This window comes from Polyodon spathula, chromosome 8 (assembly GCF_017654505.1).
Source record: "Polyodon spathula isolate WHYD16114869_AA chromosome 8, ASM1765450v1, whole genome shotgun sequence".
In the NCBI taxonomy this organism is placed as follows: Eukaryota; Metazoa; Chordata; class Actinopteri; order Acipenseriformes; family Polyodontidae; genus Polyodon; species Polyodon spathula.
The window spans coordinates 41,791,972-41,864,060 of NC_054541.1; the positions used below are offsets into that span (position 1 = coordinate 41,791,972).

General features: G+C 36.2%; 1 protein-coding gene across 1 annotated transcript; it reads left to right on the forward strand.

The window, feature by feature from the left end:
- Nucleotides 1-6,748: 6,748 nt before the first annotated feature.
- LOC121319970 (PDZ domain-containing RING finger protein 4-like) lies at nt 6,749-50,554 on the forward strand. The gene is made up of 8 exons (XM_041258001.1): nt 6,749-6,988; nt 26,488-26,741; nt 27,934-28,036; nt 35,422-35,520; nt 38,930-38,992; nt 39,879-39,980; nt 44,579-44,695; nt 45,959-50,554. Exons 1-8 carry the CDS (start codon nt 6,920-6,922, stop codon nt 47,480-47,482), a joined length of 2,331 nt encoding a protein of 776 aa, XP_041113935.1. The 5' UTR covers nt 6,749-6,919; the 3' UTR covers nt 47,483-50,554.
- The last annotated feature ends 21,535 nt before the right edge of the window (nt 50,555-72,089 follow it).

Below are 72,089 nucleotides of genomic sequence, written 5' to 3' on the forward strand. Positions count from 1 at the left end.
CATTCTTTCTTTTTTCTGTTATGTAAAACATTTGATAACCTAGAAATATTACATCAAGGTAATGGGATTAAATTGCCAGTGCTGTTTCAACGTGGCGCCCCTGTTGTGCATAGAGAGAATAACAGAGGGAGAGCCGTGTCAGCACTGCTTTGTAAACTGCATGACCAGCCAGCGGGATTATCTGCTGCTCGGGGTTGTGTTGGGGTCAGACTGTTACATTGGTGGAGGTTGATTCAATGAGGCATAGAACTGGTATTGCCTCAAGCAAGAAAATACTAGTGGTCATTTTGGTTTGCGGGGCACAATTTTATATTATCAGTAGCTGTATGCATTGCCCTGTCTGGGATTACAAACTCACTCTTGTGTTTGATTCCATGTGAATTCAGCACATACAATGTAATCTTATTTGTTTTATCCTTGTTGTTGTTGTTGTTGTTTTTACATTTTATAATAATAATATTCAAAAAATGAATATTATAATGATAAGGAAAATCTCTCAAACTCTCTGCTTTTGTTGAATGTCTATGCAGGACGTTCTATGCTTTTTCTATGCAGGAAAAGCAGAACAAACAAGGTGCTTCCTGCACCAAGGTAACTCAGGTGGCCTCCTGTCAGATATCAGCCGGGAGAAATCAGTGAAAACAGTATATGTTACAGCTATTGCTGCAGATCCTTTTATTTAAAAACTAAACTGCAGCAAAAACTAGACCTTAAAAGTAACATTAGTTTAGGTGAAGTTTAAAAAAAAATAAAGAACACCCAGTGGATTTATAGACCCTTCATTTTTAGCACTAATCTTGGACCACCTTCACTTTATCTCAGCCTTAAGTTTTTATTTTTCCAACTACAATTTACTGTAACATAACTATTAACAAGCAAGTAGAGGCCTGTGTCGCAAAGCACTTTTAGACACTTACTGTAGCAGCCTCCATCTCCCTGTTTCAAAAAACAATGCTTCGAGACAGAGCGGCTTAGTTTTTGCAGAAATCAGCTCAGCTATTCTAAATGAGTGAAGAGTACTGTTTTCTTTCACTTCATTTTTTACTGTACAGTAAAACTGGGTTTAATGGGCTGGTACTTTCTAAAAGTGGTTTGTGAAATTGACCCCAATTAATACCTCAAAATGGTTTGTTTCTAGTTAGACAGATAGCCCTGTGCATAGAACATACAGCAAAATTATAAATAAAAAATAATCAAATTAACAGCTGTTCTGAGTTCAAGATCTGTTTTTGTTATAATAAAATAACACATTGTCTGTAGGGTGTCTCTTATTATAATTGTGTACAGTTTCTTCAACAGAGATCTCAAACAACAAGAAATGCACGATCTACAATATTAACTTACACTAAACATGTAACAGTCACACTTGGATTGGGTTATTATTTAAAGGGATGCTAACCAAGGTATAACGTCAATTAGCTCTAGCTATATTTACACTGGACCTTTTAATTCTGCTGAATAACTGAAAGACATTACAGAAAGATTAAACGTTGGTTCTGGTTCCTGATACTCAATCTGCTGTGTAGTACAAATTAAATTCAATCATCTAATTGTTTTACTTTATATGATGTATTACATTTTACCAAGGGAGGTTTATTGCAAATAGATTATTTATTTATTTATTTATTTATTTAAGATTCTACGTCATAATCTTGTTAATCAAAAGCATCTCTAACTTCAATCAGAGATTATGCGAAACTATTATAAACTACACATAAAGGGCCAGACACAGAACCCCACACACCTGTGATATTTTCAAAAAGTAAACACTAATTTTAAAGGATATTGGTACACCCTGCTGTAATGTGTCAATGTCATTCTAGAAATGATCAAATTTTTCCTTCAAATACAAATATGTAAAAAAAAAAAAAAACTCTTAACTTTCTTGATTCAGCAACTACTCGGTCATTTCTGTATTTCCTGACCAAGTTTGCCCTTCAGTTTAAAAAAAAAAAAAAAAAAATGTGTTGTGTTTTAAAAGCATCATGATTTTATGCTTTGTTCTGTTTTTGAATTTCACACTCCAGTGAACCAAGGTTAGCAGTGCAGGTGTAGGTGCATTATAATATCATTTTTGTAGAAATTGAATTCAGAAATCCTGGAATGGCCTCTTCAGCATAAAATAAATCACTTTTCCATGGCCTTGCTCCCTTTGCCCATTAGGTGAATGTAGAAGCACAAGGTAAGACCTGTCCCGTTCAAACGGACAAAGAGTAGCCTCTTGATAAATTACTTCACAATCCCGGTTCTCGTTCAGGAGAGAAACAAATTGGGCAAACTAGGACAGCAATGATGCACAACCATGCAGCAGTGAATTCAAGTATCCTTTTAATTAGTTCTACTGACTGAGCACTACATGTATTACTTTATAGATATAGATATATATATATATATATAATATAGTAGCAGCTGTAGAAATTATCTTCCTTTTAATATGACTGTCCACATTGGACCATGGGGATAATGTATAATTTGAAGCAAAAGTTTAATACTGCCTGCATCCTGTCAGAAAGGCCACATTAATCCCAACATGTCAGTGCCACAAGGGAGTTGGGGAGAGTGGGATATATCTTCATTAACTCGATAAAACCCATTAGTTATCCTAAAGCCTATATACCACTGCCTTTACAAAAGCAATAACTAATGAACATTTAAAAAAAAAAAATTTGAATATGAATATAATTGAATAATTGTTTAGTGTTTTTTTGTGTGTGTGTGTTATGCACTAACACACAATAAGCATAAAATAGGTTGTAGGGCCATCTCCCAGTGTATAATTGTGTGTAAACCAGCAAGGAGAACCAATAACTTGGAATGTCCCCAGAGGTGTTGGTTAGACCATTCATATTCAGTGTTATAGGGTAATGTGGCACACAATTGGATTCAGATCCGGTAATCAGGCCGAGCTACATGCAGTCATACCTGAATTTTAACGAACCAGCGTTATATCTGTCTCAAAGAGGGTAACTAACAAAATGATGATGTTCCTATCCATGGCTCAGGGACTAGATTGAAGACCACAGTAAGGACTTCACAAACCACTCTTGGCCTGCCCAACCTTTAGATCTCAGTCCAGTTGGGATCCAGTGGGATGAAATGGTCAACTATCTAAGGAAAACACCACCCCAACCTTATGTATTCTTGTTTCATCAGACTGAACAAGGACAGCATCTGGTTGTTACATCGAACTGTGTGCCTCCTGTACTCCACCATCTAAATAATATTCTGCAAAGATGTGTCTGTTACAATTAGAAGACAGTAGAGGACATTGTACAGTAGGTATATTGAATTGTATGTTTTTAATTACTGTAAAAAGCATATTTTCTTATGTTTTGAGATGTTGTCGTTTTGTGAATGGTTAGTCGTGTTTTGAAATACTGAAGATATCCTTGCAGATTAATTTGACATTAATCAGGACTAAGACAGATTTTATCATGTTCTGTATGGACATTAGCACTATTTCTGAAGTGGTTCAGGTGTGGTAAATATTCTAGAATTAAACTTAATAAATAGGTTTGCTGAAGATTTTACATGGCCAGGTTAACGGTTCTGCTTCACATTAATTACATTATAGTATTGGTATGAGGAATATGCACAGTACCAGAAGCCCTGCTAAAAATGTAAGTGAAAACTTTCTTGCAGTATGTACTGTTACAAGTGCATTCTTCCATTATAGGGTTAAGTGGTAGATTAGATACATTTAATGTTATTTTAGAAATGTGGAGCAGGTGGGGGAAGCAGTGATTTTCTGTGTTTTGTGTGTATTTTCCACCTACTAATAATCATAATAATATTAAAAGTTGCTCCTAAATAAACAATTGTAAGTACAATTATATTGCCAGTATGGCCAGAAAGTGGCACTTCATTACAAGGAGCTGGTATTACCACACAACTTGAAGGCCAGCGTTTAGCGATCTTTAATAACATTCAGTATTAATGGTAATTATTCTGTTTCATGTACGTATTGGCTTGGCTCTACTCCAGCCTATTAAATAAAATTAAGGCCCAGAAAATCTGATTATTGTATCCCAGGGAAGAAGGCTGATAGCCAGCTGATAACTGTCAATCTACTCACAACATACAATTTGTTAAAAGAGTACTCGTTAGCATCACTTCCTGTTATCATAAGGGAAGAATACAGTAAAGTTCCACTCAACAAATTATTAAACTATGCCTTGAGAGACACTATTGGTCGAAGTCTTGAAAAATAGATTTGTTAGCACATAAAAAGTTGGCTGATAAAAGATAAAAACAAACATCCACTGTGAAAAGTGTATTACATTTTCTTTTTTTTCCCTAATATTTGGATTTTCCTTTTTTAATTTGGAATTTTACATTTAAAACAGTAAAAAAAAATTCAATAAAACACCAACACATTTTTATATATATATATATATATATATATATATATATATAGTACCAGTCTAAAGTTTGAGTACACTTGCTGGAAACTAGTTTTTTTTCATAATTGACAATGTTTTACTTTGTATACGTTTCTGTAAATACTTGAAAATGAAAACACATGTTACAATATACAAAACAAAACATAAGGAGTATCAAAGCAATGTTCAAGAAAATTGTCTCTAAATCTTGGATTCCTCAAAATAGCCACCCTTTGCCTTAATAACAGCCTCACAAACACGAGGCATTCGGTTAACAAGTTTCAGCAGGAAATCACCCGACATGTCTTCCCAGCTCTTCTGCAGCAATTCCCAGAGATGTAGGGCACTTGTGGGTAGCTTTGCTGTGACTCTTCTGTCCAGTTTGTCCCATACAAGTTCTATGGGCAGGCGGGGTCATTAGATTGAGTTATCCTTCACTTTCCTTCTTCACCAGATAGTTCTTGCAAAAACTTTGAGGTGTGTTTCGGGTCTTGTTGAAGAATGAAGGACTGCCCAACTAGCTGTAATCCTGATGGAATGGCATGCCTCTGAAGTATGTTATGATAGCCATGCTGGTTGAACTTGCCATGGACTTGGTGAAGATCACCAACTCTGTCATCAGCAAAGCAACCCCAGACCATGACACTGCCTCCTCCATGCTTGACAGTGGGAACCACAATTGCAGAACTCATGCGCTCAACCTCTCTACGTCTTACAAATACTCGGCAGTTGGACCCAAATATTTAAAATTTTGAATCATCGGTCCATAAGACCAACTTCCACTTCTCAAGCGTCCAGTTTCTGTGTTTTTTGGTCCAGGCAAGTCTCTTCCTCTTATTCTGCGCTCTTAACAATGGTTTCTTTGCAGCAATTGCTTCACGCAATCTCCTCTGAACAGTTGATGTTGAATCATCTGTACTTCTAGTAGCATTTAGCTGAGCTTGTATTTAAGGGGCAGTTAATCGCCGGTTTCGCAGACTTGTGACTCGAATGAACTTGCTCTTTGATTCTGAGGTCACCCTTGGCCTGCCTGACCTTGTTCGGTCCTCTTGAGTGCCAGTTTCTTCAAATCGTTTGATGGTCTTGGCCACAGCAGTTACAGACACTTGCAAAGTTCTTGCAATTTGTCTTAAAGATTGACCTTCATCTTTTTTCTTTGCTTAACTGAGCGAATTTTACCATTTTCTTCTCCCTTACATTTAGGAATGACAAACTTGTACCTGTGCTACCTATATTTAGAGTAATCATGGACCCTCACCTGTTAACAATAATTGGTGACAAAAGGTTAATTAGGTAACATGCTAGTTAACTGAGAGAACATCTAACTAAGACACTTTTATACTTAGGCCAATATACATTTGAGACTTTTAACTGGCTTGGGCTTCAGACTGAATCCCCTTGCTTTGGGTGACCATTTCATTGAAATTGACAAGATTTACATTTTCATTTTAAAATTACATTTTTGAATGCAATTCACTTATGATTAACAGCTTATATAAGTACACATATCATATAATGACATATTAAGTGTTTATAGACAAGTTTATACAGTTAAAAGCATAGATAATCATGAAAAACCTGGTTTCAAGCAGATGTACTCAAACTTTTGACTGGTACTGTGTGTGTGTGTGTGTGTGTGTGTGTGTGTGTGTGTATGTATATATATATATATATATATATATATATATATATATATATATATATATATATATATATATATATATATATATATATATATATATATATGTATAATATGTGTGTGTGTGTGTGTTTAGCTTTATCCCATTAAATTATAGATTTTTCACTTGATTGGTTTATAGTCACTTCCCTGCATTGCTGCAGCATTTCTACAAACCTAACTTTATTCAGCATGTGCTTATTTTGGGAATACAATTGTGAGCTTTCTACAATTTTCAGTTGCTGTAATCCTCAAAAGATGGCAATCAAACCAGATTTATTGTAATGAAATCCCATTTCACTGCCTCTGCACAGACCCTGCTTCTAATATGAGAATAATTCCCCATCCCAAAAAACATAGCATGGATAAGCTGTACATTTTACCTAGTTATTATTTGAAATGGCAGTTCACTCTCAGTACTCTTCAATGAAAGCAAAGGTGTCACTAACACAAAGGAGTGTGCATTGTTTAGAAGTGGAAAGATCCTTAATTAGTGAACACTGAGCTGGTATCGGAGGGAGCTGTGATACCCCTCCCTGCTAACAACTCGTGTCATGAATAATCAATGAGCCCCTTATTATTATTCATGAGTTGGAATCTGTGTAGTCATGTGCGTTCAAGCTGAGACAGGGGGAGTGTTACCATGAACTGAGTCAAAACTGTGTGTGTGATACAGAGAGGAAAAAAAGGAGCGTGCTGCTGTACACTGGGCCAGCTAACACTGGTGTGTCTGTGTGTGTCCTGTGCCAGAGTGACTGATGAGAAACAGTAGTCAAGTCTGGAGGGTGATTCCCTGTCGGTTCACTTGCCTATCAGTTGCAGGGAAAATTAGAAGCCTTGCTATTCTCCGCTCACTATAATGGGCTGCAATCTGTGCTCTTTACAGAAAAAAGAAGAACACTACAAACTGCTCTATGAAATAGCTCAGGTAAGTGTGCTTTTGGTGAATTTTTTGACAATGTTTAGCTGCCTCTTAGGATTTTTTTTTTTAATTTTTTTTTTAAAGAACAAGATAATGGCTGTTTCACAGGTCAGTAGATGTCAAAATAGTTTTAGCTGACTTGTGGAGTTTCCTGGGGGTTCTAAACTCAGAAATGTCACACTTTTCAAACATTGTTTGCTGGATGAAATTGCTTTTGTGGTTAGTACAGGCAACCTCAGCACTACATTGGTGATTTAGAATTATGTTTCTACATTTAATTTAAAGTTCTTGTTGGCTGGTGTCAGTGCATGGGTGCTTTCTTCAAGTTGTTGTTTCTTTTAAACTTTTTTTTTATTTATCATTGTATTTTATGAAAATTGTCTTGTAAACCTCTGAAAAGTGTGGTATTATTATAATGGCACGGGTGGGTCAAAGCTTCATAGTGTTCCTCCTTTGGCTTCTTCACAGATCACAGACTTGTTTGTTAGTAAGAGTGAAAACAGATATGATTTGTATCATTCGTTGTTTCACATTAAACAGGGTAAAGTGGTGTTTTTTGATTTTCTGAACCAAAACAGTGCAGTTGTTTGTGTTTCTCTACTACTTAGTTGTCAAGTTAGGAAACAGTATTCTGAATGCAACAGCAGTCTGCCTATATTGGAAATTGTACGCTGTGAATATATTCTATTGACAGTGTTCATGAACAAAACACTTTGTCCATTGCTGGTGGTCTGCTGGCACAGCAAAAGCGAAGTGCCCCTTGCGTCCCTTAGAGTTCCTCAAACACGATTCATTTCACAGCGGGCTAATTACAAAGCAGATTCACTACACATGAAACGGCGTCTTCCCAAAGCTGTGTTAATGGACATTTTCATGGTAATGCGATCACAGGCTCATTAGCTATTTTATAAAATGATTCTGTGCATTAATTAAATGTAAAATGTCTCTTTTATCGCCACAGAGAGGAAAAGAACATTAACATTGTTAATTACTTCCAGGGGCAATGCTTTTTTTGAGTAATTTTATCGACTGTAAACTTAGAAGATGCTTAGAGTGAAATTATATGAACAGATACCTATCTAAAGATCACTCTCATTACTCAGGGCACTGTTGGAGCACTTCTGCATAGCCCGTCTCCAGGTCCACTTTGTAGTGATTTTAACATATGAAAGTGTTATATTCCTATGACTAAATTATAAAATAATGTATTAGGTACTGTATAACAACTTATATAACAACTTAAGACAACATTCAAAAGCCCAAACTGCACCTTACTTTGCTCTAGCTCTAGCATCAAATGCTGTTGGATAAGTGGTAATAGGGGGCTTATTAAACAATGAAAAAAAATGCATACAGTTAAGAAGCTTGTGAAATAGCTGCTGCTTACACTTTCTACTCCTGGAATTTGCCAGATAACGTTTTTAATCCCTGATAAAATCTCTCAAATGTTCCAGTGAAGTAATGTAGCATCAGCATCCAACACTACATCCCATTATTTTTTTAGGGTAAAGGCAGAGATAAGGTACAGTATCAAGAGAAAACAGCAATGTGACTTCTGACATAAGGAGCAGCCTGAGAACGAGCGGTTTCTCTCACAGGTTTATGTACATCCTAGCCTGGAAGTGCCAGTGACAATGTGCATGTTTGTTCAGGGGCAGCACTACAGCATCGTACGAAGCAGTTAGAAGCAGCTGCTATCAGAAGATGGGAACCTCCCTGTTTGCATATCTAAGTTGTATTTTTAAACGTGAGTGGCTGGATCTGATATAATGAAATGAAAGGAGCCTGCTCAAACATTAGCAGTCGGCTTGCCACTCTCTTTTTTTTTCAATTTTACGGACTTGTAATTCCCAGATTAGAGTTCTATTAGGGTTACATGTCTTGCATTTCATGTAAATTAGCGACCACCTCAAGTCACGCAGAATGATAGTCAGTGTAGTGGTAAACCAGTAGAAAAAAACAGGACATGGTCATCCAAACCATATGTAGTTTTTGGGGGTTTTTTTCACACTGAGGATCAATTTTGACACAATTCCTGCATGCCTGACCTCTGTACCCAGTGAAGGATTTATAACTTTGGTGATATTGTTTGGACAAGTAGTTATTCAGGACAGAAATTTGCCTTTTTTTTGTTTTACACAATGGTGGGTCAAAGGTCAGATATGTGTCAGTTGTTAGGGTATTAGTGTTGGACCGTTTAAGCACATTAAATTGACTCTAAAAACTTGCATAACAACAAACTCAGTGACTTTTTTTCCCCCACTATTTTTTAAGTTTCAGTATAGTGTTTCAAGGTCTGCTTCATGTTTCCTAATGTGACTTTGTCTATGATTTTAAGTTTCCTTTATCCCCCACTTGGAATTATTAAATAGTATGACGAGGAATTCTTGAATAATTCTGTGTAAATGTTTCTAACAGGTTATAGTTGATTTACTCAATGACATTTTTTAACTTTGGAGAACATGCTCTAACAATGCCCCTGTGTTGTCAAAAATGTAAAACGTCTGTGTTTTGGTACTTCCACTCAAAGACTGGGATTGAATATGTTCATCATTAGTTTTAGACGTATGGACAGTTTCCATCTTGTGTTTTTAATAATGTAACTTGTTGGTTTCTATTGTACAGTGCAGTGTTGAGTGCTCTTTTCTGTCTGTTTTATTGGTTGTCTGGTTCGAGGCACTAGAAGATAATATGAACTGGTCACAGAGTTACAGACAGCGGTTGTGGTTGGATTCAGATCACACTAGTCCCAGCAGTACCCAACTACAACCACAAGGCTACACTAAAGTTCTGAGGCAATGTTATTTTGACATCAATCCTCATTTCCAAACGTGTTAATTACAACAGTGTGTGTGTATAATCTATATAAATCTAATCTTCCTCCTACTGTAAAGTACATCGTGTCCCAAATGGAAACAGAGTTTATTAAAAGAATTCCCTGGACTCTGTCATGTCTTGACATCACTGTAAACTCTTGACATAACCAGCAGTGTATTGTTGACAATCCCATTTTGGGGCAGACTGTCGGCTTCAAATAATTCCCTTTGTCATCAACACTGACAAGCAGAAGTACTGTAATATGCTGTCTGTGTGGCTGGCTCTGTCTGTTTGATGGAGGTCATTGATTCTCTGAAGTAAATATGTTATATGTAACAGTTGACTTTTAGGATAAATATGTAATCGTATCCTTATCAGTATCCTTATATTGCTTTGTGGAAAAAAATCAAAAGAGTGCACTACCGTATTACTGTGGTTATTACCTTGTTTAGAACCATTTATACATATCCATGTGCATCTCAGAATGTCATATTTCCCAACCTATGTTGTTGAACCTTCAGCTAGCTGTGTCACCTCATCAGAAGCTTTTCTATCTCATGACTATTAGCTACAAATGTACTCATCCATCTTCTTGTCCCATTACATTTTTTTGAATGATGTTCTTCACCCATTAAAATGGATAGGAAAGAACAAAGAAAAAGAAAAATGTGTTTGATTGATTTTTTGTCTACCAACAAGATTACTCTGAAATATAACATAGGCTGTGGACCTATTTCAGAGACTGGAGGATGACAACAGATTTACTTGGTATTGTATATACGAGTGCATATTGTTCATTCTCTTTCATTGTGATGATTCTGCTAAAAAAAGTACTGTGTTTCCTTTTTAATCAGGGTCATAATCTTTCACAATGCCGCATTGTAATGCTCTGGCAATAAATACGAGTGGGTATTGAGGTTTAATCTCTGCATTTACTGTACACCTTTACAGCTAGTTAGTTCCATATGAGGAGGTCTAGAGGTATAGGATTTAAGGGTTATTTGATGACTCAATCTTTTTCCACATTTACAGTTTTTTAGCCCAAGAAAATACTGCTGACCTTTTTAACTGAAATACTGATTTCATTTTCCCCATACTAGGTTGCATGAACTATATTAAGTTGACGTAGACACTGCAGTACCAGGCCTGACCAGTAATTGAATAATAATAATAATAATAATAATGTTCCTTGGCTTTTATGGTTGATTTCACACGTAGCAAGGCTACATCTCTGAAAGCAGCATTTCTCAGAAAAGGCAATAAATATGAATAGTGATTGTACTTAGATCTAGAGCTCTTATCGGCTATATTACATCTTTGGCAAGTTGGAAGTTGAGGCTTTAGGAGGTAGTTGATGAATTGACCTTTTCCAGTTCTACAATTTTCTGTCCCAAGAAATGCATTGCTGACCTTCTCTGCTACGGAGACAATCCCCTTTGCCCCTATGACTAGCCCGTGGGAGCTGTTCAAAACGAAATTTTCTACAGTATTCAATCCTCCTTTTTAATATTAGAGTGTGCCTCCCTTTTTACTGTTAGTACTACTGTTATGATTGTCTGACAGTTAATAAAGTAGGTTAGCCAACAGCAACTGCATGAGCCACAAATACTATTGATTACAGGGCTTTCATACGGTGACAAATTCTCACCACAACGCCAACAAAGAATAATGAATGTGTGTGTGTATCCTGTTAATCCTTTTAGATGTGTAAGGGCTGTAGCCTTCTATATTAAAACATAATCCTTGAAAAACAACGTTTGCATGTTTGTTTCAATTTTACCTGCTTGCGTTGGTGCTGCAGTCACAGTATGGTCCCTTCCTTTTATTGTTAGACACTTGCAGTAGGAAACTGCATAGGGAGCAAAATGTAAAAAGAAGCGGTCCTTTTTGACTGCTGCACTATGACACTACTAGTAAACGATCAAGTATGCAACTGACAACCACTAACTAGATGAAAATTTAATTTTAAAGATACATCATTTTATGTAGGGCAAAATCTATTTCAGGTAATTGTTTCTTAAGTACTTTTACTAGGAATAACCCATTTAATATATTTTACAGCAGTTTGTCAGGAAATATCAGTACAACTCTTCCGATAATCAATGCATTGTAACACGTTCACTGGGAAGTTCTTAGTAACAGCTTGATGCAGCTTGATGCATCTTGACAATCTACTTGCACCCTTGTGAATAAAAATGGGTGACTAATTCTGCTGAAATTATATGTGAGACTCTTTCTGTAGCTTTGTGAAACTCGTCCGATTAGTAGTATTCAATGAATGTTCATGAATTCATCATTATTTAAAAAAAGGGGGTCTTGTGCAATTAAAATTGACTACTTGTGTTGAAAAATCACCCTTTTCTGCTGTGCACAGCTGAGATGGGCAAAGTGCTTTATGTCCAATTGGAAAATTGCTAATGTCTATCTTACAGATCAGCAATAGTGTTTGCGTGATATTAGTTCCACTTCATTAGCCTCTAGTGAATTGATTTGTAAATTTCAAGGTTATCTTCTGAAGAGCATTAATGAACAGCCTGTGTGCTAATTATTGTTTTGAATGTTTTTTTGTTTGTTTGTTTTTTTACCATCGCTATTATATTTAAGCTATTCTTTTAACTGAAGTAGTTTTCATCATTATGGTAACATAAAATAAAATGTAAAAAACAGCAATCTACAATACTGGACAGTGTTATTTTCTGCAATAGAGTGTTTACTGGCTCTTGGTGGATATTTGGTCTCAGAATTATATATTGGATGTTAATGGCAGCTAGTTACATGGTTATTTTAAGGGCTCATATGTTGTTTGTTTCTAGTTCTCTAACATTAAAAGGTAGAAATTGCACTTTGGTGTAAAGACCTTGATACATCTGGACCAATTTAGCTTTATACAAGAAGAAAATCAGTTGAAATATTGCTAAACTTTGAGGGGTGGGGGTTCAAACCTATCTTGTAGAACAGCAAACATGTGCATTGAAGCTGGGTCTCTAGAGTACTAATCCACTGTGCCACAAAAAACTGCATTAATCAGATAGCCCGTCTAACAAATCCCTCCTAAACTTTCGCTTATCTTTGCAATTGATTTGCCACAGTTAGATGTACGGGCCACCTAGACATTTGCCTTGAAGATCAGCAATGACATTTAAAAAGAAGACTACAGCTGCCGTGCCCATTTTCCACACTGACAGGAAAGGTAGTCGCAAAACCCTTGGGAAGGCTTCTCTCTCTCTCTCTCTCCAGATGTGGGAGAAGGTCCTGTGCAAGAGAAAGACTGATCATTAAAGGGGACAAAGAGCAAGAGCCAGCAGCATCACAATGGGCAGTGGAGACATGGCAGGCTCAGTGTGATTCTGCAGGTCATTCCCAGTGCACTCTGCTGTTCCAGATAAGACTGCATTTGACAGTGGCTGATGCTGCTGTTGACACACCTCCATGCTCGTTGCAGATGCAGCAAGGCTTTGGAAAGAAACGATAAGGAACACAATGAATAACCAACAAAGCTAGCTGGGTGAATGCAGTCATTTGCATAACAGCACCACTTGCGGTAGAATGGCAGTGAAGGCAAATGTAGACCTGGTTACAGTACCTCATCTGGAGCTCCGGGTTTGCCAAATCATGTTTAAATGATTAGGATTACTTTGAGGTTTAAATGTTTTTATTTCACAGCTGCACTGTATCTCCATGTTTAGTGTTTATTACGTGCAGTTGTACTTTAAGACTTTTTAGTATTCCAATGCAGTTATTTTAGTACACAGATGAAACAAAGAAACAGCAGGATCACAGATTACACATACAGACCATCAAACTATAATGCTACTGATGCATTGTACAGGGCTTCTTGTCTTAAGTAAACTCAATTCCTCAGTCTTTGAATGGTCCTGAAAAAAAAAACCTTTGTTCAAATCATGCAGCTATGAATTCAAAACCCAGGTAGTCCTAGGCACTATCTATATAGAGTTTTCTCTACATATAAAATTCCCGATCTTCAGGTAAGAGAAAGGACGGTGCTGGTATTGTTTAGGAAGAGTCGCCTCTCTTTGTGCGGTCTACTAGGATCTGTGGCTGTGAAGATTCCTAGCTCTCAGAGAGAGAGAGAGAGGGATTAGACTTTTTTTTACCCTTTTTAACTCATTATAAAATGCGTTTGCAATACAAAACTTGAGGTTAAAGGAAAAATACGCTTTAGGGAATATTAAAACAAGCTTAACCAATACACTTGAATATTTGCTTTATATAATAATCTTTGACAACTCTCAACCATAAGGTTATTTTGAAGTTGGTTTTTAATCGATACACCGTTCTAACTAAACTAAAGAGAAATCTCTACTTTTACAGTTTTCCTTGCCAGCTAAAACAGCTCATTGCTAGAGGTTAAAGAGGCTTTGGGGAAATAGTTACTGTAGTCTCTGTCACATGCAGCAACCCAACTATATAGTTTGTCCTGTTAATGTTGTGGATGATCCTAGTTTTGTACGGTATCTACAGCTGAGTGCATTTGAATATAAAGTTCGTCATGGTCTACATACTTGTAGTGCTTCCAGGACAAGATATGAAATGTAACCCAATAATACAAACTACTGTGCAACCTCTTCCTTGTAATCTGGTCAGGGTAATTTGTGAGTCATCTTTAAAAACCACATGATCATGTTTGTTGATACCATCAGGATTTCCTTTCCTACTCCATTTATGTATTTATTTATTTATTTGTTTTTGGATTTTGCGTTATTCCTGTGTGCAATTTTTCTCTTTTTATATTTGTTGGAACCACTTATAAAGCACTCCTTAGGGAATCTGTTCTGTATCCAATTTTATTTTCTGAAAAAAGGAACCTAAATAGTTGATCCTCCTTCACCGTAATAGACCCATATATCTTTCACTGATGGTAATGTTGTAGCACCAGTGTTTTATTGATAGTTCTTGAAATAAGACACAGATTGTTAATCTTCATACACAGTTTATTTACAAGTCATATGTGAGTAGGTCAAGAGCCCCATTTACTCGTCAAACTACAATAGTGAGTACAGGGATTTCCCCAACATACAGACTCGGGAGCCTATTCATAGTTTACATGGGTATTGTTTGTATGTAATTGCAGGGTTCCAGTTATAATATTGGTGTACAAATATGCTGTGAACCCCTATGAGTTGACTTGAGTGCTACTTTATTTTGTTTATGATTTGGTTGTCCGTGCTTTCATGACTAATTTCATTTGTTAATCTTCAGAACACTAGTGATGTCTTCCACTAGCCTATTTTCAAGTTCTGTCTTTTTACAGCAGTATATTTGCCTCAGTATGTAGATGTAGGTTGCTACTCTTTATTGAAATATAAATGCATAAGTTAATGAATATTATTTTCATTTTACTGGTTTTCCCTGATTGTTGAGCCCTTGCATAGGCCCTCTTGATAAACTGTTAGATAAAACACACACACAAGAAGATGCTTCTGTCTTGGAAAAGGCTGATGTCTAATTATGAAGTATGGGTTGAATTTGAAGCAGATGCCCACCTGCTTACAAATTATATATGTAATATTAGAACTAGACCAAATGGCTCCAACATCACGAGAGCCAATTACTTGCCAAAAGCACTGCCACCTTATGACTTAATCTAATCACTTTCTGAAACAGCAGAAATGAAGCTTGTGATAGACAATTCTTCTGGCCAGACAATTTGGCCCTTAGCAGTGAGGTGCCAGTTGTGCGTGACAGTGCTGCTCGAAGGGAAATTGACAGACATAAGCACCTTAATGGCCACAAACTACCTGTTAGTAATTGCGGTGCCAGTGCCTGCCTGGCAGCATAGCTCTCCAATTAAGCATCTGCTGGAGCCGGAGATGGAGCTCCTAATTGGCGAGAAAGCAGATTCGCAGCAGGTTGCACTTTGTGCAGTGCAAGGCTGTTTTATTAGATAAACCATACCTTCATGGCACAATTTTTGAACCCATCATCCATTACCCACCTGCCAGGTGGAAAGAACTAAATATGCGTAAAGATGTAGTTCTGTCCAATTTCTGTTTTTTTTTTTTTTTTTTTTTTTTTTTTTCTCCCAAGTAACCTTTCGTTGAACTGGACCCAGTGATGAATCAGGTCCTAATTGCCATCCCCTTTTTCCTTATTAAGATATATTGTCTGGTACACATTCAAGAGGGGATGTTTGCAGTTATCTTTTACGTAGCCCTGATTGTTTAATTGCAGATTAACGATGAATGAAGTATAATGATTCCATGAGGACACTTCAGACAATAGTATCCAGCAGCAGGAGGGTACATCCATTATTCAATCTTCCCATAAATTTGACTGGGAATTAAATAGTGAATAGCTGAGATTGCTGCACCAGTCTCAGAAGGCACTCGCAGAGATGGAAATAAATGAACAGACACATATAAAGAAAGCTTCATTGTGATTTTAGTGTGAGGATCCGTATGTAGAATAAGGTGAAGTATCTACAGGCAATATTGAAACATGCCTGTTGTTGAGTTGCTATGGTTATGGGTTGTTTAGGGATTTTTAAACAATGTTGCTTTTTGTGGACAAAAAAAAAGGTTTAATTTTGATTATATGTAGTTATTGTGTAGTGTGCAAGCCTTTAGATGTTGTAGTCTCTTAAGAAACCTTATTGTGAGCTCAAGAGCATTGAGTTAAATGAAGCAACAGTATTATATTTATCATATCACAGGCTTGTGGTATGATGATCCTGCCTGACTGAATGCAATATACACAAAAGGGTGTTCCAGTTGTTTTAATAGAATGTTAAATTGATTAATGTGGAGAGAATTGTGCTATGTGCTGTCTAATTTTGCTCGATCAAAGTAAATTGAAATCCCTCTTGGAAACAGTAAAGATCTTACACGCTTCACACCCTTAGGAAGTAGAGGAACCTGAAACTGACAAATAATGTGAAAAAAAAAATAATATATATATATATATATATATATATATATATATATAATATATATATATAGATAAGAGAGAGAGAGAGAGAGAGAGAGAGCAGTTTCTAAAATGCACATGTGAGATGCTTTTAGCCATTTCCATGTTGTGCGACTTGCTAAGATCACACAGACACTGAGGGGGTTAGTGACATGGAATCTTGATTCTAAACATTAGCTAACATTGATGGACCACACTGCTATGTAATGACTATTGATGCTATTAGAGAAAACTACCCTATTGTGATACTTTCCAAGCATAATTAGACCTTATTATAATTAAGAGGTTTGTGTTTCAAAGGCTATACAGTCATTACACATTGGTGAACAGATTTGTGGGTTATTTTCATTTGGATATCCCAATCAGTAGCCAGTTCATTAACAGACTGTCATAAAGTGTGCCAGACAGCACATTACTTCTTTGTGGTATATGCCTATTGAAGCAAAATAGATTTTCTTTTAGCAGTGCTTGAAATGTGTAAATTAGTTTTGTATTTAATAGAAATATTATACGCAAAAACATGGTCACTTTATAATTATCAGCGTTTCAGCTAATCTTGTTGGGTTGCAATTAGAAGAGCTGTTGGTGCTTTCAGTCCGGCTTCCAGCATTAGTCCAACTAGCTCTCCTTGTACCAGCAGACTATTTCCTTTTCCACAAGCTTCCTGCCATACATTTTTTTCTTATCAAAGTTTTTTTTTAATACAGCTCAGTGTTTCGTGCCCCCAAAGCTCTTGCCTTTCACCTCTTAAACCTTGAAGTGTGTTCTCCTTTATTTCTGGAGATGTAATATATTTGTATAATGTATTCCAACCCTTGAGAAATCAAGCCATAACATTGATGATTAAATGCATAAATTGTGGCTTCAACTAATACGAGTAACATGTGATTATGCACATATAGAAACTCCTTATGCAAACCGTTCTTCAATGTGAGTATAAGGACACACTATCTTGGAGCATGTCCTCTGCAGTATATTAAACTGCAGTTTCTGTACCTCAGAAAAAGCGGTGCAAATAGGCTATCCGCTCCACCCACCAAACAAAAGTTAATCATTAAGGTTTACTCACATTTAGACATACACTTGTTTTCATCCAATACTGGGATAGTAAAAGAATATACCAAGCTCAACTGTATGCTGTTCTAATGCTTTTCTTCCCTTGTCTTCACTAACTTTTTTTTGTAGTTGCATGTCGGCCATTCTCCATTTATTTAAGTTATTATGCCGTTTCGCAGCTAGGGCCAGAAGCCACCTTTTAATAATCCTAGCAGATCTCTCCAAATCATCGACAAATTGACCAGAGCTGTTCGCTATTACTACCATCATGCCCTTAGGCAGCCAGCATCATTCAATCTTGACAGATAGCTGAAAATATATTTTGTCTCGGCTAAAGAGCCTACAATAATATTTTAAAAACTGTTTGTCGATCCCCAAGTAAATATGTCTACTGTTCCATTTAAGATCTCTCTAACAGTAGGTGGATTTGAGGATTAGATGCTTATTTGCTTTAAAATATAATGTTTTAGTTCCCTGACAGTCAGCAAAAGGGTCATCTGCTTGCTTAGCAGAGCCCATGGATTCTGAACAGTGCAGATATCAGTAGGAGTTTCACACACACAGGATCCCTCCCAAGTTTGTCATGCAGCTCCCAATTAATTCTTACAAGCAGGATAAATAGGAACCAGAGGGGGGTGTCTCTGACAGTTCTCTTACTCTTTGTACTTATTATATTTGATCAACAAATCTCAGAATGCTATACAGCTTTCTATTGTCCCAGGTAATGAGTCATAACTGGCCAATTTGACTGTCAGAGAGTCAGCATGCAGTGACATACTGTGAACAATATGCTACATTTAGCTTTTTCCCCATAGAAACTGCAGGAGTCATTTTAAGCACAAAACAAAGAAAATAATGTAAGAACCAGGTGCAACACCAGGATTTGAGTCCTCATTTTTGATTCCTAGGGGTTGTCAATAATCATTATTGGGCTTGTTACCGGGCAGCATTTAATGTTGTTAATATAGGAGAAAGGTGTTTGTTTTTAAAATGAGAATAACTGCCTCATTTATGATAGATTTTCAAAAATACAGATATTGCTGTACATTTAACCAGCTGTTTCAATAAGTTGCACAATTGACTAGCAGCCACCACCCCCTGGTTATTTTTCAAACCCTGTAGAGTTATTTGGGTGGACCATATCAAGCTTTAAAATCATTAAGAACAAAGACTGTCAGGATTGTGGGATGTTGCATAGGTAAGAGAATTGCAATGCTTATCATTGCCATTCCATTGAATAATACTTGCCATTAGTTTACAGTATTGATATATTGTACACTAAGTACTGATCTTAGCAATGTGTCCTTTTAGACTGCATAATCCTGACATAAATTTTACTTTAGCTTGTCACCAGCTGAATAAAACAGTAAGCATTTCCCTCCAGTGCTGGGATCTCATTTTATTTCTTTATATTTGTGATGAATTCATGAAAGATGCCAGATTGACAGCAAAAGTATAGAACAAGAAGCTGTTCCAGACCCCCAGCACCCCACCACTTGGTTTGCTTGTGAAAAGATAGTCGTTTTTAGTCATTTGAAGAATAAAGGGTCAATTGAGTAAAAGGGATTGAGTACTGCTTTATGACATGCCTTACTACATTCAATAGAGCTACAGTCTGCCTTGAAGTACTGAATTTAAGTTCCATACTGGTCTTCTGTATATGCCAAACCTTTAATTGAAAACACGTACAGTGCATGTCGCACCAAAAAAAAAACGAAAAAAACAATTGTGTCTCAATTGAAAATGGAAATAATGTTGTATTTAGTGGTCCTAATCCATTTATTAACTTTTCAAACATTTCTACATTGGGTTTGGGGTTTATCCTGATTCACTCTTCAAGCCTAGTCTATAAAAATGCATGTGACTCTGGGTGTGTTGGAGTTGCATGGCTCCAGATGCTTTGCCTGCTGGGTCCTCCACTTCACTGTTTGCAAAGAATAAACATGGGGCTGGAGTTTGCAGAGGCCCCAGTCATCTGATATATTAAGATGACCCGAGCACTAATGTTATTTCAGTCTCAGTGCCATCTGGCCAGTGGATCAGTTAACATAAAGGATAATGAAGACAGAATATAATTTGACAGCTGTTTATATTGTCCATTGAAATAATCAGTGGCATCTTCTTATAAAGTGCTAGTAATTTGATTGAACACGCTGAACTATGAGAATACAATTTAACTGAATGAATAAGGGTTACAGTGGCAAAGAAATGAATTGACAAAAACTAAAGGCTAAAGAATATTCCTGTTCCATTATTGAGTTAAGGGTAATAGTAGCTTTTTTCATTACTGATGCTTTGCAAGCTGCTTCTCATTTTAGAACAAATGCCAGCCCTATTCAATGAGGACAGGTCCTTGTTGGTGTACAGTAACTAAAACTTGTTTCATTAGTCTTTTTCTACCTTTGCTGTAAAGCAGTTTTCTGACACATAACTAGCAATGTAAAGCCTATGCTTGAACTTGCTAATTTGTACTTGTAATCAAAACATGCCTTAAAGGCAAAAAATGCACTTTCATTTTATGTGTTTTGTTGATGTCCAAGTGATGCTTAATTAATTAACATTGATCAACAGTCTCAACAATATGCTTTTATTTTGAATGAAGCTTATATTTGAGGTCATTCCTTCATGCCCCAACAAAAATCATGTTTATTATTAAAAAACTGTAAGATTTCACCTAACAGAACAAAAGATTAATATTCACAACGGCTGATGATATAACGCATGGTATGAATAACAGCGAGCTAGAAAGCACAATATTTCAAACTGAGAATGTCTGAATACATATTGTTTTGTGAAAGGTATGTTCAGTGTGTTTCATGCAGTTGAAGGTTAAAGGCTGGATGGTAGTTGGTTCATGCTGAAATGTGGAGGATTGTCAAATTTCCCTGGTGGCTTGGCCTTTTTACTGCAGTTCCATGTCATCGGATAAGAGCAGCAAGCACCAGGACTAGTGCAGATCATGGCTTTGATTGTCATGAGTGATTTATATACTCATAACTGCTTTCCAAGACAGAATGGGCGGTCATGTTTTAGCCTGACATTTTGGGATAGTCCCAGCTTTTACCATTGTGGTAAAATGAACATTGCCATTAGGGATTTACTAGCTCTTTTGAAATAAGTGTTTACTTTGTTACATTTAGGCCTATTTCGCATTGACATTGGCCTGTGGTTTCAAAACAATAAGGTGTTTATGAAAGATAATTGAAACACACTAAGTATGACATGAACCAATTTAGTTTAATGAATACCAGTGGATGTGATATAGTGATAGTCGGTTTAATGGAAAACATTCACCTTCATTTATATACTATTAACTGTTAAGTACAAATATCTAATGAGTTAGTATAATAGAAATGCACTAATGGCATTTATCAAACGGTCAGTTTTAGCTTTGATGGGTGCATGGGGAACGCATCAAAAGTACATTACATTATCTAAATCAGTAAATATCAATCCTTCAGATGTTTCCCAGAATTGTTAGCAGTCTTTATAATCATTCCCCACTTGAGGAGAGTGCCTAAGCGAGGGTTTCTGATTCTTTTGGCTTTGAATTTCTGAAACAAAATGAATTGAAAAACAACATACATTATTATGCTTTTATCAGGCCATTTGTGCTTCTGTGCAAACTACAGTATCAAGCTCATGTGGATTTTACACATGAATGACAACACTTCTCGTCTGAAGTTGATATGCTGAAGGCTGATTTCTAGTGGAGCAATGCCTTGATCAGTCCTTAGTCTCTGGACATACATCCTTTCACTAACCTGAAATTTGTTTCAACAAGCACTTAGTTAATGTAATGGTACCATAATTAGGTGAAATGAGGGAGTAGGCCTATATAAAAACCATATACATATGCATGTAAAAAACCTTGCTTTAATTATATATTTTTTGTTTATAAATTGTAAAACGTGTGATTTATTTGATGCAGTTCATTTTACTGTTTATTGCCTAAGGATTTTTGTAGTTCAGCGATTCGCTTCGACTGAAGTTCATAAATTACTGTTGCTCTGTAATGAATTCAGAACGCCTGCTGCATGTATTTAGCAGTTCAGATATTGAACAATGTGTTTTAAAACAAAGCTCGTTAATTATTTGACTCTACATGGTAAAAACGAATTGGATTTGCCAATGCAATCAAAGAGGTTCTCTATAACGTATCTATCATTGTGCAATAAAACATGCAATTGATGTGTATTTTCAAAGTGTTTCACCAAAAAAAAAAAAAAAAAGTTTTTATTATTTATTATTTAGCTATCCTCAGTCTCCTGATGCAGTTTCCTTACTATTTTCTTGTCATTGTTGTTCACAGTACTCTGTTTAAAAAGTGCCCCTTAAAATATCATACACCGTGTCTCATACCATTTGTGTGTTATTGTATGTTTGCCCTTTGGGTAGAACTCATATTCTAGATGTTGTAATCTATCATGAAGGGTGAATAATGTGCTGTATTGGCAGCAACCCTAATCAGAAATTAAACCACATTGTCTCTTAAAGTAAAGATTTCTCTAGAATCTCTTTAAACAAGAACATTACCCATTGCCCATTCATCACTGTTAAGCTACATCATCTGTAGTTCATGGTTATAGGGCGCCTTTAGGGTGTCATTAGTGGGTAGTCACCTTGACCACTGGTGTTGATCATAATATCTGAGATGGACAGTGTAACATTACAATATTAGAACATTAGTATATGGTGAATATTAAGTAAAATAACTTGTTATTCATTTCATTTTGGGAAAGATTCAGTTTGCTAGTCAAGTAAACGGTTGTGTTCATGTTGTTGATGTGTGGAGTTTTAGGAAGCGTGCAGAATGTTTTAGGTTGATTGAAAATGTTCAATCCTGTTGTGAATGGGTCCTGTACCTAATACAAAGCAACTGAATCTCACCTGTGCTATACTGTAGTTGTATATTGTTTCTAGACACAAAAAAACACCTGCAGCTTTTATTAGTGTTCAGAAGACAAAAACATGTTATGTCTAGCTTCCCAGAATTGATTTAAAATCATTGACATTTCTGCTACCGTTAAACGTTGTTTGAATTGGATGGCTAAAAATGGTTAAGAAGTGTTGACCAAGATAAGCTCTGCATTTTAATGTCTGAGGTTGCAAAGAAGCCCATGTTTTTTTTTTTGGTTTGTTTGTTTTTTTTTCTAATGGAAGGCAGCTAGTTCTCTCTTTATAAATCTCCAAGTTGTGGTTTTTCATGTGGCTTACCCCCCCCCCCCCCCACCCCATATCGTTGTTAAGCTACTATGCTGATTTCAGAAATGGCAGGAAGTATATAGCTTTTGTATTATATTGAGGACTTGATCCAAGCAATGCCTATTGCTTGCCTTTTTTTTGGACAGGCTCCACTGTTGACATCTGGCACACATTAGCCAGCAAATCTAATGGTGCAGTCATTAAACAGAATCTTCATCAGGTATGGAAATGATACAACTTGCATATTAAAGGCTGTATTCTTTACTTAATATCATGTGGTTTACTGTAGATGATTAGTCCATCTGGTACTCATGTTAGAAAAACAACTCCTTTCCAATTTTTCTTTAAGGCAAAATCTTGAATTTAACAGTATGACATATTAACAATCATATGCACAGTACTGACACAGGTCAGATAGGACCAGAGAGACTGGCAGTAGAAATTACATCATTTTGTTCCACCCAGTCTGTCAGAAGCTCTTGTCATGCTCATTTGTCTGCTGTAGTCCTTTGTTTACGAATCCTGCAAGATACAAATGTGCGCCTCCTGTTCCCTTATTTACAGGGCAACACTGAACTAAAACAATCTGTTATGAAAAGGCAAAGCAGCTAATTACACATTGTGGGGATTTTACATTTAATGCTCATAATACTATATTATAATAATCTCATTATTTTCTGTTTTTAGTTAGCTGAATATACAGATATTGATTTTGTTAAGGATTTCTGTGGCTCACACTATTTCTTATGCCTTACCAGACAATGAAACACTTTTCAGTATAAAAGACATTGCGTTATACGTGATCCAGTGTTGTTCATTGACATCGTAGCGCTATGTTCTGGGCTCCCTTTAGAAGCCTATAGAAATTCTCAGCAAACTTAGCACCTGCCCAGGCTATTGCTATATAAACTTAACAAATACTGTATATATCCACCAAATTACAGTTTTACATATAGGGGAACATTATAAAAAACAGAACTTTCTGTACTGCTTTAATGTAGCTAGTATATATTATAGGGTTCTTCATTGTCTTGGTTTCTCACTTTACTAAAATACATGACATGCATAACACCAGATTTATTATTACAATGCAAGCCTGTATTAATTAAAGCTTTACTGAAGATGTTGCTGCATAAACAGCTTTTAAAAGAAGAGGACAAGGGAAAGGTTATTTAAAAGTATAACATTGTTTATTTGTTCTGTCAAGCCTGCTATGCTTTTAGTAGGTCACAGTTGCCAGAGGAAGCCAGTCTAGTAGAAAGCCTACTCTAAGCTTAAACAGACACTATGATCCCAAGCTAAAACATCTGTTTTTTTTTCATTTGTTATGCTTACCCCATGTTGTGGCTATGTGTAATTTAATAAATGGATTTTTAAGATGTTGTCGGTTGACTGCGTCCATTGGTTGGAAACTAAAGAGCCGAAGGTCCTTTTTAACATCGGGAAGGGCACCGTTCTCACGAGTGGAACACTCTCAATCACATGGCTTTCCAAACCCGCAAATCACCAGGCCCAGCAGACATACAGTATGATTACGTGCTTTGTATTTTATCATTACACACACACACACACACACACACCAGATCAAAAACTACAGCAGCCTCTTCGGGGACAACAGACTAACCAATGCAATTGACCACAAGGTCTGCAATCAACATGCATCATCATGATTGGTGTTGCTTAGAGCACTTCATTTAAACACACACCAGAATGGAGATTGTCTTTTTTTGTTTCTGTAGTGTAACATGTACAAGTCTGCATTCAAGTCAATTTGTCCCTCTTCTTTTTTTCACATTACACAGCCTAATGGACCGTCAATTTCGACTGTATTTCTTTGCTGCTGTATGGATAACTACCATTCAGTCAATTCAATTTGGTTCTTTTCTTACCCTGTTAGTGATTGCAAACATTTGCAACTTACTTAAAAAGAACTCTAAAAAGTATTACATACTGTGAACACTGCATTGTATTCAATAGTAGCACAATATAAATTAATACAGTATTATCTTAGGCTTCTAACACATCCAGCAGTTTAATTCAGAATGTCTGAATTACACTATAAAATCATGAAGTGATAGAATTTAAACAAACTTGGAGCAGGGCCAGAGCATATTCTTTATGAGCTATGAATTCAAAGTCAATTCGATCACCTCTAGAAGCTCTTTAATTGCATTGGCAAATCCAAGCATCTCAGTCGGTTGTTCTAGACACTTCAGGGCTTTACAAATGCTGCAGCAATCACAAAAACATTTTAAAAATACAATGTATGCATACCACACTAAAATAATTAAATGATCCTCAACTTTGGTGATCAGTGTAAAATCTGTGAAAGCAATAGGTGAGCTTATTGAGGTGTCATACTGTAGTTTTCAGAGGGAATCTGCTGCAAGTGGAATAATGACTTCTCAACTCTGAACCATCTGTGAGTTTTATATTGCCTTTTAAATGAATGCATGACTCTGTGTGAAGAGTTAATATTGTTGAAACAGCTGAAGTATTGGTTTATTTCTATAGTGTTCCTAAATATGAAATGTAAAAAAACAACAACAACAAAAAGACATCCTGGTAATAGTTTGGCATTCTCTAAATGTTAAAAAAAAAAAAAAAACACTTTGGCAATTGAAACATTGTTGGAGTCATACTACAGTATTTCACTTTTTACAGCAATTTTTTTCTGTCAAGGAATGGGAAATGATTCTGAATGCCTAGAAGTAGGTGCTTCAGATAGCAATAAAGCCATTATAGCATTTACACTGTTATGGATTGCAGTAATAAATAGACTCCTCTTTATAGATAGCGCCACTACACTACACAAGAGCAAAGAGACATCAAAAGCCACACTTTTTTTTTTTTTTTTTTTTTTTTTTTTTTTTACCGTTGAAAGGAGCTTGAATTGATCCTCCAGGATTGCAACTTGGTTATATCAAAATTCAGAAGCCATCCATTCAGGGGAAAGGGTTAAGATAATTTGTTATAAAACACAGAAAGGGACAATCTTAAGAGGCACATCCTTTCTTTATGATTTCTGCTTTTAAAGACAAATACATGCCAGTTATTACACTAACTGTCTGTCTGCAGGTCCTATTGCCTTTTGCTGTAAATCAGAACTTTCCAAATGTTAATACCCACACATAGAGTGGTTCCATTTTTTAATGGTACTTCAGTTGGACTGATTCCTGGATTACCTTACATAAATCATTTCAGTTGGAACTGAATATCCTGTTTTACAACATTGAACAGTGATTCTAACTGTGATTTTTAAATAGACACTCTTGGAACAAGATAGCTTGGATCATTTCCTTGTAAAACATTTTTAAAAAGAAATATATACACAAGTGCTACAGGTCTCACTTTCCCCTCCCCAGTTGCCCCGGTCACAACTGTAAAATAAGAATTTGTCTTTAGTTATCTTCTGCACCTGTTTAAACATATTGGGAATTAATAATTGATTCAAATATTATCTGAATGTCAGTATAACAATCTGTATATTTTCTCTACAGGTCAATGGGAGGGATCTGTTGAAGGCCACGCACGAGGAAGCTGTAGGAGCCTTTCGCAGTGCCAAGGAACCAATTGTAGTTCAAGTTTTAAGAAGAGCTCCCATCACAAAGAATCATGGGACATCTCAGGAAATCCATCTGGTGGATGTTTGCACTCAGACGGACATTACTTTTGAACACATTATGGCTCTCTCCAAGTTAAGGCCATCGACTCCTCCTGTACCTGACATCTGCCCCTTCCTGCTTTCTGACAGGTATGCTGTTTGCTTGTTTATATGGTTAGTGCATGACAGCATACGTAACTAACTGCTACTTCCTTGTCTTCTTTCTCAATGTTGTAGTTTTCAAATCACACCCACACATATGTACTTGTTGAAGTTATGTAGCATAGCAACAGACAGCACATGCACAAAGTTGTGTTTTGAGGTTTATTTTGGATGTGTCTGTAAAGGTATTGCAGAACAAGGAGATCAGAACTAATGTTTGATTGAACTTGATCGAAATGGGCTTTAAAAACATTCCGTAAAACCGTCCCAGATATTTTGTGAATAGGTCCCATTTGTTTCAAATTGAGTATTAAATAATGCCACCATTGCTGCCATTAGGTTTCTGGTGTTATCAGCAATTAAACATTCAGCATCCTCCCAGTTCATAAAATCCAGACAAAATCCACCCAATGATACCTCAGGACTTAGTCAAGAGTGCTATCTATGGCAATTTGGAGTGGTTTAAATGTCAGAATTATCAATTTGTGTTATCTTTAGTGACGGGGGGAAAACGTGTGACAATATATAACAAACCTATTAGCAAAGTTACATCAAAGGTTAATTTGAATTTCTGATTTGATTTCAATACCCAAAGACCAACAATTTAATGGCTCTAAAAATACTTTCAAACTGTCACAAGTGGCTGCCCCAAAAGTGACAACATTTTAATGCATTTAGATGGCAGTTGAGTTGTGAAAATGAACATTTCTTGGTAATATGCACATATCTTGCAGGTAATATTGGCAGAATATAAACTGGAATGCTATGCAATTTAAGTAGGAGTAACACCAACAATGTGTCACTATACAGCATGTATAATATAAAGTAGAAATTGGAAGTTAAGACACTAGTACTTTTTTTTTAAAGTCTTCTATATAATTATATGTATGTTTAAAGTCAGCTGTAAAACTGAAACCAGAAATAGTCACTTTTGATTGTTCCTAGAACAAACATAAATATTAAACTAACGAAACGATATTGCAAAATATGTAATTAGAAAAATATGACCAAGTTTGTGTCTGTGTGTTAAACAACTTTATATTCTTGACAGTTTTCTCATTTCCAGCGTTTGGTTTTATGATAGCTGATTATGCCATTGCATATAAACACAGATCATATCATATTCCTACTTGAAAAAAAGTGGCCTATCGTCTGAATTTGTTTTTCTGTCCTCGTGTAGCTGTCACTCACTACATCCAATGGAGCATGAATATTATGAAGGAAATGAGTTTCTCTCGAGCATGCCTGCTGATGCAGACCAGACACAGGAGTTTGAGTATGAGGTGATCTTTTTTATTATTCTTGTTCATGCTGTCTCTCCTTTAGTAATAACTTTTGCCATTTCCAAGAACCACCCCATAATAGTGACCACTGTTAACCTGAAATTTCACCTTGTTATTGCTGATTCGCTATTGTTGCCCATAAGGGTTACTTGTGACAGCTTTTTACAAATGATATGATTTGTTTGGTTCCACATTTTCTACGACACATACATTACTACAATTTACCAGGACTCTGCTTTACTGTTTAATGTGCTACATCGTGAGATGTCACTTAAGTGCAAAGGGCTTCTCACCAAAAATGGGCCCAAACAGTGTTGCTCTATTTTACCCATAACTACAAACACTCAATCGTGGTATACTGTATATATTAATACTAAAAGAAACTAAGAATATTGAGTGACATTGAGTCTATTTGTAATCTAAACGTTTGTCAGTAATCTGTTTCCTTTAGCACTTTTGACAAATTCTATAAGCTATTGACAATGTCAACCCAAGGGACTTTTTCAACCTGAAAAAAGAAACCAGGGGTCACAAATGAAGATTAAACAAATGGGCATTCAGAACAGAAAATAGGAGGCACTTTTTTACACAGAGAATTGTGAGGGTCTGGAACCAACTCTCGTTTTGTAAAATTTATTATGTTCATATGACATCCCATGGTGTAGTTTGCTGCCCAAGAAAACCAACACACTGGAAAACCCATGATTGTGAGGGCAACCTGCTGGAATAAAATACATAATAAATATAGCATACAAATTTATTGTTAGTCTGTTACCATTGCCTGATACACTAGGTAACATAGCTTAACAAGGAATAGTAGACAAAAATCATCCAAACTTATGATACTTCTGAAAAGCAGTAAGCTTCTGATATAATAGTTGACATATTGTGAGCCAGAATAGTCGAAAGTTTAAAAAATTGTTCTAGTCTATAAAATCTACTAAAATATGTGTTTTCATTACCAAGAATTTACCCCTCCACAGTGTCCACTCCGGTCCTGGGGTGCATCGCTGGTTTTATATGTACGATTATTACGCTTTAGGGTCTGGTCAGAGGTTTAATTGGTAAAATTTAACAACTAAGGACATGATTGGAACAAAGACCTGGACTTGAAGTGCTGACCTTGCCTAACCCTGCTGTACAGTGCTTCGCATCAAAAGCAGACAAATGTTTTGGCTAGTGCCAGCATCAGTGATTCAACATTAGCCGAAATAATTGTCAACTTGGCTTGACTTATTTCAGAACAGTAGTAAACTAACATTTAAATGCATATGTGCTTTGCATTTTGTTACCTTCATTTAGTGATTCCAAATGATTGTAAAAACCAGAGCTAATGCATTGTGTTGGGGATTGACAAGTCTTGTGTCCTCTTCATGGCATTTCATTTCAGGTGCAATGTGTTAATTAGACGCTAATGGCTAATTTATTGTTGCTTTTGATGCCTGAAATGTCTACATATGTCATTATGTCGTTTCATTTTAATACATTGCATTTCCAAGCCATTGAGGAACAGGCAGAGTGTGGCTCCTCATACGATGGAATGTCGCTGTTAGACGTCTCCCTTCATTGCGTTTCTGTTTTCTGAATGCTAACGGAAAATGTGTTTAGAATTGTCAATTTCAAACTACAGGATAACCTACAGGAAAGCAACCTGTGAAAACATGTTAAATCTTAAATCAGAAGTAATGTTTAGACCATTTTATATGCGTTTCACCTTCAGAACGACTTTTGCAAGTAAAGAGACACTACAGGGACATTGTGAGTCACGACCATACAGCCTTTCAACTGGTTCTGCTTTATAACATTATTTTGAACACTGTACCAATGGCTTATAACAATAGTTACGTTCAAAATTGTTAAACACTTGTCAGCTCAAACTGGTTTGTAATCCTTAGTAAACTGTGACCTTTTTACTGTCAGTTTTCCTTAAATAACACTACGATGTGGTGTCTGATTGCAAATCAACTGTTTGTTTTGGAAAAATACATCTACATTTAGCAATCCAGTGTTGTCGCCAAGTAGATCAACATGTCACAATTTGCAATAAAACCTCATACGATATGTCAGTGGAAACAAACGATCTCAAACCTTTATAACTGGTTACTGTAAAATCATTTAATGAGATCAAAAATACTGAGGGGTCTTCTATTACAGTGGACCACATTTTAGCAGTGTCCCCTTTACGACTAGTAATAATAATCCCAGATCATGAAAGGCAGACATGTTATGACAGCAGTAAATGCACACTCGCGTTAAACTGTAATCTCCACTAATCACACAATCAGTCATTAATTTACTGCCAAAGGCAGACCTCCTGCCTGAAATAAAGAGTTTGCTGTGCAATTTAAGTAGCAGGAGGAGCTGCACTCGCATCAGGACCAGAGAACCAGCTATAGGAACTCGCAGCCAGACACAAGGACAACAGGAATCCTTTACAAGTCTGCATAAGTCATGTGATGTAAAAATGCTATTTCTGCTTTGTTTGTTTGTGCCTGTAAATAATCTTGTTAGGAAGGAAAACAAACTGTAAAAAGGGTGCTAAATACTGAGAAAGACAGCTTGTTCGGCTAATTCAGGAAGAAGAAAAATATGCAGTGTAATAATTATAATAGTAATAATGCCTCTAACCTCACAAACTAAAATAGCAAGCACTGTACTTTTTAGTTAAGAGGTGTGATGTATTCACGGCATACAGTTGTCAACTGAAAACATTATGGATTAAGGATTGAAAAATGTTGGTACCCAAACTAGGATACAAAAAAACCATATCAATCAATATGAACATAAAGCAGGTGAAAAACATTGTGCACTGAAAACAGTTTAATCCGCCCAAACAAAACCAGCCATTCAAAATCCACCTCAGTGTGAATATCATTACAGTATAAGTGAATTGAGAAATTGTAAATGCCAGTCATGTACCAGTCATGGACATGACATCCATGTGAACAGAGTTAGTACTTCCTACCCTACCAGTCAAGAAACTGTGATTTAATGGAAAGCAAGCCTTTCATGAGACGGAATTATTATGGCTATCCCAGTACAGCTTCATTACGTTTGACACGCATTATGAGCAGAAGTATATTAACTTTTATTAAAATCATTCAGATAAGACAAGTAAGCTATTACATCCCTTTACCCAATGGGAAGAGTGTAAACAAGCGTACTAGTTCTGACTGTTCATTATAAAATCTCAGTCACTTGGCCTCTAACAAATAAGTTTAGACTTCAATTAACATGATCCGCTTTAATTACAAACCTTGGAGAAAATAATTACACTCTCTGTTGTTGTAATTGCTTATTTTAGTGACTATCTACAGTGATGTACCTACTAATTTATCAACTTCTAATACTCAAGAGTAATTAATTACAAGTTGTGCAGGTGCATCATCGTCTAAAAACCCCAATAATAACTACGGTGGGGCGCGATTCAAAAAAGCTTCAGAACCCCTGTTGGCTATGTGTTGCCATACCTGGGGAAATTGCCATGGTTCTCATTAAACCTGTTTTTGTCAGCTGTCAGTTTCATTTAAAATTGCCTCAAAGCTATTGTATAGTCTCCGTATGGCACTCCGGGGGGGTGTGGTAGGATATATGGATTGGTTGACGGCTTTGCCTTGTACCTCACAACACACCTGAAGAGTGACTATAGCCCACAACACACACCCTATCTTGCTATATTGCATAATTGGCTATTGTCAACAACAAGTGCATCACTGATTTTAAACATCCTTTACCATGCCAAATGAGCATTTGTTTTAGGAAAAAAAGGAACCATAAACCTCAGCCTTGAAAAACAGAAGACCAATGAAACCTATGAGTGATTTATCTCTGAAGCGTTACTGTTTCTCACTGAAAAAAAAAAAAAATCAGCATAGCCGACTCATACTCTAATCCTAAACCTCATCTAATGCTTCAGTCCCACACCTGCCTCCCCCAGTACAGGATCTCGTCGTGGGCAGAAACATTCTTGCAGCAGACAGACATTGGAGAGATTGTTTCTGTAATGCGCAGCTGCTTAAATGATGGGTGGTTCTTGTTGCCACTGATATGTTTACTATCTTCTTATCGTGGTATACCAAAGGGTTCTTACTCTTTATCATAGGGGTACATATCAAAGACAAAAACTGTGGCCAAATAGTATTTGCATTTTCAGAACACTACGTTTGCCACAAAGATCTTTACTCATACTTATTATTTATTTATTTATTTATTTATTAGCAGGCGCCCTTATCCTGGGTGACATTACAAGTGGCTGATGCTTATAGGAATAAGCTTGATTGCTAAATAGGGGCCAGTGAGTCCCTATTGAAAACAATGGGAAGCCAATTAACGCCGCACATAGATCTCTCATAGCCAATCTACACAGCTGTACAATTTATCAGTCTAAGTTAATAATGTATCACTTGCTGACCTGCAGCCTGAAATCAGCATAGACCAATATCAGCAATCGTTTGCATTACAATTCTCCATCCAATCTACCATAATATAAAATCATGGGGACATGGTTGGGGGGGTTGAGAGAGCAACCTTGTTAAAATATATTTAACAATGAATCTGACAATTTTATTTCACTGCTACATTTTTGGTGCAATAAGTGTTACAGCTGACATAGATTATGAATTATGGGTTGGATAGGTGGCAAAAATATCACAAGCGTAACGTGAATAGCATGAGCTTGGGGTAAAGAAGACAAGGTGTTTGGTATTGAAAGCATTATCTGATATAAATTTTTATTTAGCTTATAATCGTTCTCTAAAAATGCTAACGTGTTGAGCACTTGTGACAGTCCCCATCTATAGCTGTTCTTGGTAATGAATTTGCCAATTAGCAGAACTGCTTTGCACCTATAGCCGATTGTGTTCCTACCCAGAACATAAATAGAGGACACAAGCCTATTTTAAATAGACATGCAGAAAATATACATAGAAAAGGGAAGGTGTGGCTATATTATTATTATTATTATTATTTTGTCATTTTAAATCAGAAAGCACATCATTCCCCTGGCTTGTTCATTGTCCACTTTAAGAAAAATAGTTTTGTCTTTTTCCATTTATTTTTTGTAGAAGGAATCCATGGTTCCATGGCTTGCATGCATATTAGCTTACTCTTAATAGTAATGCATTAGTAGTATTACAGTTTCCTAAAGAAATGCAAATAACAGCAGTCAGCAGTGATCACAAAAATCTACAGCATGATGTCTGCCCCATTTTTCTGCAAGATAAACATTTATATATCTCTGAAAAAATAAAAAAAAAAAGTATTGGTTACATGTTGGGAAGCAGTGATTATGACAAATACTTTAATCCTCTTCAAAATGTTCGGTTATATAACCTACATGTGGGAAGAGAGTGTAAAGCAGGCCTGCCACGGTGGATTATTTCTTTTAAGCCATGGATCCTATTAATACAGTACAAGCTGGGAGTATTGAATTGAAATGTGTTCTGTCTAAAATAATAATCTGTTCTGTTAACACCTTTGCATGGAATTTTCTTTTTTTTTTTTTACCAAGGCAGTGACGATAAATATATAATCTTTTACAGATAGTCACTGGCTGAGAGCAAGAACATTGGAATTCAGTTAATCCTAGTTTTGGATATGACCATTTAAAATGTAATATAATTGTTTGGAATTTTGTAGTTACCGTATTCTTGCACTCAACCAACATGGAATTAATAGACTGTTTTTAAGAAGACATCTGGAATTTAGTTCAGTCACTAAACTATGATTACTAAAACCAGAAAACTAACCTTCAGAAACTAAAACACAGTAAACTCCATATCAGGGATGAAGAGGACTCCCCTTCTGTTTTTTTTTTTTTTTTTTTTTTTTTTTTTTTTTTAAGAAATCCAGTACCAGATAATCAGGGGCGTGTGCATGCATAAAAACTTGGGGGGTGGGGGGCGCATTAAACAATATACTGTATATATAATATGTATGCATGTGTTGATATAGTTATATAAATAAATAGCATTACACTCACCATTTCAATGAAAGTCCAGACGCTGTGGAGCTTTTTAACACTGAAACATCTTTCTGCAGTTGCAACTGTAACAGGTACTGTAGCGTGGCCAAAAGCACCAGTAGGTCGAATACATCAGGATACAGAAGTCCCAGGTCGTGTTCTTTACAGACCTTCATGAGTTCAGGCAAAGACATTGCATTGTCCGATTCCCAAGTGTTAAAATAGGCTCAGTGTGGTGTACAAATAAATCACACCACATGTCATGAACTCCGCATTGAAATTCTTGATTCAGCTTTCCCTTTAGTATATTAACAGTTTAAGTTTTCAGTTTAGCATAAAATAGCATAATTAAACAAATATGTGTTTTTTTCCCCACTAATTGTACTACTGCAGCTGGACTCCAACATTAAGGGGAACACACCTGCCAGTTCTTAACTGCACGTTATGGGGGAGCGTGTGCAAACCGAGTACTCGCGCGTCCATAGCTGCACTTTGAGGAAATACGTTCAGTGTCAGTGGCAGAAAGGGTAAGGGGGAGCACTTTCACTTAATTACCCTTTCAGTCACATTTGGTAAGGGGATTATCCGAAAACAGCCACTGGAGTACTATACTTCTCTCATGGAGTCTCACAATGCCTTTGTCTAACACTCAAGTACATTTGGGGTTTATGAAATACAGAGTTTGCTGGATGCATCTAGTCTAAATGTAGGGAGTCAGATAGTATTGACTGACATGATGTACAGCGCGGCACAATTAACATTTTCCGTAAGCTTTATAAAAAGGAGAGCGAATGTAAGAATTCCAATATTTCTGATACCAATTAGCTGTGCTGTCAACAGTACTTTGATCTGATTCTGTGAAACAGCAAGAGGTTGTCAAAACCTGAGCTTGCAGGTTTGTTAGAGCTTTCAGAAATCTAAATGCTGGTTGATTTGCTAGTTGCTCACAGTTGATAACACTGTACATGGTGAGGTGTTGAAATAGCACTTTGTTACACACTGCACCAATGCAAGGAGACTGCATATGCTACCGCATCAGGACTAAATAATTAGCACCAATTTTGCATAGCAACTTTTCTTCAGAGAACTTATACACAAAACCCATTGGCTGAAACAATCAGTGGAAATTACTGTATGTAACAGCTTGCTCAAATACTGTTAATATTCAAGGGGTTTATGGAATGACTCTAGCGAGGGCAGCGCTCTGGCATCAGAACTACAGTACTACACACTATCTGCGAAGTGATTCTAACGTAATGAATTGCAAATAGAGTTAAAGTAGATTGTGTTCTTTCCAAGTTACACAGGATAAGTGCCATTCACCTGCTTTCAAAGGAATTTTTTCCAAAGCCAAGTGCTTTCCAGAAAATAAAAGAAAATGTAAAAGAAAGAAAAAAGACCCCTGGTTTGTTTTGTTTTCTAGGAAGTTGAACTGTGCCGTGTCAACAGCCAGGAGAAGCTTGGACTTACCTTGTGCTATAGGACTGATGATGAAGAGGATATGAGCATCTATGTTAGTGAGGTAAGAAACATGGGAAATGAGTGAAGTACAGCTTCACCACCCCTACTGACAAAGGCTGGCTGGTAGCCAAAGCCTGACAGTTCAAATTGCCTTACTGAATTGAGTTGCCCACGTAATATAATTATACTGCCTATTTATTTTAGGCAAATGCTTTAATATTGGGTTTTAATTATGAAACACTGCACAATGACAAGTAGAAAATAATAATAATAATAATAATAATAATAATAATAATAATAATAATAATAATAATAATAATAATAATTCTTTTGAGCAAAATAAATAGTCAAATGTAATTCTAAGTATCCAAATACAGTGCTGAGAAAAGGTTTGTGAACCCCTTAGGATTTTCACATATTGCAAACCTAAAATGTTATTAGATCTTAATCTAAGTCCTAATAATAGATAAATATAACATGATTAAACAAAATATACAAAAACATGATACTTTTTCAACATTTATTTATCCACAAATGATTCAACATTCAATATCCATGTGTGAAAAAGTATGTGAACCTTTAGATTCCGTAACTGGTGGCACCCCCTTGAGCAGCAATGATTTCAATTAAGTGTTTCCTGTAACTGTTGGTCAGTCTTTCACATCAGTTTTGAGGAATTTTGGCCCATTCCTCCTTACAGAACTGCTTCAACTCGGTGACATTTGAGGGTTTCCTTGCATGGACAGCTCGCTTCAGGTCCTGCCACAACATTTCGATGGGGTTTAGGTCTGGACTTTGACTAGGCCATTCTAAATCGCAGAATTTCTTCTTCTGCAGACATTTATTTGTAGATCTGCTTGTATTTTTAGGAACATTGTCTTGCTGCATAACCTACTTTCAGTTCAGCTTCAGCTCATGGAAGGATAGCCTGACATTCTTCTCTAGAATCTTCTGATACAATGCAGAATTCATAGTTGTGTCAAGGATGGCAAACCATCACACTGCCACCACCATGCTTAACGGTTGGGATGAGGTTCTTTTGTTCAAATGCAGGGTTTAGTTTTCGCCAAACATAATGTTTCTCATTGATGCCGAAAAGTTCTACCTTTGACTCGTCTGTCCAGAGAACCTTGTTCCAGGAGTCTTGTGGATCATCTATGTGCTCTTTGGCGAACTTCAGAAAACTCATATTAGCCAAGGCAAGAGTGTCCTGCAGATCCTTGGATGTTACTCTGGGGTTCTTTGTAACTTCTTTGATGATTTTCCGGTTTGTTCTTGAAGAGATTTTGGTAGGACGACCGCTACTGGGTAGAGTGACTGTGGTCTTGAAAGTTCTCCATTTGTAGACAGTCTGACAGTAGATTGTTGGAGCCCCAAATCCTTAGAAATGGTTTTGTAACCCTTTCTAGACTGATGAGCATCAATAACTGTTTTTCTGAGGCCCTCAGAGATTTCTATTGATTGTGCATAATGTGTTTCCGCACACCTGTATGGTGAAGACCAAACTCACAAAGTTTCTGATCTTTATATAGGGTGGGGCCTCCCAAACTCACCCATGAAGATCTATACCTAATTATTTAAACACCTGATTCTAATTATCATCTTAATTGAGCTGATAAAACCAGGGGTTCACTTACTTTTTCACATACCCTGAATCTTAATTACTCATTGTTTGTCTAAATCATACATCGTTTTGTTTCAAAAAACATGGAATTGGTCTATTGGATATTTAAGACTGGTTTTGATTGAAGAAGGCTATCATGGTAAAACTATGGAATGTACATAATTACCATTGGGGTTCACAAACTTTTTCTCAGCACTAGTTTTAAACTTCATCAATTAGTTTTACCGTTAAATAGTTTCTATGCAAATATTTGTACCTTTTTTCAGAATTGACTGTGCATGAACAATAAGCCAAGTTTGTAATGTATTTTCTTCCCCCTTTTATTTTTTAATTGTAGTTTTTAATTAGTTTTCTCTGTCACAATTCTTGTCTCCCATAGAGTGGAAAATAGAATATTTTCTATTAGTCCTTACACACTCCACAGGCAAACTCATTTAAACCAGTACTTCTGTTATCTGATTTGCTAATTTAAGATTGTAAGTAGAAATATATTTTTTGACCCTGTGCATAATTCTTGCGTTAAAAGGACCATAGAAAACCTATTTGCAGGATCAGAGATCAGTGTAATCCGAATGATAAACACACCTTTATGTGAGTGTGGTACGGAACACAAAAAAAAAAAAAAAAAACACATACACATAACAGAATTATTCTGCCTGTATTTTAGACAGCACAGGGCTTGTAAGCCTGTGTATTTAGCAGTTAGCATTTGTAAAGCATAATTATTGTTTCCAGTATTTTTCATGATTTGGGAGTATGGGATGCATGTACATTATTTTGATGCTTAGTTTTATTACCTTAATAAGGTAGTAATGTGGCTACACTGTTATTAGGCTGGAGTTACACAAAGCAGTTTTCCAGAATAAAGCCCTGTGTAATGTTTAACCTGTAGATACAATTTACCTTATTCATGGCCCTTGAGTAGTTCATTGTGGCATCATTGCTGTGCTCACTGTGTAGTAATAAATAACTACATCCTTCTGTAGCTGTAGTTAGAGAAGAATCTTTAAACCGACTCGTCTCCAAAGTAACCTACTTGAATAACTTGATGAGATGAGAAACATTGCTTTGCTTTTAATGAGAAGGATAGCAGCGGCTGTTGTGACAGAGCAAAATGAATGGTTAAAGATAACAATGAAGGGTAAGGTGATAGATAGTGCTGCCCCCAAGTCCAGTAGACCATTAGTCAAAGTGGGACTCTGATAAAGCATTAGATCGACCCATATATTTTTGTTAACAGCCATAAATCCCTAACAAACTCCAGATGATGCAAAAGCAGTCAGGGACTACCGTGTCTCATATTTTCACTTGGGACCTTTCCATGTTACATTCCACGAAACAAAGTGGACATGTTCCTCATTGGGTAAAGAGCCTGTAATGCACATGGACAGTAATGATTTAGGCTTTCGTTCAATTAAGATGCCATAACTAAGATTTACTTAATCTTCTTCCAACCAGTAGTTTTCACCACAAACTATATACTGTAAATCATAGATAATTGTATATATTTCTCAGAACAGTACAAAAGTATCTTGGTTTGTCCTAATTTAAACACACCTTTGTTTCCAATATGTATTGTAGGTTGTGAAGTTAGATTAAGGTTTTATTTCATGGCAGAATATTTTTTGAACAGTATAAATACAAAACATGAATGTTTGTCTGTAATAATACAACTGCCATATATTAAGGTAAGCTTCATCAAAAAAGATAATGTCTAGAATGTAAAGTATGCCTATATGATTCTAGTTCATGTTTTCAATTTTGAACACATTATTTTATGCAGTATGTTGTATTATATGCACAGTACGCAGTATTTTAATACTTATTTGATTTTCTTAACAAACAGGTTGGGCCAAACAGCATTGCTGCCAGAGATGGTCGTATCAAAGAAGGGGATCGAATTTTACAGGTATTACACTTTAACTTTTTAATCACAGCAGTACCAGAGTCTTGGAAGCTCATGTTACTTTCTCAAAACTGCATACATTGCATTTGCTTTAATTACACTAATTAAAAATAAATAAAAAAATCATTGGCGTGTTGATTTGTGCCAGTAAGCAAAGCTGCCTACCTTCCAGCTGTTCACACACAAATTCAAATTCATTGTTGCCGTGAGGGTTTTTTTTTTTAATAGTCTTTTTTCTTTGTATCATATTTTGTGCATATGTATCTCCTGGGCAGAAGGAAATCTTTCTTGGCATTATTACCTACGAGCAATTTTTCAGGACTAGCACCCAACAGCTCAGATTACGCCAAATGGGAAGTTTTTAGCCCCTTTGGACTATAAACCATACAAAGAGCACAAAGTGATTAAATGAAAGAGCAATCAACGTTGGCCTGTAAGTACGTTAGGTGAGAGATTATGCTGGAGCTCTCTAATTGGCTCATGGCAAGTGTGCAGTATGAGTGATTTTAGCTGTAAGGTTCCTGGGCCAGCATCCACCAGCACTATTATCTCAGAGTGACACTTCCATTACTCTGAACGGAAAAAGATGAACGCCACCTGTCAGCAGCCAGTTAATTGTGTTGCTAGATTTATGTTGCTAGGATGAAGGTTGGACATTTATGAACATAACTGCTTTCACTGATGTCCACCATCCTTCAACAATCAATGTAACCCCTTACAGTAAACACATAATTGAGTGAAGGCATGTACCACCAATGGGGCTGAATGAACACATTTGTGCAACTCCCACTGTGCGTGCATTTTACCACAAACAAGCTGAAATTTGCCTTTTTATTGTGCGTTGGTGCATGCAAGGGGTACTGACGCTTCCCTTTCATTTGTTTCCAAGATAAATGGTCATGACGTCCAGAATCGCGAGGAAGCAGTGGCATTACTCTCAAGTGAAGACTGCCGAAATATTGTGCTGCTGGTTGCCAGACCAGAAATACAGGTTAGAAATTGCTTTTTTCTTTGTTTATGTTTTTCCAGTTTGGTATTAAACATAGAAGTTGATTTGTGATATCGTACACTGTTATCCTGACTACAGGACTGCTTATAAAAAACAATTTGCAGGCTTCAACACTGTTTTTGCTATAATTTAGTTGCATTAAATACACTGAGGGGACAAGTTAGAATAACCTTCTGGCTGACACAGTTTAATAACAGGCACCTTTTATAATGTGGATGTAATGTCTGGCTTAGCCCAAAGGCAATTATTAAGGACAAAAAGAGCGAGCTTTAATTTAATACTCTGTGCTTTTTATTATTATCACCTAACCTAACTATTATACACTGAGCTATACCTTGTATACAGGGAATACCAATAATCCACAAAAAACAGGGCTGTAGAATATTCTAAATGACATTTGTCACTGTGTGATGCAGAAGCTGAATATCAAAAGAATGTGAATACTCTGCATCCAGTCTCCCAAAGGACCTCTGAAGGGTGAAGGGGAGATCCTGAGGGCAAATAGACATCAGGAAGCATTAGACGAGCAAGAGGCATCCACTGAACATTAAAATTAATGTATACAAGAATTATATAAATGCATACAAAAGAGCAAGTACTGTATACATTAGATAAATATATACACATTGTAACACTGTAAATTAATGCTGCATATATAACTGTTATTGTTATTTATTTTTTTAATAAGTCATTACAGGATGCATGAACAAAAGACAGTGATGTCTGTTCTTGGTCTTTTAGTAGGAATGTATTAGTTAGGGGTCAAGTAGTGTGTGTGTGTGTGTGTGTGTTATTTTTCTCTAATATTGAATCTTAATTGTTTCCCCTCGGTACCATGTGATTTATTATGGTAGGCCAATTACCATTCCACACGCAGCATTTAATTGAACATGAGATATGTATGGTGATTTAAAACTGAACACAACAGTAGAACGTTATAAATCAGAAATCATTGACAGCAAATGCAAGTGTATTTAGTACCTTTTCCGCAAAGCAGGTTACAAGAAAGTAACACTAACAAATAAGTCTCACACACTTGAAGAGCCACTGTACTGTATGGCTAGAGCAGGGGTCTCAAACTCGCGGCCTGCACAGCGCTGCAATCCGGCCCGCTAAATAGTTACACAAAAGTAATTTAATCTGGCCCGCATGGAGCTTCATGCGTAAAACCCAAGTAAACAGTTGTAAAACGTGTGTAGGCGATGTTGTGCATCGTTTATGGTTAGTTCTGTTGTAATACATTGCTACCACTTTAAGAACTGTCGCATTAGCTACAGTAAATTGACACAGTCCTGGTTTACAGCAGAGATAAGAAACCATACAGACAGACGTGTTCGGGAGGAGCAACTGAACTGACAGCTCGCTGTCAGTGAAAGTCCAACATTTTGTGCCATAACAATTGAGAAAAGATAATTGATCAGATCTAAACTTTTTTTTTTTTCTCCATTGAGTATGCATCAGTACAAAAAATATGAGTGGCACTGAGACTGTATGAACTACTCATCATAGCAGTCACTCAAATATATTGTACAGGGATCCCCAACAAACGTAAATGAGCAAAGAAATGTCTCAGTCTAAAACAAAAATTCACCTCAAGCACAGGCAATTTCAAGAAAAGTGGACAGTCTGCGAGAAAGGCAAAGCATTCAGTGCATACTCTATCACGCTTGATGAGAGCACTGATTTGGTTGATAGTGCGCAGCTGGCGATATTTGTGAGAGGTGTTGATATTAACTTTAAAGTCACGGAAGAACTGCTAAGCTTGTCTACGAAGCGCGGTAGAACAGCAGCAAGTGAGATTTTTCAAAACCTTAAAGACGCACTAGAACACGCTGGTCTGCAGTTGCATTCTTTAGCAGGTTTAACAACAGATGGAGCCCCAGCAATGATTGGGAAAAAGAACGGGTTGGTAGCACTTGTGCAAGAAAAGATGGAAGAACAACACGCAGAGCAACCAGTAGCATGATACTGCATCATTCACCAGCAGGCACTGTGCAGTAAATCTTTGAAGCTTGACAACGTTATGCCTGTTGTTGTGAAATGTGTGAACTACATTCACTCCAGGGGCTTGCAGCACAGACGGTTCCGTGCTTTCTGGGAGGAAATTGAATCCAAATATGGTGACTTGCTGTACTCACAGAGGTGTGTTGACTAAGCAGGGGCACTGTTTTAAAGAGATTCTTTGAGTTAAAAACAGAGGTGAAAAGGTTCACAGAGGAGATTAATATGCCTCTGTCAGAGTTGGAAGACACAAAATGGATGATGGATCTTGCTTTCCTTGTTGATATCACCGAAGAGTTGAATAACCTAAACGTGAAGCTACAAGGTCCTGGTCAGCTTGTGACAACACTGTTTGATGATGTGAAAGCATTCACAACTAAAATCAGATTTCTCAGAGTATTCACACTCATTTCCCATCATGCAAGTCGCTTCTGGAAGAGCTGGACATTGAAATGCATTTCAGTGGTGCTGAATACACTGCTAAACTTGACTTGCTTTTGGAAGAATTTGATCAGCGGTTTGCAGATTTCAGAAAGCAAAGAGTAAGCTTACTTGTTTGCTGATCCATTTTCAGTTGATGTGGAAACAGCACCAAGTTATTTACAGATGGAGCTCATTGATCTTCAATGCAACACACCTGTGAACAATAAATTCAAGGAAGCCCAAGGAGATGTCACACAGTTCTTCAAGCAGCTACCACCATCTTTCCCACAGCTTTGCAAAATTATCGATACACACCTTGCTGCAATCCTGAAGGTTTCAATTGCTCAGTCACTGAGGCCAAACATCAACAGACTCACAGAACTGAAGCGTTGCCAGGTGTCTGGCAAACACTAAATCTTTGGCAAACCCAAATTGTAAAAAAGTTCTGTGACAGTTCAGTCTAATACTTCATGAAAGAAGTTTATTTATTTATTTTTTTAAACCAATACCATCTTTCGTGATGTCATTGGCCCTGCATTAGGATTTCAGGGTCGACATTGGCCCATGTGTAAATTGAGTTTGAGACCCCTGGGCTAGAGCTTCCGATTTTTGGTTTTAACCGATAAAACACCCCCCGATACTAAAAAATATATAATCAGTGTACAGCCAATAAACACAGGAAAACACTGGAAATAGTTACTCAATTTGCGTTGATTTCACCCCTTTCCCATTCAAAAAAAAAAAAAAGTAAAACAAAAAAGAAAACGACCTTTCCCAGTGCAGCTGGGCAGTGTCCCTCCTCCTGACTTGTATCAGTCACTGAATCATTCAGAATACTTTAAACCCACCCCAACTACTGAGTGGCAGCAAATACCTACATTTCTATTGGAGACTACTCTTGCAAGATTTAAAATTAGATTACAATTAGGAATGGTGGCTTGTTTGCAGGATTAAAGCTGTACTACAGTTAAGAGGATTCAAAACAGAATTGCAAATTGTGGCGAAATATAAAAAAATGCATACACACAAAAACCCCAGAAGAATGTGCCCGTCACCATAGGGATTAGTTGTGGAAGACAGCAAACGAAAGAAGGTACAATTTAAGTGTGCAAGTACTGTCGAGTTTGCTATACATATTGTGACAGAAAAAACGCCCAAGCATTTTGGAAAGTAACCAATTTACATAAAACTTGAAAATAGCTAAATAAATAAATAAATAAGCACCGAAAAATGAAATTAATAAAAACCGAAACAACAGAAGCCCTATGTATAGCCAAGCCATCACAATATCATGCAATATAATTACCTATTACATTGAAGGAAAAAAAAACAACTTGTATATTCCTTGTTGAAAACTTACATAAAAGGTTGTCCTGCAGACAGTGGCAATGACAATGGGGAAAAACATCATCCGTGGAGCTGAAATGAAGGGCAACCTGTATGTACTGCAGGGGCTTATGATTAAATAATACCTGTCATGTACAGTATAGGGCTGGTTTAAGGTGGAGAGCCTTGTGAGTGATAATCAATATTTTGTGTTCCTTGATTGATGTCACAGCAGGTGATAGAAGATTGGTTTATGTGTGAAGAATAATGTCTGCATTTAGTATTTGAGATAAAGACAAACATTGGTTCATTTGGTTGGTCTAATATCTTTAACATTTTAGAGATATGAGACCAACCAAAGGAACCAATGTTTGTCCTTTGCAGAGAGGAATGCTGCCAGACCCTTTTGGGGGTTAGACAATATTAACTTTTGGGCAGGCAGGCTGTCTTGTTTGACCCAATTCCCCTGTATTTGAAGTCTCCTAATGTTTATTAACTTGTGTTCTGCTCATCCAATTTGATGTGTAACAATGCATATGCATATTTTTCTTTTCACTTATCTAAAAATACGTGTGATGTTAAGTTGATCCACAGGCAGTCAAATATTGAAAATCTAACAATTGAAAAAATGTTGAAAATCTAGCAATTGACATTGTCATTGCAATACCCAACATTTCTACAGTACTTGTCTGTATTTAAACTTATCTAACCAATAATACACTTGTTACTGTACACAGACAGTATATTTTCTGATCACAGAACACGAGGAGGAAATTACTAGTTGAGGGATATGTAGTATACAACAAAAATGGTGTTGTGTGTCTTTGTAGCTGGACGAAGGCTGGCTGGATGATGAGAGAAATGAATTCTTAGAAGAGCTGAACATGGAGATGTTGGAGGAACAACACCACGAAGCAATGCAATATACAGCCAGCGAACTGGAGCAGGTGACATATTCTTACTTTTTTCTCATTGCCACACCATTTGACTTCCCAAAGTAGCAAATTTGAACCACACTTCACAACACCACAGTTTACAGTTATACATTCTGCTGGATCATCCAAGCAGCTCACAAGCATAACTCATGACTCCTCACGCCCAGCTCCTCATCCATGAAAAGCAGCTTTTCACTCCATACAGATGTGTTAATGATGCTTATCAGTTTCTGAACATTACATAATTCAGTATTCCTATTGGCTGGTAGATGCCTGCATGCTGTTGTGACAGTTTAAATTAGATTAAGTTAATGGGCTAGAAATGACAAATATGTAAGAAAGCAATTATTCTGTAAAATGTTTCTCTAATATTCTAATCAATTATTCAAAGAATTATTAACAATTTGGGTTGGCTGGACTAAATCCTTTTGCCATTGACGCCACTGTTAGTTATTATTTTATTTAAATATGTGCACATTTACATATCAGTTGCTTGAAAGTGTAAACTGTATTTAACTTTGAGAAAATGTAATTGCATGCCTTATTCTGAGCAAGGTTGTTTTGGCATGTACAGTAATAGGGTTATGTTTAGTTGCAAGTTACCGTTAAAAACTTGATATCCCCCTCAATGTGAACTATTGATGGGTTATCATGTTTTGCTTTCTCATATAAATTATGCAAAAGTGGTAACCCAATGCAGAATGGTTATGCCTGAGGAAACCACATCACCAGTACAACAAAAGTAATAACACAGCAGAGGAATACAGTAATATGACCTCACTTATATGAAACGCTGATATTCAATCCAATATAAGGATGTTCAGACAAGCTCAAAATGTGACTGAATTGAACTGTAGTAGAATATTAGACAATGGGCTTATTTTTATTATTAATTTGTTTCAATACCATTTTGCCAAACAATAGGAAGTAGCATTGAACAAATATGGATGTATTTCATTTAACTTTATTTCCATTTAAATGAGCGTGGATTATATATGGATAGTATACCCTGCTTGAAGCCCCATCTATGCCCCCTAATTGTGATTGTAAAATGTATTTTTCGTTGCACATGGTATGCCCTTTAAATACGCGATTTATAGCCGTACCCCTTCTCAAAATCATGCAATAGAAAAAAACATTTAGTAGAGAACATAAATGTTCCAGGATGCATTTATTTGTGTTTTATCTGCTTTTTGAACCAATTGTTATTTAAGGCCAAAAAGTAATCTGCAGGTAAATATCATTTGTAACATATTTCAATTTCCTTTTTCACAGCCAAAGAAAAGTGAGGAAGACGGTGGAACGACAGACACAGCCACCACCTCTTCCAACACCCAGGAGAAGGACAGCGGGGTGGGCCGCACTGATGACAGTCTGCGCAATGACGAGAGCTCTGAGCAGGAGAACCAGAGGGACAGCCAAAAGCAATTTTCGCTGCAGGACAAACGAGAGCTGGGCCAGAGTCAGGACACGCTGGTGAGCAATGAGATGCCGTGTAACGGGAGCTTTGTGTCTGGTGAATATATCGACTCAGACTGCACTGCAGCCCAGGACGAGGACTGCGAGAGGTTCCGCCAGCTGCTGGAGCTCAAATGTAAGATAAGAAACAGCGGCGAGTGTGACCTTTACTACAGCCGCAGCAGTACCATCGAATGCAGCCTCAAGGAACCAAATGGGGTAGAACGGGAGCTACAGCTGCTCAACGAAGAGCTTCGTAACATTGAGCTGGAGTGCCAGAATATCATGCAGGCTCACAAGCATCAAAATGCAAGGGGTCAATATGCCGATGTCTGGTCAATCGAAGAAGAAGGCTATCGAGATTATAACACCAGTGATGACTTGCAGAGAGCTAAGCTAGCGGATATCATAGAGCATCCAGAAAAATCGGACAAGGACAGCTCCAGTGCATACAACACGGCAGAGAGCTGTCGCAGTACGCCACTGAAGGTGGGTCGCTCACCAGATAACTCCTTGCAGCGAATGATCAACATTACGAACAAGAAGAACCTGAGGAGTACCATTGCAGCACAACAAATGACTGCCAGACAAGACAGCAAAGAGGCATGTCTGGCTAAAACTAAAAGTTCAGACAATTCAGCAGAGCAGCAGGATAATGCACCTGAAAGCAACAAACTTACTGAGCGTGAGAGGTCCAGTGTTCCACAGATTCCGTATCTTTCACCATGCCACAGTTCCCAGTACAGACATACCAATATACCCACTCATGCCAGGCACTACCAGAGCTACATGCATCTCATCCAGCAGAAATCTGCTGTGGAGTACGCCCAGAGCCAACTTAGCATTGTGAGCATGTGCAAAGACTTGCAGAAGTCTGCGGAGCCTAAAATGGAGTGGAAGGTCAAAGTCCGTAGTGACGGGACGAGATACATCACAAAGAGGCCAGTGAGGGACAAAATTCTTAAAGAGCGTGCCTTGAAGATCAAAGAGGAGCGCAGCGGAATGACGACAGATGACGACACAATGAGTGAGATGAAGATGGGCAGGTACTGGAGCAAGGAGGAGAGGAAGCAGCACTTGATGAGGGCCAAAGAGCAGAGGAGACGACGGGAGTTCATGATGCGCAGCAGACTGGACTGCCTCAAGGAAAGCCCTCAAAGTGGCAGCGAAGGGAAAAAGGAAATAAACATTATTGAACTGAGCCATAAAAAGATGATGAAAAAGCGGAATAAGAAAATCTTGGACAATTGGATGACAATCCAAGAACTGATGACCCATGGGGCCAAGTCTCCCGAGGACCCACAAGTACACAATGCCTTCTTGTCTGTTACCACTGTATAATATGGACACTACCAAATTCGGTAGAATTTAATTGCCTCGTTCAATGTGGCATTTTTTTAAAAAGTTTTTCACAGTTTATAACCTGAATACTTTTTATAAACAATTTTGTTAACTTCTTTATTATGTTTCTTTTTCCTTCAGCTTAATTTTTTTCTTTATAACTTTGTGGAAGTTTTTTGTTTGTTTATTTTTTTTACAATGCACTCACTACTAATTCCATTTACTACTTAACAAAATATAACATGATATCACTGTTCTTAAAATAGTGTAATTGAATCCTGGCAATGTGACTGCCTCAGTTTAAAAGGTGGAGCTTTACAGTATCTCACCACTGTAGCCACTAGATAATTCGAGGTAGCTCCAAACAGGATTATTAGTTAGTTCTGGACCAATTTAGGATCGAGGATTACAATATATTAAAATATAAATATGCAAACAATGAGCTTTAAAACAAATCTATAACATAAATCCAACACAAGAGGTCGCAGAATTTAGTAGAAGTTTGAAACTAGTTCAGGAAAATTAATCTTAACTAATCAGAAAAATGAAGTGAACCTTCTAGACAATTACATTTTCTTATATTTGCCTTTGGACCTTAATATTTTAAGTCTATCCACTGGTCAGGCAAGAGCGATTCTGCCTGTCATGTTTATGCATGTTACATGCCTCAATAAATTTTAATTTGAATTCAGTTGTGGGGTTTGTTTGAAATACTAAAACAAAAAAAATAACACAGAGTTCTGTAAAGCTTTAAACATTCATATGTATAAATATTCTGCAACAGTTTCCTGCTGGATTTTATGTAATATAACTTATTGTTTCTTTATATTTTGTAATCAACCCAAAGGAGGTTCCTTTGTATTGTATGGGCTGTATGTATAAAAGTTTTTGTTTGTGAATACCTCTTTTCTTGGTACTTACATGTTTAATTTAGGATTCGGATATGTATAAATGATGTTTACTGTTTCGTATTGTTTTTGTCGTTGTGTATGCTCAATCAACAACAGTTATACTTTTGTGTTCGACAGTTAACCTTCTATGTGGTTCAGGGGACAGGATCTAGGGCTCCTCCCCTGTTCTGTCCTGCCAAACTATTGTCAATCTCTCAATTTAAACCCCCAAGTCACACTATGCTTGCTTCCTAACCTTAGAGGCCAGTCGGTTCGGTCTCACCTGTGCGAGGGTGGCTCATCGTGAGCCAAAGTGAAACCCTTTCCTCTTTTCTAAGTCAAAATCAAAGCACTTCTATTACAATTCCTGAGGTTCCATCCCCGCAAAGCTCTTGCTTGTGTCCTGTGAAACTTAAGTTGGATGTAACATTTTTTCATATCTTCTTCGCATGTAGCCAAATATTTTACACTTCCTCCATGGTGGTGTAACTACAGGGATGTTTGGTGGTTTATTACTTTTAACTATGTTACTTCCAGATCAGAGGTTGTTTTTTTTTTTTTTTTTTTTTTTATTATTATTATTCATATATGTTATGCTTATATGACTGTATGTGTCGGATATTACTCTCTCCCAGCAACTAATAATGGGGGCTTGTGTGGCCAAGATTCCTGTCAACAGGCAGAGACAAAGACAGCCGAGGGTATTTGGACAGATCCTCCTGAAAATGTGTTCAAAATATTTGTGGCTTGCTATGTTTTGCACAATATTGCAATTCAATCAAGGATTATATCTATATCTGAGGATGATATTCAAGCCCCCGTTGACAAAGTAGCACCCAATCCCTTACACCCCAACATTCCAACTTTGAAAAATGACAGAGAGATACATGCGTGCCTACACGATATAAAAATAAAAAGACACACACACACAGTATTCACACATAATGGTCCTATGAGTCAATATTAAGTAGTTGTTGGGGTTTTCATTCATGGTTGGGTTTATCAAGGTCCCAGTCAGCAAAAATCGTATGCCATGGCATTCGTTACAAGGCAATACAATACAAACTTGGGAGCGAAGTTCTACTTGAATACGGAAATGGTCACGTGTTGATCACATACCTCAATTTGACCTCACGTTATATATGCTAATAAAGCAAGCTGTTGTATTATTTCTTCTTAACTTCTTACAGCGGCCGCTGCTGAAACGTGACAAGTTTAACTATCACAGATAACTTAAAAACTCCATGATGCAAACAACCTTTACAAATACAGCGCTATGTTTTTAAATATAATGCCAAACCAATACCTTACATACTGTCCTATATACAAACATTCAGCAAAATGGTATTGAAGTGTTTTCTGCTAAGAGTATAAACTGTTTCATACACTTCTTCTAATAGCATTTCCCCCCTCAATGACATTGTACATTACAACTGTAAATTGAAACTGTATTACTCCCAGTCAAGTGTAGGTGGAACATTTTTCAATAATGTGTAGTAGAACTGATCGTGTAGTCAGGTAAATATGTGGTTATTGTGAAAATAAAAATAAATAAAATTATTGTTTACCTTCAAAGAAACCCTAAAGCCATTTCACAACTTTTCTTCACTGATTTGTGTTCCCAACAGATGTAAAGGTTATGTACTAAACATTCTTACAAGTGTCTTTTAATGTCCTGCCAAGATACTGGTTCCAGATGTAATACCAGCTTGCCAGCCTCTTGCTATTTTTACATTAGCATTGGCTAGAAATTGATCTTGGAAAGATCCTGGCAGAGCAGTGACATTAATCAATACTTGAAATTCAGTAGATTTTTTTTTTTTTTTGTTTTACTTTTTCAAATGAGGTTAATAACAATGTAAATCACAGTACCTACTACAATTGAACATTTGACTTTTTTTTTTACTTTGCCCAGATAAGAAAGGACCAGTTAGTGTTGTCTTGCATTACAACTGAATTACAGCAATTAATGAATAAAGTATAAAACATCTTTTCAAGTGTTAGTGACTATTGAAAAATGTAGACACACAGATTGGTTTATAACAGGGATGTCGTGGTTTTTGTTATATATTCAGTTGATTTCAACTGGCAATCTGCAGATTATTTTTCTTTTCTTTTTTTGTTAAATCTAATGTTATAAAATAAATACGACCATAAAACAAGATCATGCACTGTGCATTCAAACCCAGTTCCAATTTTTAAGCGTGTTTTTTTTTTTTTTTTCTTAAAGACTAAACAAATTAACATAAAACTTAAGTGGCTTTTGTTGATTTGTGCAGAACTGTAGTGTATAAAAATATTAAACAAGTAGTGTGAGCTCTGTAGGTACTGGGATAAACAATTATATTTGTTTTATTTGCGACCTAAAAGTATTTGACAAATCTGCCCAAAAGGTACATTTGTATTCCAGAAGCAATGCTGTCTTTCATTATTGTAGTTGATGGAAGATTATTTCAGCATGTTTCCAGCTCCCAGGTTGCATTGTGTGCATTGGTGTATAGTCTGGTGGCTTTGTTAAATCTCACATAATGTTTATAAAGTGCTTTCAGTGAATGAATACAATGAATGTCAATGTAAAGTGCATAGACCATAAGCACAGAGGTTGAAATGTGGACATTTAGAAAAGCTCTTATATTAGCAAATACATATAAGAATAGTCCAGATATTTTTGCAATTGGCAAATTAACAATAATAATAATAATAAATAATAATAATAATAATAATAATAATAATAATAATCAGGACAACCCTGGAATAGACAAGAGCATACTTAAACTGAGGTTTCATTTCTGGAAAAAAAAAAAAATTCTATTCAGACTTGCATGTGGTAGATTGTGTTGTACATCTTTAACATTTTACAGTATTGCTTATCCATTACCCCTTTATGTGTCTATGGTAACTGCAGAACCAAAGGTTTATTTAAAGGGACGGCACTGTATTCAACAGAATGTTTGACGTAAATGTATCCTCAGTAACAGAGCTTGTGGATCCACGGATGTGTGTTCCACGAAGCACTACTGGAGACAGGGCCTCCCTCTAGAGGCCAGTGGAACCCTTACAGAAGAAGCCCAGTGCCAATAGCACAATATGTAACAGCAAGCATTTAATATTACCAACAATTATTTAAGTACTGGGCAGACACATGGCAAATGACATTTAATAGAGAACAGTGTAAGGTACTGCATGCAGGAAATAAAAATGTACATTCTAAATATCATATGGGAGATACTGAAATTGGAAAAGGAATCTATGAAAAAGACCTAGGAGTTTTTGTTGACTCAGAAATGTCTTCATCTAGACAATGTGGGGAAGCTATAAAAAAGGCTAACAAGATGCTTGGATACATTGTGAAAAGTGTTGAATTTAAATCAAGGGAAGTAATGTTAAAACTGTACAATGCACTAGTAAGACCTCATCTTGAATATTGTGTGCAGTTCTGGTCACCTCGATATAAAAAAGATATTGCTGCTCTAGAAAGAGTGCAAAGAAGAGCGACCAGAATTATTCCGGGCTTAAAAGGCATGTCATATGCAGACAGGCTAAAAGAATTGAATCTGTTCAGTCTTGAACAAAGAAGACTACGCGGCGACCTAATTCAAGCATTCAAAATTCTAAAAGGTATTGACAGTGTCGACCCAAGGGACTTTTTCAGCCTGAAAAAAGAAACAAGGACCAGGGGTCACAAATGGAGATTAGACAAAGGGGCATTCAGAACAGAAAATAGGAGGCACTTTTTTACACAGAGAATTGTGAGGGTCTGGAATCAACTCCCCAGTAATATTGTTGAAGCTGACACCCTGGGATCCTTCAAGAAGTTGCTTGATGAGATTCTGGGATCAATAAGCTACTAACAACCAAACGAACAAGATGGGCCGAATGGCCTCCTCGTTTGTAAACTTTCTTATGTTCTTAAGTACAAAATATTTACCAAATGACAATGATTGTCCACCACTTTTAGCAATTAAATGACTTTGACTTTCAGACAGGAAAAGTAACAACTAACCACCATCTACTGTGTAGTTAACTGGTTTCTTTGGGAAATCCACAGTTCTGTGTTTTGATTGAAGAATCAACGGTATAACAGTTGAATAGAAGAAGAATTAATTTGAAGATCAAAGGATGATATAAGACATTCAGATGTTAGAGATTGCAATTAAAAATAATTAATATGCAGGGATACACGCCGTACATGAAACCAGTATGATGATTTGTTTTAGAAGAACAATATTCAAAAAAGTACTGGGAAACCACGCCTCTAGTATTCCTAATACCAAATGTATCAGATCTCTCTGTTCCGCATTAACTTGTTAAATGAGTCTTAATCATACAAAAGCAGAAGGAAATTTAAATTTAAATGACCTTAAACTCGAGTAGCTTTATTTCATTAAAACTTATCTCCTACTAAATCATTTCAATGGACTCATCATCTTGAATGGCAGACAGTTATTAAAATATTCTTATTTCCATATTTCTTTAGATACATTAGATTATGAAACTTGAAATCCATATAAATGTGTGGGCTGAATGCCACGATTCTAAGAATTTATTCATGCAGGTGTGTGTTCCTTATTTTTTCTGTTAATTATTATTATTATTTTGTATGAAGCGTGGTATAATTATTATCACAGCTCTATTGCAAGAAACTGAAGAACTGGTTACATGAATGGTATATGTGTTTTTTTTTTTGTTTTTTTTGTTTTTTGTTGTTTGCATTTAAGCTACCGCTAAGCACAGAAAAAAATGTAATTCAGTATATTAATAACAATAACAATTTTAAATACAGTAAGCATTTAATCTGTTATAACAGGACCCTCCCTGAAACTGTAAGATATGTTATTAGTGATGTACAGAATACAAAAGTAAAAAAAAACTAAAACCATTGTGAATATGTTTAAATTGTATGTCACAGGTTTCTTTTTAATATAGTGATATGCTTAATGATATATAAAACTGTACCGAATGGTTCCAAATTAAGTGTTTCATTAAATATATAAAAAGAACCCTGATTGTGGGACATCTCTCTGAGGGACACTGATATTTTATTAAGTTTCACCTACAGTTGCTCCATTTCTGTAAAACACTGAGCTAAAAATAGCAATGTGGACCAGGTCAAGTTCAACAGCAACTCAAACTCATTGACACCCTAAACTAACAAAGGAATTCCTGGTGTTTTGAGCATCAGAGTAATGCTAGTATGCACTGTACCTGCCTTCTTTGTGTCTGCAAGAAGCCAGCACACCTAACATCACTTTCCTCTCAAGTCATTTTTTAATTCATATTGTCTATACAATGAGATTTAAAATGCTCTATAAATGCAATAAAGCTGTTTGGTTTATTTCGACTGGCAAGGTCTATGGACATCAGCCTTTTCACCAACTTATTAGGTTTTCTGCTTGCAGCTTCTCAAAAGCCTCGGTCAGGTATAATTAAGACTGAGCGTATGATATTTGGCATTTGTCAGATTCAATCATTGGTTGAAATACCAGTCCTGACAGAAATGTCAAACTGATAGCACACCCATCGTCCCAGTGCATGGTAGCGAAGCCAGCAGCTCTATTATTCTATTATAAATGCTTGCTGATAACCTTTATGAATTTCCGAAAAGCCAAAACGACAAACTGAATTCCGTGACCCTGGAAGCGGATTGAATTTATGAGTGCTCCATTTCCATAAAGTTTTACAGGTATAAAATTGGTAGTTTCTAGTTGCTTTCAGGGCTTTCTCCAATAAATGTTTGAAAAACAGACCAATAGAGGGTAGATAACTTCAGGATCTCACCTCGCTTGCATATATTTAATTAACAAAACCAAACAGCTGCAAAATAAACACAGCACGAGGGCCAAAATAAAAGGTTCACACAAAACAATGAAGGCTGGGCATTCACCATCACTATAAAGTTTCAAATCAAAGCACAATTTCACACACCTAACTGACAGGAGTTATACTGAGTAACATACAGCAGTGATTCCTTTCCATGGGTGATTTTCACAGTAGCTAATGAATTTTCCATTTCATTAAAACGCTCTCATTAAAACATACTGCAGAGAAGGGAAGAGATCAATCTAATACTAATACAGATGACAACATACCTAACAGGTGAAATTACAGTTTTTTCAGGTCACTGTTAATAGATTTTTTTTTTTTTTTTAAATAAACATCCACTATATAAAATGGTTAACAGCATATTTTATGCAGACAATTCTGCTATTATAGGCTGGCATTCATTTCACTGCCATTGCAAGTTGCAGCATACATTGATAATCTGTAGATAACTAAAATGTTAAAATGTTTATTTTTATAGCACAGATGTTTTTCAATGATTGGTTCCTCATTTGCATATAATAAATAAAGAACTAATCCTTGTTTATATGAAGTGACAATATTGTACATTCCCAACAGCTTGCGTGGTTACTGCTCGGGAAACTTAATTTATGGGTTTTATTTAAAGATGTATTTTCTTGTAACCCTCTGGGGAGCAAACAAGTTACAATTAATATAAATAATGGGCCACGTGATCTGTAAAAAAAAAAAAAAAAAAAAAAATCCTTGTTGTAATGTTCATTTATGACTTTTTGGGGCTTTCCAAGATCTTCTGTATTTGATTCTTCCCTCATTGATTTGGAAAGATTAAAGAGAAGTTTAATTTAGGAATATAAAAAGTATTTTCATACAGTAGTTAATATATTTTTTTCAATACCACACTGTTCTTTTCTTAAAAATTAACATAGTAATAACCTATTGTCACCTGGTACTGTGCAAATCTTGAGCTGGTGTGAAATTACTCTGTGATAAACACTATGGAATTCTGAAATTTCAATTAACTTTTAACATGCTCAGTTTAATCAGATTACCTATATCCCACCCTCTTGACCGCTAATCTGATTTATTTGGCATAATGAAATAGAGTAGTAATTCAAAAAAAGCATATCTGTACACATTTGCAACAAATGTAAAAATACACCCTGTAGCATATTTGCTTGGCTACTGTGTCAAGATTAATTTATACAATCAAAGATTATTAATTTTTGTGTTCACTGGTGCGAAGAAAGGCTGACAGCATTTGTTTTAATATCGCACCGTGATTTCTTTTACAAAAATCATGTGTTTGGTGTTGATGTCAAGGATGCCAAGTAGTAAGCTGGAAATTGAATTTGTGACTGAAGACCAAAATTATTCTTGAGAATAAGTCCTATACTTGTAAATAATTTAACAAACAGCAAACAAATCAAACCAAGGTATTGGGAGCAACCAATCAAACTCTTTCACTGCAGAGTGCTCTAAAATAATTTTATAAGTAGGGAATATGTCACGGCCCACTAAAAAAAAAAAGAGGAAAGTGTTTACAGAAAATGATATTTCAATGGTCCAAGAGGACTACATCACCCAGAGTGCACTAGAAACAATGAATCACTTGGCAACCCAGCAGCCACCATAGTGTGTGTATGAGAGACCCTGAGATTACCTTTAGATGTGCTTGCCTGTAGGATTTAATACTGCTGATCCTTCTATGTAAAACACCTTCTATGTAATTGTATAAGTTCAAGCTCAGACTGCATGGATTTACAAAATAAAGGTGAGGATTCAAGACTGCAGATTTTTTCCCCGCTCCATGCTTATTCTATTGTCGCAGCCCGAGCATCCGCAGAAATGTATCTGTTATTAAAATACAGTTCCCAGTTCAAAAGTAATTCAATCATCACTGTGCAAAGAACTTTTAACAAACTACAACAAATAAATAAATACCTGGATAGGAAGTCATAAGCTGAAATTGGATTTATACACACAAACTTTCTATTACCACAAGTCAGTGGATCTTAGATTATATGACTTTGCTTGAATCATTCACTGCTCTGCGGTATATATGCAATCACAGCAATCCATTATTGTAAGTTCAATATAAACGTTTGACATGATGTACATTGATCGATTTTTATTATAAAAGGTAATATAAATGTAACAATAAGTGAACAAAATCCAATAAAGATTCTGTAACACAGCCACATAGGACTTCTATGCAATGGTTATTCTTTGCGAAAAATGGTTAATTAAAAAAAAAAAAAAAAAAAAAAAAAAAAACTAATGCAGAGACTATCCTGTTGGACGCACTAGTACTGCCGTGCCTAGCTCATTACAGTGTATGAGTGTGTGATTACAGAAGATCAAACAGCCTTCAATCCATAACTACAGTCCTGCTATTTTATATTCTATCTTCCACCGTAGTATTCTAGCAACAAATGAACGATTCTGCTAAGCTTGTAGCCTCTGTGCTATGAAATGAAATGTGTATTCCCTTGGTAAACAATTCAAAAGTAAACATAACTGTTTGATATAATGCAGTAGTATAGGGATATGGAAAGGGAAGTGAGTGTATATTGTACCACCATCTTGGGACTACAATAATGTGACAGAACTTAGAAGATTATTCCTTTCCCTAATTCTGAGAGTTTTTCAGTAATAGTTTTCATCTGGTTCATAAAATACAGAGTTGTCCATTGTTTCTCTTGCCCAGATTCACAGTACGCTAGCACATGAGGTGGTGGAAAGCAACTAAAACAAGTCCACATGTCCATCAAATGGAAAGAATCAGGTTCGGGTTTTTTTGTTTTATTTTTGCCTGGCAAACATGCAGTACATATTTAATTGATATACAATTACCTATTTATTGATTTAATAAACAGTCAATATATCTAATAGGGAAACACAACCATAACCAATACTTTACATAACTGTTAGTGTAGGAAACTATCAATGTAAGTCTTAATTAAACATAATGTGTACGGATAAGTATAGCGTTACAATGGCAATTAAAGGTGTGTGTACTCAAGCACCCCTATTATATGTGTATAATATGTATATATATATATATATATATATATATATATATATATATATATATATATATATATAAATATATAAGCTGGATATTCATTAAGTCTTAATCCATATTGGAATGAAAATGAAAAGCAGCAGACTGGCCCCACAGGTAACCCAGTTATAGTTTTCTTTGCTAATTAACTAGGCTGCCTGTAGCGCTTCAGGGATTCAGTATTTTGATGTGCAAATTCAGATCTTAGATTGTTCTCACTACTACTGCAAATACAGTTGAAAATATAGCTTATGGTTTGATAATGCCAAACAGGAGCAAGGTTTTATAAAGTATTTGTTGCTCTCTTAATCAGTTCTAGTCCAAGATCTTATTCCAATTATGTGCATATTGTATTATTGAATACTTTTCAAACACTGTTCACTGTTACTAATCAAATAAGGAGGCAAAAAAACATGTCTAATATAATCATGCAAAAAAAAATGATTTGCCATTTACTGTATCACCCACGCCACCCCCCCCAATCTGTATCACTTGCATGTATTCAGAAAAAAAAAATTATAAGCTTTATCTTCTGTAAAAGTTAAACACTGTACGCTGTATTGCCCTACAATAACTGTGCGTTATATCTACCCTGGTAATATAATTACATTTTGATATGTGTGCAATAGCAAATGCTTAACCAAGCAGGGCAGCTCAGAAGTAAGGCCATGAAAGGAAAATGTCTCTTGTGTAAAGAATCGCTCATCCTCTTCCCAGAGGCACATCTTTAAGTCAATACACTTGACATGTTTGCAGCCTTCCTAATCAGTTTCAATAACAACAAAGTGAGCTAAACTCAACAAGACTAGGTCAGGCAAGTGCAACCTTTAAGGAAAGATTAGGGAATTGAAAATGTAAAGAGATCTATTGTCTGTCCTTCACTGGGACTTTTTTGACATATGTAAGTTTTCATGTTTGGTATTAAATGGGTTTTAAACAGCCAGAGAGCTGATACTGTCCTTTATATTTATAGTGGCATGGCAGTACTTTCACTGTTCACTGCATTATGTTTATTGTTGATACTAACATTAGTTGATAAAAAAAAAAAAAACCCTATAATTTAATTAAAGATAGACCCTGATCAGTACTAATTTTGGATTACTTTGCCTAAAATAATATTAGTAATCCATGACCATAATTAGTGCTAATCTACAGTAGGTCTGTCAAATCAGTCATAAGTATCTTAACATGATGTCCTCTTAGCTTTTTATGATGTTTAGAATCATTCAGCATGGTACTTACAGCAATGACTTCAATATCGTGGTAGTGTTTATAAATATTTTGATACAGTCTGTGTTAGGTGCTTGAGTCTGAGTTTCAAGGCTGCTTGTCAGTTCTACAGTTCACCATACTATTTGTAAATTTATTAGATCAAAAAATGGAACCTAAAATATACCAAGCATCAAAAGGAAATGTATCATTATTATAACACATTTATTTTTGACAAAAATATATATAGGTATAGAAATGATGGAAATTGACTAAATGTTTTTGGTTCTTTTTAAATCACTCGATCATTCATCCTTGACCATGACACTCTTGAATGACTATGACTGAAGCATATGCACTTAATCACCTAATTAGTGAGACAGTTGATTGAACACTGGATATGGAGTGATTTCAGTTGGTGAATTGCAAGCTTGAATAAAAGCAATATGCCATGTCTGTCAAGAGAGCAGCGCCTTCGTGCAATCAGCATGTTGGACTAGTTGGGAAGTAGTCTGGGATGCAGGTAGGGTTAAAATGAAACTGTGGTTTCCACACACATATAAAAGGCTTGTTAGCATTTGAAAAAGACCTCACCCAGTTCCTTAATGGAAGCTTAACAGTAAAACTGGCTCATGCTTTTTTGACCTTGAGACTTTATGACTGTAATTCATTGCTAGCTGGTCTCCCCAAGTTTAAGATTCATAGTCTACAGCGTTAATAGACCGCTGCAGCCCATTTGAGATAACATGTTGTGGAAGAAAAGGTCCATTACTGTGAAGTGCTTACATTGGGTGCCCATAAAATTAATATGAGGTGTAATGTTTGGTTGACAGCCTTCGAGAAGGGCATGGTTGGTATAGATATGCACATGCACAATGCTAAAGATCATCTTAGCCAATCAGAAAGCAAATGGCGTTGCATATATGTTACTGAAATCACCCAAGCCCAACCAAGTAATTATTCCTCTAAACCCAGCTCATCATCCATCATTGTGTGACAATCCTGTCTGCTTGATGGTCCAAATGGGCATGAACCAGTAGGAGGATTTCTATTACTCAGATCATTTAAATGGCAACAAATAAAATGGAGGATGGGTCTATAACAGCTGCCAAGAAAAATAACTGTTTAGAACTGTTTCTCTCTTAACTCATTTCATTCTGGTGGGAGGGGTCATACGCAAAAAGCACTATCATATAATAGACGTATCCCCCCCAACTCAACATGACACGACCATCATGACAGTAAAAACAGACATAATGAAGAGTTCTTACCTTTGTATGAGTTAGTGATCAGCATGTGTCAGCCGCACAAAGAGCACAGCGTGTGGTTTTCACTAAATGTACTATGCAGAATATATTTTTTTTTCTATGGGTAAATATTGGGACTTTCTTCCTGTGCATCAGGATGCAAAACATGTGCTTGGAAATCGTGACTGTTCCGACCATATAGGTACTTTTGTCGTGTATGTTACTCTCTGTCTCTCCAAGGTAGCTGGCTTCCTACCTGTTCTGTTTTTGCATTACAGTGGCCTCCCTCTTTGAATGTCTATATTATTAACTGTCTGATGATTCAAGCTTAGTTACTTGTCTCTGTTGAACTTCCCACATGGTGACCAATGATCCCTTTAATTGAATTGAATTTTTTTTTTTTTTAATTATTTTTTTTGTGTGAAATGCATATGTTTTACAGGTCATATTTTTAAGACTGCTCATTTGGTTCTGTGAACCACAAAATGTATTTTATAGCCTCAGATATTTTTGGTGCCCTAAATGTGGAAACAGCTGGTTTCATAGACCCTGATTGGTGCCAATCTTGGAATATTTTACCTAAAATAACATTAGGTGGTTTGTGTACTTTTTGCTCCAATTTGTTGAGACCACTTTTTTTTTTTAATGGTACAACTGCAATGCTAATAGTAATAAGAAATTAACCAACTGCAATGCTAATAGTAATAAGAAATGACTAACCTGTATGGCCGTAAATGAAATGTCGGTAACACTTTACATTGTGTCTCTTAGTTGGTTTGGTAAATTGGATTGGGTGTGTTTTTCGATGTGCTTTACATAGTATATGTGCATTTTAAACGCTACTATGTATTGTCAACAGATTCCCTGATACATTACATTGAACCCCTGGTGCGACAGACTCTCTACTGATGAATAACTGGTGTGTTCAGTGTATACAGTATGCATTCCTGTTGGGGATCGTGAGGTATCTGGTTTGAGTTTGACTATCAACTAAATTTATATAATGTAATTTGTGGACTAATATGTATCATCTGTAGTCTTTTTCCATTAACACTAGTTAAAGCTCAAGGAAATCCCATTCTGGGTTTCCAGGATCTCAGTGGAATGTTACAGTTAGTGCTTAATCAGTGGGCAGAATGAAATCGTTTTCTGCTGTTTTCTGAACTCATGAGCCTCGAATGAGCAAAGCAGTAGCAAGACACACCATTAACTTTGATCTTCGCTTATCTGTCTACCGGGATGTTCATTTTGTGTGGGTTCAGAGTCAAAAACTGTAAAGGATCAGATTGATTATAAACATATAACAGGACTGAAATCAAGGGTTGTTTGCTTTACCAATATTACTGTGTAGAATGGAATAGGCCTAATGTTCGATGCAATTTAAATTCCTCATAGTTGTTTTTTTTCCCCAGTCAAATAGATTCACAGTTTCCCAGGTCAATTGACTTAACAGTTTGCCAGTCTCTGAAATTAGATTTATGACAAAGTTTCAGATACGCATCATAACTGAAGGTATTAATATACTGCAAGGCAGAAGTATGTCCTTTAACCTGTCATCCTCCAGGAGAATTTACAAGCTAGTCTTTAACTCTGTTTCAACAGCTTTTAAATCACATTGGATTGTGTAACTACCCAGTGTATTTACTTAAAGTAACTACTATGTAATACACTTAGGTAATTAGAGACACTAACGTGTTACTGAAATGTCTTAGTTGGTTTGGTAAATTGGATTGGGTGTGTTTTTCGATGTGCTTTATATAAAAAGGTATAAATGTGCATTTTAAACGCTACTATGTATGTCTGTCAACAGATTCCCTGATACATTGAAATTGAACCCCTGGTGCGACAGACTCTCTACTGATGAATAACTGGTGTGTTCAGTGTATACAGTATGCATTCCTGTTGGGGATCGTGAGGTATCTGTAGTTTGAGTTTGACTATCAACTAAATTTATATAATGTAATTTGTGGACTAATATGTATCATCTGTAGTCTTTTTCCATTAACACTAGTTAAAGCTCAAGGAAATCCCATTCTGGGTTTCCAGGATCTCAGTGGAATGTTACAGTTAGTGCTTAATCAGTGGGCAGAATGAAATCGTTTTCTGCTGTTTTCTGAACTCATGAGCCTCGAATGAGCAAAGCAGTAGCAAGACACACCATTAACTTTGATCTTCGCTTATCTGTCTACCGGGATGTTCATTTTGTGTGGGTTCAGAGTCAAAAACTGTAAAGGATCAGATTGATTATAAACATATAACAGGACTGAAATCAAGGGTTGTTTGCTTTACCAATATTACTGTGTAGAATGGAATAGGCCTAATGTTCGATGCAATTTAAATTCCTCATAGTTGTTTTTTTTCCCCAGTCAAATAGATTCACAGTTTCCCAGGTCAATTGACTTAACAGTTTGCCAGTCTCTGAAATTAGATTTATGACAAAGTTTCAGATACGCATCATAACTGAAGGTATTAATATACTGCAAGGCAGAAGTATGTCCTTTAACCTGTCATCCTCCAGGAGAATTTACAAGCTAGTCTTTAACTCTGTTTCAACAGCTTTTAAATCACATTGGATTGCTGCGGTTTTATACTCCCCAGTGCCTTAAATTAAAGTCAACCAATAATCTTATACTGCTTAGACAATTAGAAAATCTGATCAGTTCTGAATGTGTTCAGGTTTTTATTGTCTTTCTTCAATGTTTTAGGAAAATAGGCCAGATCAATTCTTTGGGGAAATACAAGCATTTTAGACCCTGATCAATCCAGGATACTAACCTTGAAATGTATGTTTCTATTTTGATGAGATTCCACACAGAGCTATACAGTAACTGTGACATAATCTGTATTAAGAGCATTTGGAGCATCTGTCCATTTATTAAATGGGTTTAGTGGCAGCCAGTCAACTGTTCAATTTTATTTTTGTTTATTAGATTGGTAATATAATAACACTTAGGAAACAAAACTCACTTGCACTTAGATAAATTATGCTAAGCCTATTTTCTAAGCTTTTCCATTGCCGGTCCCTTTACACAAAGCATAATTATTATAATACAACGGTGAGGCTGATTTCTAAGTGGATTGTTGGGTAACAAATTAACATAAAAGTCTTTTTAATCTAAACAAATAAGATGATATATACCACAAACACATTGTACCATTATAATAACTGCCACCAGTTCAATATATTATCTACAGTGTGACAGACTCATTTCTCCATCTTGTTGCAGTGCAACACAAGTGAAGACTATGAAAGTCTATGAAAACAGCAAAGGCTTTTATGCTACTAATTTTTAAATTGTTGATCTTTCCCCAAAGAAATGATCTGGCCCATTAAGAAAAATCAAGATTTCTCCTAGGGTTATTCCACCAAATATTGATTTCTGAACTCTTCCTAAGTTAAAACATTAGTATTGTGTTGTTTAAAAATGAATATGAACTTATTTTCTTTGCATTATTCGAGGTCTGACAACACTGCATCTTTTTTGTTATTTTGACCAGTTGTCATTTTCTGCAAATAAATGCTCTAAATGACAATATTTTTACTTGGAATTTGGGAGAAATGTTGTCAGTAGTTTATAGAATAAAGCAAAAATGTTCATTTTACCCAAGCACATACCTATAAATAGTAAAACCAGAGAAGATGATAATTTTGCAGTGGTCTCTTAATTTTTTCCAGAGCTGTGTGTGTGTGTGTATATATATATATATATATATATATATATATATATATATATATATATATATATATATATATATATATATATATATATATATATATATATATATATATATATATATATATAGTATATATATATATATCCATATATAAACCTATACAATACAATATTGATGTCATATATAATATAAAGGTACAAAACCTATACAAAACAATATGTGCACATCCATAAATCCAAATCCTAACCTTAAAGAGAAATTTGAGTCAGACCTAATAGATGGACATGCAGACTTGTACAGAGTGCAAGACTCTCTGATCTTTGAAAAATAAAACTGAAGCTTTCTTACGTCTTATCACATACATATTAACAAGAGAAACTGCATGAGTCTGAATATTGACAGAAGCTTATTTCAAAGAACTTAGTTTGAAAAAGGCTGTTTACACAATGTATTGCCTTGAGCGACCATTCTTGGCAGCTTCAGTTAATCAAGAGATTAGCTTTTTCTCAATTATAGTAGGAGCAAAGGTTTTGATGCAGCCGGTACATTCCTCCCTCTGGAAAATATATGCCAGCTGCACAGGCCTGACTCCAGCAGTGCTAGTTTGCTGAGTAACCAACAATGAGAAAGTCCAGGGGATTTATAAGAGTAACCCTTAACAAGGGCATTTACCCTCCCAACTGAGTAGATATCTAGAGAACAGAAGTAAAGCAAGCAGGCAGTGCCAGTGGTCAAAAGTCACAAGTTGTGCAGGACAGGAGTAAATCATTTCATATCTAGAGAACTGATAGCCTTCAGTGGCTTAAAACCAAAACACCACTTATGTTATCAAACTAGAGCTAGTAAAAAATTATAAAAAAAAAAAAAAAAAAAAAAAAAAAAAAAAAAACTATGGGTTTCTTTTCTCTCAAGGTTTGGCCTGAACAGAGCAACTAAAAACAAGTTTATTTCAGCATACCAGTCTACCTGGTGTACCAGCTTGTATAATAAAACCAAAGCTATTGCCACAATGAAAATGTAATGGCAACGTACTACTGATACTGTTATGGTACCAATGAGCTGCAGTGGTTTACCGGTACAGTATATATAGGCTCATAATATTTTAACAGTCTTGGTGCTTCATGGCCCTTTGTAGGCCTACGGAACTATAGCATTGTCATTGAAGATATAAATGTACTGTAAATGTCGTTTAAACCCAGACAAGACTATACGTGGTCTTTTTTTCAAAAGCAAAATCCCCTTAAAATGGCTCAAACATTATGCAGGTGATATTCAGAATATGTTTGCATTTGAAATACAGCTGTTTGGAATATGTATTATTATGAACCTATTACCATGCAAGGTGGTATTAATATTCCACAGCTGTTCCCCATAGATATGCAAGAGTGTTCTGAATATTGTGTCCTACTTTGTTTTCATTTATTTCAATATCATGAACTTTCAGAGCACTGACTAATATAAAAGTGTACTGCATTTCCCAGCGAGAAAGACCTTTTAATTCTTTTGCTATTATTCAGTAGACAGCATTCAGTGTGCTCTTTATAATATAGTTTTCTTATGCAACACGCTGCAGATATCTTTTTTTTTTTTAGTCATACGACCAGTCTACAATAATGTTTCTCTACAAATATTTGTCATTTTGCTGATACTGTATGCTATATTATAGAAGAACAGTGGGAACTTTAGCACTATGAAAAAGAGTAAATAACAGTTAAAATCTAACCATGCAGATTACATCACAATTTGACCAAATAAGGTAAAAATTATACTGGTTTCTGGAACCTTGCAGTACTGATGAATGGATAAATTACCAGGTGGATTATAGCCTTCCAATACAGAATAATAATGTGCATAGAGCATTATATTTCCAAAGTGTTCTAGTATCAATGAATCACAATAGTAGAACATTTTTTTTTATAAAAATGTGCATTGCTTTATAAGTAAGAACCTCAAAAGGAAACAACACACAGTAAACATGAACGAGTTAAAGCACTCCTGTGCTGCAAGAGTTGCAAGACCTGCTTCATAACAAGTTACTAACATATACAAACTCATGCTTCACACTTAAATCACATACAAACATACTGTTAGCAAATTAATATGTGCTTACGTGTTAAATGCATTCAGAATCACCTAAAAATCAAAAAGCTTTTCTTCAAATCAGGATGCACAGATTATCAAACATCAAAAACAACTGAACGACTACGAAGAGTTCTGAGCTGTATCAAAGCAGATATTAGCAAATTGATGTGATGTGACGCAATGTTAATACATCTTGAAAGACACATAGGAGTCCCTTTCCCACCTACACTACCCTGGCAAGATAGTTTGTAAACATAAAGAAAACAGATATTTACATAATTAAACTTGACCTAGTTGAATCATAGAATTTATTCTGTGAAGTAATATGTCAAAATAAATGGTTGTTTTTATTAGCTTGAAATGGAGGTCAGCTAAAAGCAAAAACGGCAGTCCTCATACAGTAGGTCAGGTGTCAAGTTTAAAGTCACAGAGGTTACAACAAAACTACTTTACAAGAGTTTAAAACAAACAGTTGCTGCAAAATGATAAAAAAAACAATCTTTTGATTCTCTGCAGAACTTAATACCTGCATTGAAAGTGTATCATTCAAAATGTGATGGAAAATCTGGAAATCACTAGAATTAAACTTGACAGACTGAAAGGATACTGTTGAAAAAGTCACATGACTTCAATTTGGCAGCTTTTTGTGGTCAACTCAGAAGTAATGTCATGGTCACTGACACATTTAGCGTGCAGTGTTACAGAATCCTGTAATTACGTCAGTTCTTCAAATCTTCAGATAAAAGACATTGATCATCAGATCTTTAACGGCTTGTCAACATTTGTTCACAGCAACAAGAGGGAGACTTGCTGTCAACAAGCCGGCAGCCTTTTGTCCAGTTACTAACTGTTCTATTTTGATGGTGATACAACGATAACCAAATCAATATTAGCCAATCATATTTGATCGCAGGGTCATATGGTAAAAAAATAAAAAATGCATACACTTCTAACTCTAACTAAATAAACAAACACTGAAAGATCATAAAGTCAATGCGACAAATATTGTAGCCAATTGCATAGTCATTTTCCAGAATTAAATCAAAATACTGTTGAAGTGTTAAGACACTGCAAATTAGCTGGGACTATGGAATTAACATACAATTACTCCATACCTGATTTGCTGTAAAATACCCAAGCTTGTTAACATCTGATTAATGCATATGAAGCATGGGACATGAAGGCCAAAGATAAAGTATTAAATACGAAGATTAATTTAAAAACATTTCAGTAGCTAAATTCTTAGAAGTGCCATGCATAATTTCAAAATGTATATGGGTTAACCAAGCTAAGACTTAATTATCTGCATAAAATTGAAGCCCTTAAACAGTGCAAATGTCACACTGGCATGTAACAGTACAATACAAATCCCTTTCTTAGATTATTTCTTTCAACTATAAATTTGCATTTGAAATATATTTGACAAATGTTCAAAATTATTAAGGTTATTCAATTCAAGGTAACACTTTACATTAAGTACATCTTAGTTACAGCAGTAACTTAGTAAGTACATGTGTGCTTACACAACATATTCAATGTTATTATAGCATAGTTACAATGTACTTGATGTGTAAATATTCTTTAATGATATATGTAAGTACACATTTGTATCAGAAAAGGGTTAGGGTACTATCATGCAAAAAGATGTACACATTAAGTACATTTTACCTATGCATAATAACACTAATTATGCATAGGTGCACATGTATTTACTAAGTAACTACTATGTAAATACACAGTAATTAGATACACTTAATGTAAAGTGTATCCCAATTCAAAGCCAATTGAATATAAGGGCTAGTTGGACAACAATGAGCTTCATCAAAGCAGTAATTGACTGAAAAGGAAAATGCCTCACAACATACATATGTCAATGGGGGAGTTTCCATGTGTGTTCTAGTTTTTCTTGAGACATTGTGCTTGAACCAAATGAAAAAAGGCACTCTACATTTCCGGTTTCTATTGGTTCAGTTTGTTTTACTCAAAGACCCTCTTTTCACCTGACCTCATGCAAATGAAGGGCAAAGGAGGTCTATGCAAATTAGCCATTCCTCGCATTCTCTTGCTGTTTTCACAGACAGCTCAGGAAAACGTGGTTTCCATGCACAAAGAAACTGCACAGGAGAGAATCTCACCTGGAAATCTATGGTTGTCAGGTGACATCTTGTTTGAGTGAAACTTTAAAGCGCAGTGTTAAGCTCATGTAATAAAGCTGTGATTTGTAAATGCCTCATGTCTGGTTGTTTAATAATGTGTTTTACTGCTCTTCCCAAATTGTTTTTCAATTGTCCATTGGTGTGGTGGAATATCATTATTGGCGAATAATATTTCAACTAATTTATCACATGACATATTAATTAAAGAAAAAAGAAAACATTAACCTGGAGGTATATAATGAAACTGTCCAACCCAGCTATCGCTGAAAACTAGTGGAAATGTAGGATTATAGAGATCTGTGCCAGACACCTTCCACGTATGCTCCAAGGCTGTCTGAATTGGGAGTAGTGGGCAGTCTCAGTTTTCAGTCATTTTTGAATAATGTTAAGCATCTGCACAAATAAAAAAGCAGAGGCAGTTTTATGTGGGGAGTATAGTAATATTGCATCATGCAAAAAAAGAATTAAAGAAATGGCAGCAATAGAAAATTTAAGATCAGACCAGGTAAACCTTAAACAGTTACAGAGACTGAGCAACACATACTTTCATATTTACCTTTATTATAAAAGGCTGATAAGATCAGATGGTAAGTCTTAATAATGGCTGTAATGCTGTATCAAAGGCAGTGTGTATGCAGTTTTTGTCACTGTTTTTCAGTGAACTTGAGAAATCATAAAAAAGCCAGAAAAATTATAATGGGAATTCTAGTCTCCAAAATAATATAAAATACAGGGTTGTCCTGCACCCTGGGTAGGTCAACCTGACTGGGATATAATTAGTTTGAACCTAGTCCAGTATTCTCTAAACACAAAAGTAGATTGAATGTAGTCAAATTGTGCCAAATCCATGTCTACATTCTGCACTTTTCAATGCGTTTTGAATTATACATCAGTCTTGTTTGTTGTTGGCGAGACTTTTTAAAACAACATGACATTTATGTGGGCTGATAACATTAACACAAAAATACCCAAAGGATCAGCAACAGCTTTGACAACACAGAAAACTTTTTTTTTTTTTTATTCCCTGCTTATTTCTTCAATCTGTTATATATTATCTGAGTTAGTAAACACGCTGTTTTGAATTTGCACTATTGACCCTCTTCAACATTTCACACAACAAAATGTTTTTTAATAAAATGTGGACATTAATTAGATTCTGCTTCACAGTGGTGCCTGGGACAGCTTGGTTAATATTTCATTTTTTAATATTTAAAAAAAAAAAAAAACGGTTTGAGAAATCAGATAAGCAGTCCCTGCAACAGAATGCATTAAACCTGACAGAACAAAGATCTCACAGAGGCCTCATCATACACAGACAACATGCAGCATTCATTCAATGGCCATTTACATTCTACACACTTAAATGCGAAATTGGGCTTGAGTGACAACTTTATTCACCAAGTCATATGCCTCTGATACGATACACCCTGCATGCTAAGCAAAGCAGCTCCTTATTAACACTGGTGATGAGACACTGCTACTTAAGAACTATTCTCATAAGGCATGAAGTGTAAATTAGCAATGTCAATGCAAGATGAGATCAAGGTCTTGTCTGTGTTGATAAAGTGATCATATTTCTGGTGCCTTTAAAAACTTAAAATAAGCTAAAAACCAATGTGTTGATTCATTCTGCACAAAAGCTATATATAAAGGTAGCTGAAGGTTGGGATATCATTCTACCCTTTTACTATGTGCACTGAAGAAGGCTCCAGCTGAAACGTTATCCTTTTTTGGCTCATATTATTATGACATACCCTCAATGATTACTGCACTAGTCAGGTAAATATGATGCGTGACCACTTTTTTATGGAAAAATAGCCTTTATTTACAGGTAGGCCATGATTTACATACTGCTATGCGTTACTTTTTTAAGTACAAATGCAAAACAAATGGCAGCTAAGGGGTAACATTTATATCCAATTATATGTTTGATAATCACACTACATATGCTTCTGCACCTTGCAGTATATCCTGACCACACCTAAAGAACCACTACATTAACATCAGCCTCTCCAGGGATACTTCTGACAACAGACGGACACATACTGCAAACATTGGTATCTTCGATACGGTCATTTCATTACCCTGCTATATACAGTGCTTTAGGTGGCTGTTAACAGAAGGGAAAATGCAGCTGAACACCAAACTTGCCTGTTGCTTTTCTTTCAGAAGGATGTGTGTGAGATTGGCTGCCATCTTCTGCAGGGATTTGGGTCAGCCAGTCATATGACCAGAATGGCCAATGCAGTGCAAGCACAAAACTGAATACAATGGACTGCCTTGGCCAGATAACTATGAACCCAGACAGCTATGACCCAGGAGACCATAGTAATCTTCAGGAGTTTGAGGATATTCTTTTGAACAACTGGCTAAAGTCTGGTCATGTACAGTAGAATCTAACAAACCTACAGACAGTAAAAATACATCTTCAAACTTGGGTACTTAACAGTATTCCTTCTCTTGTAAACTATCTGCTTTACATTTCTCCATCCCCTAACTTTCTGAGTGCGATAGTCTTAAGAGAGAGCAATGCATGGCAGTTATTTATTTTCTCATTAAATATTACATTTTTCAGACTTTCTCAATAGATCCAAGTTTTTTTTTTTTTCATTTAATCCTCAGAACCCGATTTATCTGTTCTAAGACTTCTGCCTAAAATCTGTGTCATACAACCTTAAAAAACAAAAAGTATGTGCATAGAAGCTTTGATTGAATTAGTGCCTCACCCTCAAGCAACACTAAACACAACACATCTGGCACACATTATGTATACAGGGTTGGGGAAACCATTACAAACACCTGACATAATATGGCACTGATTCCACATTAGGAGCCTGCAAGGTATTTAAATCATTCTGGAGGGATCAAGACCATTCCTAAATGATTATCACCTCTAATTCTGGGAGATGGGGGGAGAAAGTCTGCAGGGTAGACAAGACATTTGTACTTTCCCATACAAAAGTGTTCTTATTTCAGGCAGCCATTTATAATCTCATTCCCATTTATTACAATAACGAAGGCGTTGTTTATACCATGTTAAGCACAGCGTATATTTCGGGCAAACTCAGCTGTTTGGCTCTCGTTATGTGTCGTTGACATAGATTTAAATAACAAACGCACAGCTTATTACTGTAGTAATCTTACTAATCCACAAATTAGCTGTTTTCACCTAGTTATTACCTTGCCATTCACATAGATTTCAATACAAAAGGCAGCACTTAACTGTAGTAAAAGCTTGACAGATCAATCAATCAGCTGTTTACACCTCGTTACTGAGCGATTACCACTGTACTTTTGCTATTTAATCCCTGTACACAGTGTCGGGTTTACAGTTTGATTGCAACAGCGAGCATGGCTGGAAAATTCAGTGTAAATAAAATGTCTCTATTAGATGCTGTGAGATTGCTAAACAGCCGTTGCTCCAAAAAGCTGTGGTTTCTGTACTTGAAGAGGAGAGTGCTGACAAAAATACAACCGAAACTGAAAGTGTGACAACACCAGAGGGGATGTCAGAGGTAGAATTCTCAGCTGTGTCACCTTAGCGACCAGGACACTCTTCCTGAAACAGACAACAATGACGTAAGTGTGCATGCTGCGATTGTAACACAACAGCGTGCTATGGCGCAACATCCGGCTATAGTCCCAAATTGGGATTTTTTAGAAAATGCTGAAAGTCTGCCATCCATACTTCCAAAAAACGATTGTCCAGATCCGTATCACAGAGTTCTTCAGTGGAAACAATTAGCAGGAATGCCGACCTGTACTGTACAATTCTGCACTAGCATTACTTAATTTTTTTATTATTACATTCATGGGTTTTTAATACATATTTTTTATTAGTGTAATGGGTGTCTTAATAAATAATTTTTAACCACATGCGCACGTGTTTGTTTGATTACTGGTGATTGGGGAACATTTTGAATGTCAGGTTATTGTGTGGTATTTATACCGTCCGTCACTTACTATGGGTGAATCAATTTAACACAAACGCACCGGTTCTAAGCGGTGGCGACTGTATATACAGTGTTTCCCCGTTATAAGGGGGCACTTTATACTAAGGAACAGGTTAGAAGGCAGTATGGTTTTGGCTCCCTTTACCCTATAATACCATTACATTAACTCTAGTATTCTCGTTATAAGGCGGAACACAAACAGCACAATCTCTTAACTATGGCTTCCAACTATGGCATCGGGTGCAAGGTGAAGCAAAGTGTGTTCAACCACCCAAGAGGTGGCGATATCCCACAACACACACCCTGGAGTGCCAAATTGCAATTATGCAATGGCAATGAGGTCAAACAGGAGGACAATCCTTGCCATGGTAATTTTGTTAATATTGGTGGTCTCTCTGTTTCTTCCAGGTGTGAAATGTCTTTACAAAGATACGTTGTTGCAGATAATCAAGAAGGCATGGCCGTCGAGTTTACATTCAGCATTCTGATATTGCCTGTGATATCTGACTTATGGGAGACCATATATTCT

Excerpts from the sequence above, each read along its gene's own strand:
- LOC121319970 (XM_041258001.1), top strand. The coding sequence starts at position 6,920 with ATGGGCTGCAATCTGTGCTCTTTACAGAAAAAAGAAGAACACTACAAA. Across the intron at positions 26,742-27,933 it reads CCCTTCCTGCTTTCTGACAG|CTGTCACTCACTACATCCAA; the intron begins GTATGCTGTTTG and ends GTCCTCGTGTAG. Across the intron at positions 28,037-35,421 it reads CACAGGAGTTTGAGTATGAG|GAAGTTGAACTGTGCCGTGT; the intron begins GTGATCTTTTTT and ends TTTGTTTTCTAG.